The 63,612-nt window shown below is 45.5% G+C and overlaps 3 protein-coding genes across 7 annotated transcripts; 1 reads left to right on the top strand and 2 right to left on the bottom strand.

Moving 5' to 3' along the window:
* Positions 1-117: 117 nt before the first annotated feature.
* Positions 118-999, bottom strand: VHLL (VHL like). The gene has a single exon (XM_032154203.2). The coding sequence runs from the start codon at positions 722-724 to the stop codon at positions 305-307; it is 420 nt and encodes a 139-aa protein (XP_032010094.1). The 5' UTR covers positions 725-999; the 3' UTR covers positions 118-304.
* Positions 1,000-10,832: 9,833 nt separating this feature from the next.
* Positions 10,833-38,934, bottom strand: CCT3 (chaperonin containing TCP1 subunit 3). Its single transcript, XM_032154150.2, has 14 exons — positions 38,773-38,934; positions 36,437-36,498; positions 35,168-35,218; positions 35,014-35,076; positions 33,854-33,950; positions 26,867-26,984; positions 22,719-22,905; positions 20,758-20,907; positions 19,312-19,444; positions 19,063-19,144; positions 13,881-14,061; positions 12,794-13,039; positions 12,402-12,533; positions 10,833-11,172 (listed from the first exon to the last, which is right to left on the bottom strand). The coding sequence occupies exons 1-14, from the start codon at positions 38,801-38,803 to the stop codon at positions 11,068-11,070; spliced, it is 1,638 nt and encodes a 545-aa protein (XP_032010041.1). The 5' UTR covers positions 38,804-38,934; the 3' UTR covers positions 10,833-11,067.
* Positions 38,935-39,087: 153 nt separating this feature from the next.
* TSACC (TSSK6 activating cochaperone) lies at positions 39,088-48,199 on the top strand. Of its 5 annotated transcripts, none has more exons than XM_032154200.2 (4): positions 39,088-39,224; positions 40,260-40,417; positions 45,479-45,607; positions 47,972-48,199. In XM_032154200.2, exons 2-4 carry the CDS (start codon positions 40,384-40,386, stop codon positions 48,184-48,186), a joined length of 378 nt encoding a protein of 125 aa, XP_032010091.1. In that variant the 5' UTR covers positions 39,088-39,224; positions 40,260-40,383; the 3' UTR covers positions 48,187-48,199. The 5 variants fall into 5 exon arrangements, with proteins under 5 accessions (XP_032010091.1, XP_058295157.1, XP_058295156.1 ...); XM_058439174.1 differs by having other exon boundaries at positions 39,144-39,224; positions 40,361-40,417; positions 47,983-48,199; XM_058439173.1 differs by having other exon boundaries at positions 39,144-39,224; positions 40,361-40,417.
* The last annotated feature ends 15,413 nt before the right edge of the window (positions 48,200-63,612 follow it).

Here is a 63,612-nt window from a genome sequence, read left to right as displayed (position 1 = left end):
CGCCCGGCCCAATTTTTGTATTTTTTAAGAGGAGACAGGTTTCACTATGTTGGCCAGGCTGGTCTCAAACTCCCGGCCTCAAGTGATCTGCCTGCTGCGGCCTCCCAAAGTGCTGGGATTACAGGTGTCAGCCACCGTGCCCAGCCATCCACAGATTTTCACTGTGCTCCTGCGTCAGCCACTCCAGGTCTTTCAAGCACAGTTGGATGGTCTTCCAGATCGTCATAGAGTGATCTGACGATGTCCAGTCTCCTGTAATTCTTGGGCTTGACTAGGCTTCGAACAACCTGGAGGCATTGCTCTTTCAGGGTATACACTGCAGTGTGATGTTGGCAAAAACAGGCTGTCCATTAACATTGGAAGATGGCACAAACAATTCAGTTTGGTTAACCAGAAGCTTATCATGTGTCCTTGCATCTCTGAAGAGCCAAGGGTAGCTTTGGAAGTTGTGGATGCAGAAGTCCCTGCCGGGCAGCAGCGTCAGGTAGGGCAGCAGCTCGCCATAGTAGTTGAGCCACACAGGCAGCACGATGCGTGGGCTGTGATTGCAGATGATAACCCGGGAGTGCTCGCACGAGTTCCCAGAGCGCAGCACAGGCCATGCTGCTCCGGCTGCCATCTCCTCCTCGGCGCCCGACTCTTCCTGGCAGTACTCTTCTGGGCCTGCCTCCTGGGTGCCCGCCTTGGCCTCTAACCCCACCCCATTTCCCGCTCTCCAGGGCATTACCTCCGAAGCCTTGACAACTTGGGCCTGCCCATACTAGTTCTTAAAGAGACTACTTCCCTTACCCGGATTTCGGCAAGAGTTACAATGGAATCAGAAAGGCTGGGAGTATATAACCCCCTACCTGGGTGGTAAGCAAGACATCCTAGATCAGACAGTCTTACTCCCAGCCTCTCCTACTTAGCCTGTCCCCCTGAAGAGCTACCTATAGTGGGAGAGATCCAAATGGGATCCCAATACTACTACTGTGATAGGAAGATCCAGAGAGGAATTTGAGGGTATTCCATGAGATAGCACAGCTGAGGGTTCTTTATGTCAATCTAATATTTATTGGACACTTCATGGCCGGGCGCAGTGGTTCACACCTGTAATCCCAACACTTTGGGAGGCCAAGGTGGATCACCTGAGGTCGGGGTTCCAGACCAGCTTGGCCAACATGGTGAAACCCCGTCTTCACTAAAAATATAAAAAAATTAGCCGGGCATGGTGGTGCATGCCTGTAATCCCAGCTACTCGGGAGACTGAGGCAGGAGAATTCCTTGAACCTGGGAGGCAGAGGTTGCAGTGAGCCAAGATCACGCCACTGCACTCCAGCCTGGGTGACAGAGCGAGACTCCATCTTATAAACGAACAAACAAAAAATTAGCCAGGCGTGGTGACAGGCGCCAGTAATCCCAGCTACTAGGGAGGCTGAGGCAGGAGAATCACTTGAACCCGGGAGTTGGAGGTTGCAGTGAGCTGAGATGGCGCCATTGCACTCCAGCCTGGGCAACAAGAGTGAAACTCCATCTCAAAAAAAAAAAAAAAAAAAAAAAATTAGCCGGGTGAGGTGGTGCACGCCTGTAGTCCCAGCTACTCGGGAGGCTGAGGCAGGAGAATCGCTTGAACCTGGGAGGCAGAGGTTGCAGTGAGCTGAGACCATGCCATTGCACTCCAGCCTGGGTGACCAACCTAGAACCCATCTCGAAAAAACAAACCAACAAACAAAACACAAACAAACCAAAAAACAACGTAATATTTATTGAACACTTCGTTATTCGGGTTCTGGTCCAGGAAGAGTTCACAACTTTATTGTGGAGAAAAGATAGGATATGAGAAAATAGGATATGGGGGCAATACAAGTATTTGTCAAAAGAGGGAGGTGGTATCTGGTGGGATGCACTTTTTTAAATTTTTTAACTTTTTAAAAAATTTTTTGAGATGGAATCTTGCACTGTTTTGTCGGGCTGGAGTGCAGTGGCACAATCTCGGCTCACTGCAACCTCTGCCTTCCAGATTCAAGCGATTCTGCTGCCTCAGTCTCCCAAGTGGCTGGGACTACAGGTGCCCGCTGCCACGCCCAGCTAATTTTTATATTTTTAGAGATGGGGTTTCACCATGTTAGCCAGGCTGGTCTCAAACTCCTGACCTCAAGTGATCTGCCCGCCTTGGCCTCCCAAAGTGCTGGGATTACAGGCACGAGCCACTGCACCTGGCCTACTTTAATCTTATTTTGACTAATAAATGAACATGGTACAAAATTCAAAAGGTACCAAAGGGCTCAGTGTGGTATCTCATGCCTGTAATCCTGGCACTTTGGGAGGCTGAGGTGGGAGGATGTCTTGAGTCCTGGAGTTCCGGACCAGCTTGGGCAACATAGCCTGACCCCATCTCTACAAAATAATACAAAAATTAGCCAGGCATGGTGGTGCATGCCTGTGGTCCCAGCTTCTCCAGAAGCTGAAATGAGAGGATCCCTTGATCCTCCCATCGCACCACTGCACTCCAGCCTGCGCAACAAAGTGAGGATAGCAACAGGAGGCAGACAAACAGACAAATACTAGGCAGATGGGGGCAGGTTCCCGATGAAACCCCACCTTCAAGCCGAAAACAGTTGAAAGCCAAGCTACAAGTCCTGGGTAAATGCACGGGCGGGATTGAGAACCCCTCTTCCCGTTTGTTGCACTTTCCTCTGATTGATCCCCATGCGTCACCTACTTTACATATACCCACCCTTCCCTAATTGGTTTGTTACACTGTCATGCCCATCTTTGAGAGGTGCCTTTTTTTTTTTGAGATGGAGTCTCGCTGTGTCGCCCAGGCTGGAGTGCAGTGGCGCAATCTTGGCTCACTGCAAGCCCTGCCTCCTGGGTTTAGCCATTCTCCTGCCTCAGCCTCTTGACTAGCTGGGACTGTGGCACCCGCCACCATGCCTGGCTAATTTTTTTTGTATTTTTAGTAGAGACAGGGTTTCACCGTATTAGCCAGGATGGTCTTGATCTCCTGACCTCGTGATCTGCCCGCCTCAGCCTCCCAAAGTGCTGGGATTACAGGCATGAGCCACCGCGCCCAGCTGAGTGGTGCCTTTGTTTTAGCTCTTTTTTTTGTTTTTTGTGTTTTTTTGTGTACACTCAAACCAGTCTGCACACACACACCCATTTTGAGCCCATCAAAGCCCCGGACCCAGCCACAAAGGGAGAGAAACCACCTAACTTGGGAAACCACTCTCCTGTCCTTTCTCCATTAAGAGTTATTTCGTCACTCAATAAAATTCTCTCTGACCCTCTTCACCCTTTAAACTGTCAGCATAACCTCATTCTTCTTGGATGCATGACAAGAACTCGGGAACTGCTGAACGTGGGTACAAGCTGAAACACAGGCAGCCTGGGGCATGCCCCAGCCCAGCCAAGGGCTGAGCCAGTGTGCAAGCCATGCGTGGCCAGGTGGGCTAAGTGGGCAGGGTACCTCCAGCAGCAGGCCCGGGGTGCGAGGCCTGGGCAGGGGTCATCGCCAGCTGCAGAGGTCCCCGGCTGGCAAAGTGGCTGAGAAAAATCCTGCGTCATGGAGATCTTGTCATAAAAAAAAAAAAAAAAAGAAAAAAATGTACCAAAGGGCATCATTCCTATTCACTAGCAAACTGGTCCCTCCCGAGACAACCATCACTACCGGTTTTCTTGTTTGTTTTGTTTGCTTGCTCTGTTGGCCAGGCTGGAGTGCAGTGGCACGATCTCGGCTCACTGCAACTTCCGCCTCCTGGGCTCAAGGAATTCTGCCTCAGCCTCCCAAGTAGCTGGGATTATAGGCATGTGCCACCACATCTGGCTAATTTTTGTATTTTATAGTAGAGATGGGGTTTCACCATGTTGGCCAGGCTGGTCTCGAACTCCTGACCTCAGGTAATCCGCCCACCTAGGCCTCCCAAAGTGCTGGGATTACAGACATGAGCCACCGCTCCTGGCCCACTACCAGTTTCTTATGTATCCTTCTAAAGATATCCTATACTCAGGAATACAAATATATAGAAATTACATATAAATAATAGACAGTGGTACCCAAACACTGTTCTTCAGTTTTTTGTTTTGTTTTGTTTTGAGATGCTGTCGCACCCAGGCTGGAGTGCAGTGGTGAGATCTTGGCTCACTGTAACCTCCACCTCCTGGGCTCAAGGTATTCTAACTCAGCCACCCAAGTAGCTGGGATTACAGGAGTGCACTTCCAAGCCCGGTTAATCTTTGTATTTTTAGTAGAGATGGGGTTTTGCCATGTTGCCTAAGTTGGTCTTGAATTCCTGAGCTCAGATGATCCACCCACCTCGGCCTCCCAAAGTGCTGGGATTACAGGTGTAAGCCACCACACCTGGCCCCAATTTGCATTTTTAACTCACATACTGAGGAATGTTATGTATCAATGCACTTGGAGTTATCTCATTCTCCTTGCAGGGGTATCTTCCATGGATCTATTTAACCAGAACCTTGTTGATGTAGTAATATTTTGCTGTGACAAACAATGCTGGAAAGAATATCCCTGTCTGAAATGGACTCAACCAAGAATAAATACTGAGATCTCAACATTTCATATTAATAACCAAATTCAGCAGGATAAGTACCAAGGAGTGGAATCGCCAGCTCAAACTGCCCTTTATATGAGGTTTACCAGTTGACACTCAAACCACATGCTTGAGAGCACATTGCAAGTGTTTACCAAATTATGCTTACATTTCCCTTTGAATAAGGTTAAGCATCTCTTAATGTTTTAGTCAATTTTTGTTCCTCTGGAGATTTTTAAATCCTTTGCCTATTTTTCTACAGGCCTTTTCTTAATCGTCAAGTTCTAAAAGTGTTATGTTGTTGTTGTTAAGACAGGGTCTTGCTGCATCACGCAGGCTGGAGTGCAGTGGTGCAAACATAGCTCAATTGCAGCCTCAAACTCCGAGGCTCAAGTGATTCTCCCACCTTAGCCTCCTTAGTAGCTGGGACTATAGGCATGCACTATCTTGTCCACCCTAAAAGTTCTTTAAGGAAATTAACTTAATGTTGTTGCAACATCCTCTCTCCCTTTTGTTTTTGCAGTGCAAACTTTGTATGGAGTTCCCTACCCCCTCACATTTTTTTTTTTTTTTTGAGATGGAGTTTCGCTCTTGTTGCCCAGGCTGGAGTGCAATGGCACGATCTTGGCTCACCGCAACCTCCGCTTCCTAGGTTCCAGTGATTCTCCTGCCTCAGCCTCCCGAGTAGCTGGGATTAAAGGCATACGCCACCACATCCGGCTAATTTTTTGTATTTTTAGTAGAGACAGGGTTTCTCCATGTTGGTTAGGCTGGTCTTGAACTCCCCACCTCAGGTGATCCGTCCGCCTCAGCCTCCCAAAGTCCCCTCACATATTTTAAACCCCATGTTTCTTCTAGTGCTCTTATGGTTATATTTTCTTATATTTACACCTTTCAGTTGCCTGGAATTAACTTTGTTGTAATTTAGTAGGGATCCAATTTCCTGCCTCCCCCCCAACCACAAATAGCTACTCCAGAAATAAACTCTCAAAATGTTCTCAGAAACTCATTTTTCTGGAGAAAAAAGGTAGTTGGCTTGGCCCTCTGTATCTGCTGGCTCCTCATCCACAGATTCAACTGTGGATTGCAAATATTTGAGGAAAAAAGGCCGGGCGCAGTGGCTCACGCCTGTAATCCCAGCGCTTTGGGAGGCCGAGGAGGGTGGATCACAAGGTCAAGAGATCCAGACCATCCTGGCCAACATGGTGAAACCTCGTCTCCACTAAAAATACAACCGGGCGTGGTGGCGCGCACCTGTAATCCCAGCTACTCGGGAGGCTGAGGCAGGAGAATCGCTTGAACCAGGGAGGTGGAGGTTGTAATGAGCCGAGATTGTGCCACCGCACTCCAGCCTGGTGACGGAGCAAGACTATCTCAAAAAAAAAAAAGAAAAAGAAAATATTTGGGGAAAAATTTAAAATACTACAAATAAAACAGTATAACAACTATTTACACAGCACTGACATTGCATTAAGTTACATAAGTAATCTAGAGATGATTAAAGTATATGAAAGAAGGGCTGGGTGTGGTGGCTCACGCCTGTAATCCCAGCACTTTGGGAGGACAAGACGGGTGGATCACTCGAGGTCAGGAGTTTGAGAGCAGCCTGGCTAACGTGGTGAAACTCTGTAGCTACTAAAAATACAAAAATTAGCTGGGTGTGGTGGCAAACGCCTGAAATCCCAGCTACTTGGGGGGCTGAGGCAGAATCACTTGAAACTGGGAAGCAGAGGTTGCAGTGAGCCAAGATTGTGCCACTGCACTCCAGCCTGGGTAACAGAGCGAGACTCCCTCTCGAAGAAAAAAAAAAAGAAAAAAATTATATGGGAGAACGTACATAGGTTATATGCAAATACTATGCATTTAATGTGTCCTGGCTGTGTGTGGTGGCTTATGCTTGCAATCCCAGCAATTTGGGAGGCTAAGGTGGGCGGTTCACTTGAAGTCAAGAGTTTGAGACCAGACTGACCAACATGGCGAGACCCCATCTCTATAAAAAATACAAAAATTAGCCAGGCATGGCCGGGCGCGGTGGCTCACGTTTGTAATCCCAGCACTTTGGGAGGCCAAGGCGGGCGGATCACGAGGTCAGGAGATCGAGACCACAGTGAAACCCCGTCTGTACTAAAAATACAAAAAATTAGCCGGGCGTGGTGGCGGGCGCCTGTAGTCCCAGCTACTTGGAGAGGCTGAGGCAGGAGAATGGCGTGAACCTGGGAGGCAGAGCTTGCAGTGAGCCGAGACTGCACCACTGCACTCCAGCCTGGGCGACAGAGCGAGACTCCGTCTCAAAAAAAAAAAAAAAAATTAGTCAGGCATGTAATCCCAGCTACTCAGGAGGCTGAGACATGAAAATTGCTTCAACCCGGGAGGTGGAGGTTGCAGTGAGCCAAGATTGTGGCTGGATGACAGAGATTCTGTCTCTAATAATAATAATAATAATAAAATAATAAGCTAGGTGACAGAGATTCTGTCTAATAATAATAACATAATAATGATGATGATGTAAGGGTCCTGAACAGCTGCAGATTTTGGTTTAGGGGAGTGTCCTGGAACCAATCCCTCACAGATACTGAGAGATGACTGTACGTTTATCTTCTAAGGTATCAACTCTGGAATCTGATAAGGGAGAATAAAAACAAGTCTTGGCTGAGTATAGAGGGCTTAAATATCAGTCAGGAATTCAAACTCCCACACCAGCCCTCAAATTACTGCTTTATGGCAGGGGAGATAGGACTTGACTAAAATGTAGGAATTTGACAGGGGGAAGGATCATCGGCAGAGTCAAGGACATGGGAAAAACACACTCATGGAATCAAATGTTTAGTGAACAGGGTTTACGCAGGGCAGCAGAAGTGGCCTGGGCAGCCTTTCATCGCTGTTAAAATTTTTGTTTGGGCTGGGTGCGGTGGCTCACGCCTGTAATCCCAGCACTTTGGGAGGCTGAGGCGGGCCAGGAGTTTGAGACCAGCCTGACCAACATGGAGAAACTCTGTCTCTACTAAAAATACAAAAATAAAAAATTAGCTGGGCGTGGTGACACATGCCTATAATCCCAGCTACTCGGGAGGCTGAGGCAGGAGAATCACTTGAACCCAGGAGACAACAAGAGTGAAACTGTTTCAAAAAAAAAAAAAAAATTTTTTTTTGTTTTAAATTTTTTGTAGACAGGATTTTGCCAGGTTGCCCAGGATGGTCTTGAACTTCTGGGCTCAAGTGATCCTTCTGCCTCGGCTTTCCAAAGTGCTGGGATTACAGGCATGAGCTGCCACATATGGCCTATGCTAAATTTGTAAATCACTAAGTTTTGGACAGCAAAGTGGGGCTTTAAAAGCTAAACAGTCCAAAGTGATCTAACATGCCAGAAGGATTCACACAGGTTTAGAAATGGCAAATAAAAACAACTAAAAAATAAATAAATAAAAAGGAAAAAGAAAGCAGGTATTACAGATGCTTTAAAGAAGTACTAATAGGCCGGGCGTGGTGGCTCACGCCTGTAATCCCAGCACTTTGGGAGGCTGAGGTGGGCAGATCACGAGGTCAGGAGATTGAGACCATCCTGGCTAACACGGTGAAACCCCGTCTCTACTAAAAATACAACAAATTAGTCGAGTGTGGTGGCGGGCTCCTGTAGCCCCAGCTACTCAGAAGGCTGAGGCAGGAGAATGGCGTGAACCTGGGAGGCAGAGCTTGCACTGAGCCGAGATCGTGCCACTGCACTCCAGCCTGGGTGACAGAGTGAGACTCCACCTCAAAAAAAAAAAAAAAAAAAGAGGTACCAATAGGGCCAGGCACAGTGTGGCTCATGCCTATAACCCCAGCACTTTGGGAGGCCGAGGCAGGTAGATCATGAGGTCAGGAGATGGAGACCATCCTGGCTAACACGGTGAAACGTTGTCTCTACTAAAATTACGAAAAATCAGCTGGGCATGGTGGTGCGTGCCTGTAGTCACAGCTACTCCAGAGGCTGAGGCAGGAGAATTACCTGAACCCAGGAGGTGGAGGTTGCAGTGAGCCAAGGTCGCGTCACTGCACTCCAGCCTGGGTGACAGAGCGAGACTGTCTCAGAAAAAAAAAAAAGAGGTACCAATAATAGTAAGGAAGACTATGACACTACCCAAGTGCTTAACTATTAGAGCTGAAAACAAAACGAACCTAGACTGAGTAAGGAACAAAGGGGAGGAAAGAATCTACAAGATGACTACCTTTCCCAGGACTTTCGTCATTTCTCAGGCGTTATGGGCAATATTTCACTATCTTTTTTTTTAGTAGAGGCTAATCCGTGGTCTGATCTCCTGACCTCGTGATCCGCCCGCCTCGGCCTCCCAAAGTGTGGTTACAAGGTGAGTCGTTTTACTAATTAATTTAAGAATTAACTCATCGGCCAGGCGTGGTGGCTCACGCCTGTAATCCCAGCACTTTGGGAGGCTGAGGCAGGAGGATCACGAGGTCAAGAGATGGAGACCATCCTGGCCAACCAACATGGTGAAACCTCATCTCTACTAAAAATACAAAAAAAATTAGCTGGGCATAGTGGCACATGCCTATAGTCCCAGCTACTCGGGAGGCTGAGGCAGGAGAATTGCTTGAACCCGGGAGGCAGAGGTTGCAGTGAGCTGAGATCATGCCACTGCACTCCAGCCCAGGCGACAGAGCGAGACTCCAGTCTCAAAAAAATAAATAAAAAAAGAATTAACTCATCATCTCTGAGGAGTTAAAGCTCCAAGAGAATTAAAACACTGCAAGCAAAGAGGCAGAGATTTCAGCAAAAGGCAGGTAGGCTTATTTCTGAGCCCCCTGCAGAAGAGTATAGGCAGAGAGCTTTGGACTGACCTAAGCAGGAAGCTAAAGCCAAGGCATCTCACAAGCCCCTTTCCACCCCACACCTCAGATCAGTCAGGATAGCCAGCTATAAATGTATGGCTTCCTTGGCCGGAAGTGGTGGCTCACACCTGTAATCCAAGCACTTTGCAAGGATGAGATAGGTGGATCACCTGAGGTCGGGAATTTGAGACCATCCTGACCAACACGGAGAAACTCCGTCTCTAAAGCATGGCCTCTAGAACCACAGTGCCTACATATGAATTCCAGGTCTGCCACTTATCAGCTTTGTGACCCTTTAACAAGTTACCTGTCTATGCATTAGATTTCTTCCTCACAAAATGGGGGATAACATTACCTGTCTTAGAGGGCTGTTGTGAGGATCCATTAGTTAACATTCAAATGACTAGAACACATCTGTTAGACAGTACTTACCACTATTCTACCAAGTATTCTTTTTTTTTTTTTTTGAGAGGGAGTCTCGCTCTGTCACCCAGGCTGGAGTGCAGTGGCGCAATCTCGGCTCACTGCAAACTCCGCCTCCCGGGTTCACGCCATTCTCCTGCCTCAGCCTCTCTGAGTAGCTGGGACTACAGGCGCCCGCCACCACGCCCGGCTAATTTTTTGTATTTTTAGTAGAGACGAGGTTTCACCGTGGTCTCGATCTCCTGACCTCATGATCCGCCCGCCTCGGCCTCCCAAAGTGCTGGGATTACAAGCGTGAGCCACCGCGCCCGGCCCTATTCTACCAAGTATTCAACTTAATATGACTAGGTCCCATGGTCAGGGAAGAGATAAACAAGGCTAAATGTATCAGTCATAAGGACAGACGGGAGGGTGAAAAGCCCAGTAGCCAAGTGGAACACTGAAGAAATCAAAGGCTAGTACCACCTAGCCTCTAGCATCCTGGGACCACTACTCAGATTTTTTTTCTCTCCTTGATAAAAACAAATGGAATTTAAATATTTTGTTTCTGCTAGCAGAAAGGCAGAGAGGTCTGACTGTGACAGGATACTGGCATGACAATACGCCAGCAAGCCAAAATGAAGACTGGAATCGTTAACATTGGAAGAGGGCAGAGAATAACTCACGGTAAAGGGAGAATTCTGAAAACCACACCAAGAAAAAAAAAGATGTTATATGTCCTTTAGGACACATGCCAGAGCCCTAGGATGTACTGGGTGTTGCTCTACATACAACCACATATGGGGAACACCCATGCTTTAGACAGGTTCCTCTTGTTCTTTGGGTGGTGAATGCAAAATGGTGCTTCGTAAGCTTTACAGTATTATCCTTTGAACTCCAAAAGGGTCTTTCCAACCAAAATTTACTGAGAAGTCTGAAGAATACTCCCTCAAGAAGGCAAAAGAGTCTGAATGCCCTCATTCCAGGTCTCCCTTCCCTCCGCAGTAAGGTTTTCTGCCTCCCCCTATTTGCCAGGAGATAAGAGAGATGGCCTAAGGTTGAAAAACACATAACAACTTTCTCAAATGACTTAGATTTAATCATCGGAAGCAAACTAAATGGCAACCTTACAATACAGAAGAGTTACATGTCAGTGTCTTTTGGAAAACTGAGCTGGGACAGAAAGGGACTGGGGGCTGCCCCTCAACTTGATCCCTTCTGAACAAAGACGTCCACAGTGTTCCTGGCACTCTGGCTCAGGAAAAGGGGAGACTCTGTTGGTTCTGTGCATTGAAGTAGCCTGGCCTAGCACTCACTCCTGGCCAGCATCAGGAGCCCCGCCTTGCCGGCTCTGGTCATCGCCTTTCTTTTTGTGGCCTGAGACAATGTCATCAATTCGCAGTAGCAGAACTGCTGTCTAGAAGAAAAACCACAGATGCAAAGAGGTCAGCAGAGAAGGAAAGGACACTTTTCTTTCCTTTAGATCTATCACCTAGATCCTACTACGGAACTGCCATTTTGTCTGAAATCTACCTTTTCAGTCTTTTATTTTTTTTGAGACACAGTTTCCCTCTTATCACCCAGGCTAGAGTGCAGTGGCATGATCTCGGTTCACTGCAAACTCCGCCTCCCAGGTTCAAGCGATTCTACTACCTCAGCCTCCCAAGTAGCTGGCATTACAGGCCTGCACCACCATGCCCGGCTAATTTTGTATTTTTAGTAGAGATGGGGTTTCCCCATGTTGGTCAGGCTGGTCTTGAACTCCTGACCTCACGTGATCCACCTGCCTCAGCCTCCCAAAGTGCTGGGATTACAGGCGTGACCCACCATGCCCGGCCTTTTCAGTCCTGAATGTAAAATGCAGTTCTCAGCCAGGTGTGGTGGCTCATACCTGTAATCCCAGCACTTTGGTGGGCCAAGGCAGGCGGATCACGAGGTCAGGAGTTCGAGACCAGCCTGGCCAACATGGTAAAACCCCGTCTCTACTAAAAATAGAAAAAATTAGCCGGGCGTGGTGGCAGGCACCTGTAATCCCAGCTACTTGGGAGGCTGAGGCAGGAGAATCGCTTGAACCCGGGAGGTGGAGGCTGCAGTGAGCCAAGACCGTGCCACTGCACTCCAGCCTGGGCAACAGAGCAATACTCTGTTTCAAAATAAATAAATAAATAAATGCAGTTCTCCCTAAGCAAGTGATACAGATTGTGCTATATTATCTTGCTTTTAGTATGAGTTAAAGATAATTAGGGAGATAGAATGCCTTGGAATAACTTAGAGGAATATTCTGCCTTCTTTACCCCTCCCTTCAAGACTAGACCAGGCTGGGCATGGTGGCTCATGCCTGTAACCCCAGCACTTTGGGAGGCCAAGGCGGGCAGATCATCTGAGGTCAGGAGTTCGAGACCAGCCTGGACAACATAGTGAAACCCTAATCTCTACTAAAAAATACAAAAATTAGCTGGGAGTGGTGGTGCATGCCTGTAGCCCAGCTACTTGGGAGGTTGAGGCACAAGAATTGCTTGAACCCGGGAGGTGGAGATTGCAGTGAGCCGAGATCACACCACTGCACTCCAGCCTGGGCAACAGAGTGAGACTGCATCTCAAAAATAAATAATTTAAACAGCATGTACATATCTTAGGGTGCCTTACCTCCACTGCTGTCTTATAAGTCTGCAGCTTCACAGCCAATGGCTCCCATATGCCCAGTTCCTTCATGTCCACCAAAGTACCCGTCTCACCATTTACACCCCAGGTCTCACAGTTCTCCTGGGTGTGCTTGGCCTGCAAGTGAAGCAAGAAGTAAAGGGGAAAATAAGTTAATAGGAAACATCAGGTAAAAAATGAAGTAAAAAATAATGGACCAGTACGGAAGGGATAGGGAAAAATGGCAATGACAGCAAACAAGTCAAAGACTAAAAGGAGAGAAAGATTTCAAGGAATAAACTATAAACAGAATTTGGATAGCCAGATATGAACCTTCCCCTCAGGGCAAACGCAGCTTTCCCTACTCCATCAAGAGAAAAGCTTGGAGAGGAACTCACCCGAAGGGAGGTAAGTAGACGGATGGTGCTGGCCCCACAGTTCTGGATCAGGGTACGAGGGATGACCTCTAGGGCCTGGGCAACAGCCCTGTATGGCCATTGTTCCACACCAGTCATGGCCTTGGATTTTTCTGTCAAGGCATGGGCCACAGCCATCTCGGAGGCCCCACCCCCTGGCACCAGCTGAGGGTCCAGGAGAACATTGCGACACACTTGCATGGCATCCTGGAGGTTGCGTTCTACTTCCTTGGAGAAGCAAACAGACAGTATGAAACCAAAGCTTGATGACTCATAAAATCAGAGGCACCAAAAGGACTTCCTAACTGCCAAAGTTAGTAAACCACCAAGGAGGGCAACTAGAAAAGGTGCTTGGAACCCCTACTGGGCAGAGCAGATTATTTACCTGAGAATATATAACTCACGACTGTAATATAGGGTGGCGGGGAGTGGTATCTGCAAAGGGTTTGGGGGTGTCACCCAACCATAAAGTTAGGTCTTTGTCCATTATGCTAGATTAGAGCAATAAGCTATTTCATCCCTTGCTAGTTATCTGGAAACAAACAGCATGTATCTTGCTAGATAAGAGCCATAACTTATTCCATCCCTTCCTAGTTGTATCTTTTAGGAGGTTGCATGGTGTTGTACACTCTCCTACTTACTAGCTATGTGCCTTTGGGAAAGTTACTTAGCCTCAATGAGGAAAAAAAGTAATATTTATAACTTCAACGTAAAAAATAAGAAAACAGTTGTTGCTAGGGAGGAGGAAATGAGATATCTTGTTTGATGGGTACAGTCACAGTTTTGCAAGATGAAAAAGTTCTGGAGATCTCTTGCACAAGAACATGAATATACTTAACATTACTGAACTGTACAATTAAAATGATTAAGATGGTAAATTTTATGCTTATTACAATTTTAAAAATTTTAAATTATTTAATTAAAAAAAGGAAGCAGAAAAGGAATTTGTGGCTATAGGTCCAAATTAAATAGCTATAAATGGACCACAGAATTATTTTAGGCCCTTTGGGAAACTCTCAAGAAGTCCAGTGATCTACTTCATCTGGTCATACATCCAAGGCTGACTCACCGAGAGAATCTCTTTGCTAGCCCCCCGGAGGAGAATGGTGCAGGCCTTGGGATCTTTGCAGTCAGTGATGAAAGTAAAGTATTCATCTCCAATTTTCTTGATTTCTAACAGGCCTGCTCCTGTTCCAACATCATCTTCTCTCAGTTCCTCTGGTCGGCTGACTATCCGGGCCCCACAGGCTCTATTGGATGGAAGAGGTGGGGAGAATCAGATGATTTCAGATACTTTTACCCATTTCCCTAGTCTCTAGGGTCTGTAGCTAGGGATACAGGCACAAGTGGATTGTTGGAAACAACACTTAAGAGGTCTTGCCTGTCCGGTGAAAAAGATTTTCAGGGTGCCAGGCACAGCAGCTCATACTTGTAATCCCAGTACTTTGGGAGGCCAGGCAGGAGGATTGCTTGAGCCCAGAAGTTTGAGACCAGCCCGGGCAACGTAACAAGACTCTGTCTCTACAGAAAAATATAAAACTAGCTGGGCATAGTGATGTATACCTGTAGCTCCAACTACTCAGGAGGGTGAGGTGAGGGATCCCTTGAAACCATGATATCAAGGATGCAGTGAGCTGTGACCATGCCACTGCACTCCAGCCTAGATAACAGAGTGGGACCCTATCTGAAAAACAAAACAAAACAAAACAAAACAAAACAAAACAAAAAAACCCAAAAACAACAACAACAAAAAACTGAAGCCGTCATTGCAGTTACAGCAGCATTGCAGTTACGCCAGCAGCTGTGAAAACCCTGTTTTTTTTTTTTTTTTTGAGAAATATACCTATTAATCTCACATTGAAAATGCAGATTTTATGTAGGTAAGAACAGCCTATCTATATACACTAATATGATTTGAGAAAATGTGAAATCATTATGATACCTCATCAGAAAAGGAAGGTGAAAGATCTAAAGCTGGAGAATTTAATGCCAGCAAAGGATGGTTTGATAATTTTAGAAAGAGGTTTGTTTGGCTTTTAAAATGTCAAGATAGCAGGAAACAGCTTCTGCCGACCAAGAAACTGCAGACATGTTCCCAGATACCATTAAGAAAATGATTGAGGGCTGGGCTTGGTGGCTTACACCTGTAATCTTAACACTTTGGAAGGCCGAGGTGGGTGGATGACTTGAGGTCAGGAGTTTGAGACCAGCCTGGTGAAACCCTGTCTCTACTAAAAATACAAGAAAAAATTAGCCAGGTGTCGTGGCACACGCCTGTACTCCCAGCTACTTGGGAGACTGAGGCAGGAGAATCGCTTGAACCTAGGAAGGAGAGGTTGTGGTGAGCTGAGACTGCACCACTGCCCTCCAGCCTGGGTGAAAGAGTGAGACGCTGTCTCAAACAAAAAAAAAAAAAAAAAGAGAGAGAGAGAGAGAAATCATTGAGGAGAAATGGTATCTGCCTAAATACAATTTTAATGTATATGAAAGCGACCTAATCAGGAAGATTATGCCACAAATGACATTTACTAGTAAGAAAGAGAAGGGAGCACCAGGATTTTGTGCAAAGGAGTTAGCCTGTCCCTTGGGCAGTCAAGTTTATGTCTTGTGGTTGTACAACCAGGCCTGGAAAACAAGAACACTTTTTCTGGATTACTTCCATCGATGCTTTGTCCTTGAAGTCAGGAAGTACTTTTCCAGAAAGGGACTGCCTTTTAAAGTGCTTCTGATATTGGACAATGCCCCTGGCTACCCAGAGCCCCATGAGTTCAACACTGAAGACATTCAAATACTCTAGACCACACAGGCAGAGAAGGACCTGTAAGGCTTATTACACATGGTACTTCATGTAAAGAACCGTCGGCTGGGCATGGTGGCTCATGCCTGTAACCCCAGCACTTTGGGAGGCCGAGGCGGGCGGATCATGAGGTCAAGAGATCGAGACCATCTTGGCCAACATGGTGAAAACCCGTCTTTACTAAAAATACAAAAATTAGCTGGGCATAGTGGTGCGCACCTGTAGTCCCAGCTGCTCGGGAGGCTGAGGCAGAATCGCTTGAACCAGGAGGCAGAGGGTGCAGTTAGCCAAGATCACACCACTGCACTCCAGCCTGGCGACAGAGCGAGACTCTGTTTCCAAAAAAAAAAAAAAAAAAAAAAGTCAACATTAGGAAAGAGAACCCCAACAAAGAGAACATGATGAAAATATGAAAGGATTACATTGCTGAAGATGCCACAGTTGTTATAGATATAGCCTTATGAAAGCCATCAGCCATCAAGCCCAAAACAATAGATTTCTGCAGAAGCAAACTGTGTCCAGATGTTGTATGTGACTTTGTAGGATTTATGACAGAGCCAATCAAGGAAATCACGAATCAAGGAAATCATGAAAGAGACTGTGGATGTGGCTAAAAAATTGGCGTGGTGGTGGTGAAGGGTTTCAAGATATGAATCTTGGAGAAACTCAAGAGCTAACAGACATTACACCAGAGGAATTAACAGAAGATGACAGGCCAGGTGTGGTGGCTCATGCCTGTAATCCCAGCACTTTGGGAGGCTGAAGCGGGCGATCACCTGAGGTTGGGAGTTCAACACCAGCCTGACAAACAGAGAAGCCCCGTCTCTACTAAAAATACAAAATTAGCTGGGCTTGGTGGCTCATGCCTGTAATCCCAGCTACTCGGGAGGCTGAGGCAGAAGAATCGTTTGAACCCGGGAGGCGGAGGTTGTGGTGAGCCGAGATCGTGCCACTGCACTCTAGCGTGGGCGACAAGAGCGAAACTCCATCTCAAAAAAAAAAAAAAAAAACCACAAAAAAAAACCAAACAGAAGATGACTTGATGGAGACGACTGCTTCCAAACCAGTGCCAGATGATGAGGAAGATGATGTAGAAGCAGCAGTGCCAGAAAACAAACTGACATTAGACAATCTGGCAGAAGGCTTCTGATTATTCAAGACTGCTTTTGGCTTCTTTTATGATATGGACCCTTCTATGATAGAGGCACTGAAACTGAAGCAGTGGAAGAGGGACTGGTACTATACAGAAATATTTTTAGAGAAACAAAAAAGCAAAAGTCAGACAAATTACGATGTATTTCCACTGAGTTACACCGAGTGTGCCTCCTGCCCATCCTGCCTCCCCTTCTACCATTCTTCTGCCTCTGACACCCAAGACAGAAAGACCAGCCCCTGTTCTTCCTCCACAGCCTATTCAACATGAAGATGATGATGACGACCTTTACGATGATCTACTTCCACTTAAGGCATAGTAAATGTGTTATCTCTTCCTTGTGATTTTCTTGTTTTGGAGATGGAATTTCACTCTTGTTGCCCAGGTTGGAGTGCAATGGCACCATCTTGGCTTACTGCAACCTCCGCCTCCTTGATTCAAGCAATTCTCCTGCCTCAGCCTCCCGAATAGCTGGGATTACAGGCATGCACCACCACACCCAGCTAATTTTTGTATTATTATTAGAGACGGGGTTTCACCATGTTGGCCAGGCTGGTCTTGAACTCCTCACCTCAGGTGATCCATCTGCCTTGGCCTCCCAAAGTGCTGGGATTACAGGCATGAGCCACCGTGCCCTGCCCTTATGATTTTCTTAATAACATTTTCTCTAGCTTACTTTATTTAAGGGAATACACTATATAACACATATGATATACAAAATATGTGATAGTTAATTGTGTTATTGGTAAGGGTTTGGGTCAACAGTCAGCTATTAGGAGCGGGGGAGTCAAAAAATTATACATGGATTTTCAACTCCTTGGGGACTGATTCCCCTAACCCCCAAGTTGTTCAAGGGTCAACTGTACACCTAAGGCAACTAGTCATCACTATTATAACCAGATATAGTTGAATTCAAAATATACTTTGTGGTTACTAAAATCTGGACAAATTAGTTCTCATGCATATCTAACATGTACATATTTCAACTAGAGAACTAGAACCTGCAAAAAAGAAAGACAAAAGAAAAAAATTAACATGTCTATACTATATAATGGTAATTTCTAGATATAACCCATCCTGTACTGCCCAGTTGAGTCTCCAGGCCAATAATAAGACTGTACCAAAGATGCAAAGGTCAGGCAAGGAGGAAGGCGAATAAGCATGTAAGTAGAGTTGGCCCTCTATATCCGCAGGTCCCGCATGCAGATTCCACCAACCATGCATCGATAATATGGCGGGGGGGTGGTGGGGCGGGGGGATGGAAAATAATACAACAGCAAAAAATAATATAAATTTTAAAGACAATACAGTATAGCAACTATTTATATAGCATTTACGCTGTATTAGGCATTATAAGCAATCTAAAGGTGATTTAAAGTGTATAGAAGGATGTGTATAGGTTATACACAAATACCATACCATTTTATATAAGGGTTAAGCATCCACAAACTTTAGTATTCAAGGAGGGATCCTAGAACCAATGCCCCGTGGACATCAAGGGATGACTACATATGTCTGACCCAAGTTTAATGAATGTAGGACTAATTGCTTGTCACTCTCTCCAACTCATGGCCATGTGAAGTCAACTATGCGTATGCATGTTAATACCCTTTGGGGTATAAAAGTATAAAATATGATTTGGATCTGTGATATATTATGTTGGGGTAGATTTGTCAGCTTTTTAATAAATTAAAAATGAATTAACTTTGCTGGGCATGGCGGTGCATGCCAATAGTTTCAGGTACTGGGAAGCCTGAGAACAGGATGACTGCTTGAGCCCAGGAGTTTGAGACAGGCCTAGGTAACACAGCAAGACTTTGTCTATTAAAAAGAATGGTCTATGAGCACAGACATCAGTGCAGAAGTAGTGAATGCAATCTAGAGTTGCATAAATAGCAGCTAAGGATGTAGCTGAGGAAACTGATGGTTCTGCTATAATCCAGGCCACTTAAAACAGGCTACTCTGGAAATGTTCATTCAAAAATCATCATAATGACATTAAAGAAAACCTCTTTGATAGGCAGTTATTTAGAAATGTAACGGACACCCACCAAAGTAGCAATTACAGATGTCTAAGCACAAGCTGCTCACTAATGGTTAGGGGCAGTACAGATGAGACTCATGCAGTAAATAACTGTTGGACTAGAGGACTTCTGAAGAGGGCAGGCAGCTAAGCCAAGGTTATTTCCACCTGTTACTATATCCTTTATTAAACCTTTTCAGGTAATGATGACTATGTTATGCAACTACAAAAAGGAAACACACGGGAAGAAAAGTCTTGTTTTTACCTGGCCTACTCACCTAGCAATGCGATTATTGTCTGTCTTCCGGACTCTGCGGATGGCTGTGATATTGGCCCGCATGAGGTAGTGCTGAGCTAAATCTACAAATCCAAGAGTAGAGATGTCAAGCTGGGTTCTGAACTGGTTTTATAATCAAAGTACTCTTAACCATGACACTATTACGCCCCTGCCAAACATGAGGGGAGAAAACAAATCACCCGCCCTCGTCTACCTCAAAGGTAGGCTGGAAAAATTAACAAAGTCCCACCTGAGATGCCCTTTTCAGTGATGACCACATCGGGCTTCAGTTGGATAATGTCCTCACAGAGCTGCTGGATGTACTCTTCTTCCATTTGGAGAATTCGGGTGAAGTCCTCCTCTCGTGTAATCTCAATGTCAGTCTGTGTGGTCAAGAAAAAACACTGATTTTAAAATCCCTGGACTGGTGAAGCTCTAAGGGTCATACTATATTCCCTCCACCCACCTCTCCCACGTATCTCAGTCAGAATTACGTTAAAGCCATGACCTCAACACCTCTGTAAGCGAATTTAGCTCTAGTTTTGCTTTTTTTTGAGATGGAATCTCGCTCTGTCGCCCAGGCTGGAGTGCAATGGCGCGATCTTGGCTCACTGCAAGCTCCGCCTCCCGGGTTCAAGCGATTCTCCTGCCTCAGCCTCCCAAGTAGCTGGGACTACAGGCACCTGCCACCACCCCCGGCTAATTTTTTTTTGTATTTTTAGTAGAGACGGGGTTTTACCATGTTAGCCAGGATGGTCTCGATCTTCTGACCTCGTGATCCGCCTGCCTCGGCCTCCCAAAGTGCTGGGATTACAGGCGTGAGCCACCACACCCGGCCAGCTCTAGTTATATCATTATAAAACAACCAGAACTGAAAGTCACACAGCAATTAGTGTTGACTTTGGCCTTTCTAAGGTCTCTGACCACTCAGTCCAATCCTACATCTGTCCTGGCAGTGTGCATGAAAATTCTGGGTCTTAATTCTTCCCACTAACTGATTCTTATTCTTTCCAAATGTGATGGAGCCTTGTGAGCCTCCTGCCGTCTAGAATTTATTTATTTATTTTTTTTTGAGACAACTCAAGCCTGTTGCTCAGGCTAGAGTTCAGTGGCGTGATCACAGCTCCCTGCACCCTTGACCTTCTGGGTTCAAGCAATCCTCTCGCCTCAGCCTCCCAAGTAGTGGGGACTACAAGCATATGCCACCACGCCCAGTTAATTTTTTTTAATAAAAGACGGTATTCGCCATGTTGCCTAGGTTCGTCTTGAACTCCTGGGCTCAAGCCATCCACCTGCCTTAGCCTCCCAAAGTGCTAGAATTATCGGTGTGAGCCACTGCATTGAGCTGAAATTCTCCTTTAGTACTTCAAAGCTGAATTGACTCCTACCTTATGTTCCCCTGGTGCATTAGGAAAGGCAGCATGATCGTATAAAACAAGCCAAACACGACCAGGTTCAAATCTTGATTTTGGCCAATACTAGCTGTATTCCTCAAGCAATTAACCTACTTGTTTGAGCTTCAGATCCCTCATCTGTAAAATGAAATCAATACCAACTATTCTAAAGGATTGTTCTAAGAGTCAGTGTACGCTATGCACCCAGAAGGCATGCAATAAACATACCTTTTATTTCTGTTGTTCATATTTGTAGTCAAGATTCTTGCATCTACTTTAAGGAACAAGGCCAAGAACCTTACCTGGCTTTCTCCTTTCTTATATTCCAGAGAAGAATCCAGCAGCACAATGCGAGGGTTCTTGATATAGCGCCGCATGCGTGGATGGGTCACATCCTTGTTAATCATGACTCCACGCAAGACACAGGAGTCTTCAATGATGCCTCCAGGTATCTGAACAAAAGACAACTGCACTTTAATCCACAATCAAGAGACAATTTCTTAATTTCCTTCCCAGATGTTCATCTTTCCCAAACAGCCAGTGTTTCAGGTTTTTTTTTTGTTTTTTTGAGATAGAGTCTCGCTCTGTCGCCCAGGTTGAAGTGCAGTGGTGCAATCTCGGCTCACTGCAAGCTCTGCCTCCCGGGTTCACGCCATTCTCCTGCCTCAGCCTCCCGAGTAGCTGGGACTACAGGTGCCCACACTATGCCCGGCTAATTTTTTTTTTTGTATTTTTAGTAGAGATGGGGTTTCACCATGTTAGCCAGGATGGGTTCGATCTCCTGACCTCGTGATCCGCCCGCCTCGGCCTCCCAAAGTGCTGGGATTACAGGCGTGAGCCACCGCGCCTGGCCCAGTGTTTCAGGTTTCTAAAGTACCTTTCTTTGATGAAGCTCAAAAATATGGTTGGAATTACATTTTTTTCCCACTAGGAAATACACCAATTTTAGACCATGACACTCAACTTGAAGGTCAGCTGAGACCCACAGAAATTCAATGACTTGACAAAAAGACTTAGAGGGGCTTATGGGCCAGGAACAGTGGCTCACACCTAAAATCCCAGCTACTCAAGAGGCTCAGGCAGGAGGATCCCTCGAGGCTGGGAGTTCGAGACCAGCCTGGGCAACCCATTGAGACCCAATTGCTATTTAAATAAATAAGGGCTTAGGTCTCTCCAATTAAAAAAATAAATATATTGCCAGAGAATTTTAGGCTTGGGGCTCCACCTACTGGCCACAAGCTATACTACTAAACTTTTTGATCTTAATGAAATTTAGTAGAGAGCAGAGAAAGCTTTCTGGGGCTTACTGTTATAATAGCACTATGTAATAGAGGCCTTGTTAAGCTTATATCCTGACCAAATGACTGATTATGCAAATACACAAACATGGAGACACCAATAAGCCTGTCCCTTGTCCTTATAAACCTTGTGTAGGGATAGCAGTGAAGGTAACAACAAAATTATTTGAAGAAATCCCTACTTGGTAGCCTCTTTAGGTTTTTGTTTCCAGGCAGCAAGTATAGTTCTTCCCAGTTCTAACTAAAGATACCTTACTTTGGCCAGGCACAGTGGCTCACCCTGTAATCCCAGCACTTTGTGAGGCAAAGGTGGGCAGATCACTGAGGTCAGGAGTTCGAGACCATCCTGGCTAACATGGTGAAACCCCGTCTCTACTTAAAATACAAAAAGAAATTAGCCGGGCGTGGTGGCGGGCATCTGTAATCCCAGCTATTTTAAAGGCTGAGGCAGGAGAATCACTTGAACCCGGGAGGTGGAGGCTATAGTGAGCCGAGATTGCACTACTGTACTCTAGCCTCTGGGCAACAGAGCAAGACTCCATCTCAAAAAGACAAACAAAAAAACATACCTTGCTCTGATTTAAAACTACTTCATTCAAGTAGGGTGTGATGGCTTATGCCTGTAATCCCAGCACTTTGAGAGCCTGAGGTGGGAAGATCACTTGAGGCCAGGAGTTCAAGACCAGCCTGAGCAACATAAGACCCTCATTTCCACAAAAAGAAAAAAAAATTCGCTGGGCACAGTGGCATGTGCCTGTAGTCCTAGCAAATCAGAGGATTTGCTTGAGGCCAGGAGTTTGAGGCTGCAGTGGGCTGTGACTGTGCCACTGTACTCCAGCCTGGGCAACAGGGAGAGACTCTGTCTCAAACACAAAACAACAGCATGAAAAACAAACTATTTCCTCACAAGTGAGATGACTCATGCTAACGTAATTTGACCCAATGTATACACTGCGAAAGTTTACCTTTTCCACTCTTGCATATTTTTTTATGTCAATCTCTTTCCGACCATTCTCCTCAAACTGTACCATCTTGACAGCATCCAGGGCAATGTTGCAAGCCAAAGATGACCACCGACTGATGGCTTTGGTAGTAATGGAGCTGTTGATGATGTTCAGCATCATATCACTGTCATTGATGTCGACTGGGATACTAGAGAAAAGAAAACCAGATGATATGTGAAGAAGGCATGTTAGATATGTAGAGATGTGCCTTATCTATACCTCAGTGACTATAATAATGGACCAAGAGGCAGAACAAGGGGACTTGTTCCTTTGGAGGAAACTAAAAGGACATTAGGAGGTAAACTTTGTCCATTCCTCTGCCTTTCAGCAAGATTACAACTCATCCGTAGAAGGTGCCTCAATTCCCTGAGCAACACTTTACACTTACATACAAAGATTATAGTAAAATAATTTGTTCCTTATCTTCTGCTTCAACCAAGTAAACTTTTCAACTTTTACAACACAGGTCAAGACACATTTTTTTCTATGAAACTTTATCCCATAACTAGCCAACTTTAAGAGTTTCATCAAATCATTCATTTTGAACAGCAAATTTTATTTTTAACTCATGGTGTACCACAGTGGTCAAAGATGACCACCAACTGGTCATCTTTGTGTTTTTATGTTACTGTAAACACATTTTATGTATTTACCATTTTTATATTACTTTCAGTCTTTCCTCACAAGATATTTTCACATAATGCTAAAATCTCTTTTTCGGCTGTGCACGGTGGCTCACGCCTGTAATCCCAGCACTTTGGGAGGCCAAGGCGGGCAGATCACTCGAGGTCAGGAGTTCGAGACCAGCCTGGCCAATATGGTGAAACCCCATCTCTATTAAAAATACAAAAATTAGCCAGGAGTGGTGGCATGTGCCTGTAGTCCCAGTTACTCCAGAGGCAGAGGTTGCAGTGACCTGAGATCATGTCACTGCCTTACCGCCTGGGTGACAGAGTGAGATTCTGTCTCAAAAAAACCCCAAAATAAACAAAATCCCTCTTTTAACAGTGAAAGGCACATAATATACCAATTATTAAATGGCTGAATTATGGACTTTTGGGAAGAAGCAATGACTCCAAAAGTAGCATCTAAGATAAAGGGGGCTAGGTGCCGTGCTTCATGCCTGTAAACCCAACACTTTGGAAGACTGAGGATAGCTGGAAGCCAAGAGTTAAAAACCAACCTGGGCAATAGAGAAAAACCTCATCTCTATGAAAAATAAAAAAAGTTAGCAGGGCTTGGTGGACACACCTATAGTCCTAGCTACTTGGGAAGCTGGGGCAGGATTGCTTGAGCCCAGGAGCTGGAAGCTGCAGTAAGCTGTGACTGCACCACCGCACTCCAGCTTAGGCAACAAAGCGAGACCTTATCTCTAAAAAATAAATTTTTTGGGAGGCCGAGGTGGATCACCTGAGGTCAGGAGTTTGAGACCAGCCTCACCAATATGGTGAAACCCCATCTCTACTAAAAATACCAAAATTAGCTAGGTGTGGTGGTATGCGCCTGTAGTCCCAGCTACTTGGGAGGCTGAGACAGGAGAATTGCTTGAACCGAGAAGATGGAGGTTGCAGTGAGCCGAGATCATGCCACTGCACTCCAGCCTGGGCAACAGAGCAAGACCAACCCCCCACCCAAAATTTTTTTTTTTAAATAAGATTAAAGTGTTCTAGGTAGGCAGTTATTACTTGATTAAAAAAAAAAAAATCTTTCGGGCCAGGCACGGTGGCTCACGCCTGTAATCCCAGTACCTTGGGAGGCTGAGACAGGCGGATCACCTGAGGTCAGGAGTTCGAGACCAGCCTGACCAATGTGGAGAAAAACTCCGTTTCTACTAAAAATACAAAATTAGCCAGGCATAGTGGCACATGCCTATAATCCCAGCTACTCGGGAGGCTGAGGCAGGAAAACTGCTTGAAGCCAGGGGGCAGATGTTGCGGTGAGCCGAGATCCAGCCATTGCATTCCAGCCTGTGCAACAAGCGTGAAACTCCGTCTCAAAAAAAAGGCTTTCTAAGCGTGCAGCTCCACACAATAAAATCTTTGGGTACCTCTACATTCTCACAGAGCTTACTGCATAAAAATAATTAGATCAAACACCTCATTCTTAAGTGTGCCAGACAAAGATATTAATGTACAACTTGTTTAAGAGCAGGCAGTACATGGCCGGGCGCGGTGGCTCACGCCTGTAATCCCAGCACTTTGGGAGGTGTCAAGATGGGTGGATCACCCGAGGTTGGGAGTTCAAGACCAGCCTGACCAACATGGAGAAACCCTGTCTCTACTAAAAATACAAAATTAGCCGGATGTGGATGCACATGCCTGTAATCCCAGCTACTCGAGAGGCTGAGGCAGGAGAATCACTTGAACCCAGAAGGTGGAGGTTGCAGTGAGCCGAGATCACGCCATTGCACTCCAGACTGGGCAACAAGTGCAAAAACTCCATCTCAAGGAAAAAAAAAAAAAACAGCAGGCAGTATAACATAAACCTCACCAAATTACTAAACACTTATGCATCTAGTGACTAAACCATATGAGTAGAATATTTAAATAAAGAAAAAAAACCAAACTATTTCCAGTCAGGTGTGGAAAAAAGAATATATTATACATTTTTATTTTTATTATTTATTTTTGAGACGGAGTCTCACTCTGTCGCCCAGCCTGGAGTGCAGTGGTGCAATCTCGGCTCACTGCAAGCTCTGCCTCCCGGGTTCATGCCATTCTCCTGCCTCAGCCTCCCAAGTAGCTGGGACTACAGGCACCTGCCACCATGCCTGGCTCATTTTTTTCTATTTTTAGTAGAGACGGGGTTTCACCATGTTAGCCAGGATGGTCTCGATCTCCTGACCTCGTGATCTGCCTGCCTCGGCCTCCCAAAGTGCTAGGATTACAGACGTGAGCCACCGTGCCCAGCCCTATTTTTATTTTTTTTGAGATGGAGTTTTGTTGTTCGCCCAGGCTGTAGTGTAATGGCGCGATCTTGGCTCACCACAACCTCCCAGGTTCAAATGATTCTCCTGCTTCAGCCTCCCGAGTAGCTGGGATTACAGGCGCATGCAACCACACCCGGCTAATTTTTGCATTTTTAGTAGAAATGAGGTTTCACCATCTTGGCCAGGCTGGTCTTGAACTCCTGACCTCAGGTGATCCACCCGCCTTGGCCTCCCAAAGTGCTAGGATCACAGGTGTGAGCCACCGCGTCCAGCCCAGGTCTTACTTTTTATTTTTTGAGACAGAGTCTCACTCTGTCACCTGGGCTGGAGTGCAGTGGCGCAATCTCGGCTCACTGAAACCTCCCCCTCCCAGGTCCAAGCGATTCTCCTGCCTCAGCCTCCTGAGTAGCGGGATTACAGGCGCCTGCCACTATGCCCAGCTAATTTTCTCTACTTTTAGTAGAGACGAGGTTTCACTATGTTGGCCAGGCTGGTCTCTAACTCCTGACCTCGTGATCTGCCCACCTGGGCCAAAGTGCTGGGATTACAGGCGTGAGCCACCGGACCCTGCCAGGTTTTACTTTTTAAACAAAAATTTTTATTCAATACACTGCTCTACATGACTCTACACGATGTTTGACCTTAACTAAAATTCCCTGAAGCTAGAGGTAATATACTGTTTTCTTTTTTTTCTTCTGAGATGGAGTTTCGCTCTTGTTGCCCAGGTTGGAGTGCAGTGGAGAGATCTTGGCTCACTGCAACCTCTGCCTCCTGGTTTCAAGCAATTTTCCTGCCTCATCCTCCTGAGTAGCTGGCATTACAGGTGTGCGCCATCATACCTGGCTAATTTTTTTTTTTTGAGATGGAGTCTCGCTGTCACCAGGCTGGAGCATAGCAGGGCCATCTCAGCTCACTGTAACCTGACTCCCTGGTTCAGGCGATTCTCCTGCCTCAGCCTCCCGAGTAGCTGTGACTACAGGCATGCGCCACCACGCCCAACTAATTTTTTGTATTTTTAGTACAGATGAGGTTTCGCCATGTTGGCCAGGATGGTTTCCATCTCCTGACCTCGTGATCCGCCCGCCTAGGCCTTCCAAAGTGCTGGGATGACAGGCATGAGCCACCACGTCTGGCCAGGCCTCTCATATTTGATACTACCTATTTCTTGCCCCCAAGATACCTTATTTTCTTTAGGGTGCTGATCATATCATCCAATGCCTTGCGGTAAGCACTGATCACCACTGTTGGGTGCATCTGCTGCTCCAGGAAGTGCTCAGCTACAGACAGCATTTCCCCCGCTGAAAAAGATAACAAGCACCATAGTAATATTTAAAAGTATCTGGATATCAAGGCAAGTAACTTTATTATTCTTCCAAAAAATACTCTCCTACATCAGACTCTCCCAAAAGGTATGACATTTGGCCATTCATACTATTCCAAATTTTACACTTTGTATAAGACACGACAACTTATACAGAAAACATCCTTGTTGCCCAGGCTAGGCATGGTGGCTCATACCTGTAATCCCAGAAATTCAAGATCAGCCTGGGCAACATAGTGAGACCCTGTCTTTACAAAAAAATTTTAAAATTTAGCTTAGTGTGGTGGTACGAGCCTGCAGTCCCAGCTACTCAGGAGGCTGAGGTTAAGCGGATCTCTTGAGCCCGGGAGGTTGAGGGTGCAATGAGCCGTGACTGCACCACTGCACTCCAATCTGGGTGACAGAACGAGACCCTGTCTCAATAAATAAAATGATGAAAGACTGATTCCAGGGCTTACTTATTCTTTTGATCTTTTTGCTTTTTTTTGAGGAGTCGTCTCGCTCTGTCGCCCAGGCTGGAGTGCAGTGGCACAATCTCTGCTCACTGCAACCTCTGCCTCCCAGGTTCAAGCGATTTTCCCACCTCAGCCTCCCAAGTAGCTGGGATTACATGCATGCATCACCACACTCAGCTAACTTTTGTACTTTATTAGTAGAGACGGGTTTTACTATGTTGGTTGGCCAGGCTGGTCTTGAACTCGTGACCTCAGGTGATCTGTCCACCTCGGCCCCCCAAAGTGCTGGGATTAAGGCGTGAGCTACCACGTCTGGCCTTCTCTTGATCTTTCTAAAAAAAAATTTCCCTGAAGGCTCTAAAATAAAGAAAAATGCACAAAAGAAAAACTGACTTGTTTATTAGTACTTTTATACCTTAGGATGTAGTCAAACTGCTTGAACTAAAAACAAAACACACAAAACCTTACCTCTGAAAGAATATTCAAGACTGGATGCGGTAGCTCACACCTGTAATCCCAGCACTTTGGGAGGCTAGGGTGAGCAGATCACCTGAGCTCTGGAATTTTTAGACCAGCCTGAGAAACACAGCAAAACCCTGTCTCTATGAAAAAATTCAAAAATTATCCAGGTATGGTGGTATGTGCCCATAGCTACTTGGGAAGCTGGGTTGGGAGGACTCATTGAGCCCAGAAGGTCAAGGCTGCAGTGAGCCGTGATCACACTATTGCACTCCAGCCTGGGCAACAGAGCAAGAGTCTGTTTCAAAAACATAAAAAATTAAAATTAGAAAATGTGCACAATTAAGGCTGGGCGCGATGGCTCACGTCTGTAATCCTAGCACTCTGGGAGGCCAAGGCAGATGGATTACTTGAGGTCAGGAGTTCATGACCAGCCTGGCCAACATGGTGAAACCGTCTCTACTAAAAATACAAAAATTAGCCGGGCATGATGGCACACGCCTGTATTCCCAGCTACTCAGGAGGCTGAGGCAGGAGAATCGCTTGAACCAGGGAGGCAGAGGTTGTGGTGAGCCAAGATCGTGCCATTGCACTCCAGCCTAGGCCACAGAGTGAGACTCCATCTCAAAAAAAAAAACCAAAAAAAACCCCCCAAAAAAACAGAAAAAGAAAATGTATACAATTTACCCTCTGGATAAGGGATTATTGGTAAAACATCTCCTTCTTTTAAAATTTGTCTTTACTTTCTGGCTGGGAACGGTGGCTCACACCTTGTAATCTCAGCACTTTGGGAAGCCGAGGCAGGCAAATAGCTTGAGACCAGGAGTTTTGAGACTAGCCTGGACAACATGGTGAAACTGTCTCTACCAAAAATACAAAAATTAGCCAGGTGTGTTGGTGGGTGTCTGTAATCCCAGCTAGGTGGGAGGCTGAGGCATAAGAATTGCTTGAACCTGGGAGGCAGAGGTTGCAGTGAGTGGAGACTGTGCCCAGTTACCCCAGCCTGGGTGATAGAGTAAGACTCTGTCTCAAAATAAATAAATAAATAAAATTTGTCTTTACTTTCTAATAGACACACACAAAATAACACATACATAGATACAAACACACACACAAAAAAGCTTGTTTCTAGAAAAAGTATAGAGTATTGTAAATATTTTTTGTCAAAAGCCTTTTGCACAAATTGCTTGTACTACCTGCTTATTGGCAGGTAAAATAAGCTTTTAAAAATGCACATAATATGTTATTCATTAGTATGTGCTCCAGTGTTTGAATTCAATATATTTTGTTTCAATTCCAAAGTGTCAATCATGTATATTGAAAGAAAAATAATCAAAAAATACAGTCACGTACCACTTAACGTTTCGGCCAACAATGAACCACATATATGACAGTGGTCGCATGAGATTATCATATTTTTACTGTACCTTTTCTATGTTTAGCTATGCTTATTATACAAATACTTACCACTGTATTATAACTGTATTCAGTACAGTAACATGTTATACAGCTTTGTGGCCTAGAAGCAATAGGCTACACCATACAGCCTAAGTATATAGTAGGCCGTACCACCCAGGTTTGTGAAGTACACTCCATGAAGTCTGCATAGTAATGAGATTGCCTAATAATGCATTTGTCTCAGAACGTATCCCCATCTTTTTTTTTTTTTTTTTTGAGACGGAATCTCACTTTGTCGCCAGGCTGGAGTGCAGTGGTGCGATCTGGGCTCACTGCAACCTCCGCCTCCCAGGTTCAAGTGATGCTCCTGCCTCAGCCTCCCGAGTAGCTGGGACTACAGGCACGTGCCACCATGCCCAGCTCATTTTCTGTATTTTTAGCAAAGACAGGGTTTCACCATGTTGGCCAGAATGGTCTCGAACTCCAGACCTTGTGATCCGCCCACCTTGGCCTCCCAAAGTGCTGGGATTACAGGCGTGTGCCACCGTGCCCGGCCCGTATCCCCATCATTAAGCAGCATATTATCGCATTTTAAAAGATGGCTGAGTGGCTGGGCATGGTGGCTCACATCTGTAATCCCAGCACTTTGGGAGGCTGAGGTGGGAGGGTCACCTGAAGTCAGGAGTTTGAGATCAGCCTGATCAACATGGTGAAACCCCGTCTCTACTAAAAATACAAAAATTAGCTGGGCATGGTGGCGGGTGCCTGTAACCCCAGCTACTTGGGAGGCTGAGGCAGGAGAATTGCTGGAACCCGGGAGGCAGAGGCTGCAGTGAGCTGAGATTGCGCCACTACACTCTAGCCTGGGCGACGGTATGAGACTCCGTCTCAAAAAAAAAAAAAAAAAGCAAAAGCCTGAGTAAGATAACTTAGAAAAGGATATGCCCTATTAAGAAATTATTAGAACTGTAACAGAAGATTTCTTTAAGGCTGGTCAAGTGTTGTTTTTCACATTCTTAAATCCATCTACATCTAAGATACTTGGACTCATGGATACTTATTCTACCCACTATCTCTAGATGATTCAACTGAAATTATCAGCTAGAAAATTTTGTCTGATATGTAAAGCTCATGTTCTACCACAAAAAATAAAAAAGCGTATGAAATCTTTCCTCCCTCCTCTTTCATCCTTCCAGGTTTTCCCTAAAAGTCCGTAACTGGCTATGTTCTGAACCTCAAAAGAACTGGATCTAAAGATGGACTAGTTGACTGTGACTCTCAAGCATATTTTCATTCAACTCACCATTCTCAAAATGCAGTACAATAGGGCTGGGCACTATGGCTCACGCCTGTAATCCCAGCACTTTGGGAGGCCGGGGCGGGCGGATGACCTGAGGTTGAGAGTTCGACACCAGCCTGGCCAACATGGTGAAACCACACCGCTACTAAAAATACAAAAATTAGCTGGGCTTGGTGGCATGCGCCTATAATCCCAGCTACTCAGGAGGCTGAGGCACGAGAATCACGAGCCCAGGAAGCAGAGGTTGCAGTGAGCCAAGATGATGCCACTGCACTTTAGCTTGGGCTACAGAGTGAGACTCTGTCACACAAAAATAAATAAATAAAATTTAAAAATAAAAATAAATAAATAAGGCCAGGTGTGGTGAGACCAGCCTGGGCAACATGGTGAAACCCCGTCTCTACTAAAAATAAAAAAATTAGCCAGGCACGGTGGTGGGCACCTGTAATCCCAGCTAACAGAAAGGCTGAGGCAGGAGAATCACTTGAACCCCAGGGGTGGAGGCTGCAGTGAGCCAAGACTGTGCCACTGCACTCCAGCCTGGGCGACTCTCTCAAAGATAAACAAATAAATAAATATAATTTGAAAAATTAGCTAGGCTTAGCCAGGCACGGTGGCTCACAGCCTGTAATCCCAGCACTTTGGGAGGCTGAGGCAGGTGGATCATGAGGTCAGGAGTTCAAGACCAGCCTGGCCAACATGGTGAAACCCCGTCACTATTAAAAATATAAAAATTAGCCGGGCGCAGTGGTGGGCATCTGTAATCCCATCTACTCGGGAGGCTGAGGCAGGAGAATCGCTTGAACCTGGGATCAGAGGCTGCAGTGAGCTGAGACTGCACAACTGCACTCTAGCCTGGGTGACAGAGCAAGACTCCAACTCAAAAAGAAAAACACTCTGGGAGGCTGAGGCAGGAGATTGCTTGAGCCTAGGAGTTTGAGGCAAGCCTGGGCAACATGAGACCCCATCTCTATGAAAAATAAATAATAATAATTTTCATTAAGAACTTTATTTTTAGATATGTGGGCCAACACTATAAATTAGCATCCCTTGGCTGGGCGCAGTGACGCACACCTGTAATCCCAGCACTTTGGGAGGCCGAGGTTGGCAGATCACCTGAGCTCAGGAGTTCGAGATCAGTCTGGCCAACATGGTGAAACCTGGTCTCTACTAAAAATACAAAAATTAGTCAGGCGTGGTGGCGCACGCCTGTAATCCCAGCTACTAGGGAAGCTGAGGCAGGAGAATCACTTGAATCTGGGAGGCGGAGGTTGCAGTCAACTGAGATTGCGCCAATGCACTGCAGCCTGGGCGACAGAGCAAGACTCTGTCTCAAAAAAAAAAAATAAAATAAATAAATAAATAAATAAATAAATAAATAAATAAAAAAAATTAGCATCCCTTATTTTAAAATAGTCCCTCTTGGGCCAGGCATGGTGGCTTACACCTATTATCCCAGCAGTTTGGGAGGCAGAGGTGGGCAGATCACCTGAGGTCGGGAATTCGACACCAGCCTGACCAACATGAAGAAACCCTGTCTCTACTAAAAATACAAATTAGCCAGGCATGGTGGCCCATGCCTGTAATCCCAGCTACTCGGAAGGCTAAGGCAGTAGAATCGCTTGAACCCAAGAGGGGGAGGTTGTGGTGAGCTGAGATTGTGCCATTGCACTCCAGCCTGGGCAACAAGAGTGAGACTCTATCTCAAAAAAAAAAAAAAAAAAAAAAGAGACATGGTCTTGCTTTGTTGCCCAGGTTGGAGTACAGTGGCACAAACACGGCTCACTGCAGCCTCAACCTCCTGCCTCACCGACCTCAGCCTCCCCAATAGCTGGGACTACAGGTGTGTGCCACCACATCCAGCTGATTTTTACATTTTTTTATAGTGATGCAGTCTCTCCATGTTGCCCAGGCTGGTCTCAAACTCCTGACCTCGTGATCTGCCCACCTTGGCCTCCCAAAGTGCTGGGATTACAGGCGTCAGCCACCACACTTGGTTGCAATCAGATTTTTTAAAACCAGTGTTTCTAGTATAAAAATTTTACTATCATCTTGACATTTACACAATAAAGGCAATAGGCCAAGATTTGAAAAATAATTCTTTATGATCCTATAGGAAGTAGAAAGATTAGTCTTTAAACTTACATAGCCCAGGGTCATTATCCTAAAGATTTCATTTCTTATTATTTGTAACCCCAAAAAAATATTCATGACACTTTCATAGTCATTCATGGAAATCACAGAATGGCAAAAAATTTGAGTCACCCAATGACATTCCTAGGTGAGGTCCAACAAGGCCTTTAGCTCTCACACTGTAAAAAAAGTGTCCTTTATGCAGTATATTTAAGGTTATGTTTTTCACATTTTTCTTGATGATTTCGGTATTTATAATGGCTCACAAGTGTAGTGCTTAAGTGCTATCTAATGCTTCTATGTGCAAGAAGGCTGTGATGTGCCTTACAGAGAAAATACGTTAGGTGAGCTTTGTCCAGGCATGAGTTATATTGCTATGGGCTATGAGTTCAATGCTAATAAATCAACTATATATATTAAATGGGTGTCTTGAAGACAAACACATACAATAAGGTATATATTTATCAGTTGATGAAAGTGTGACCAGAGGCTTATAGGTACCTAACCCTGTATTTCCTATAGAAGCAATGATTTATTATTTGCCAATTCAGTGTTTGTGGTGACTTTATAGGCGTGGTGGCTCACGCCTGTAATCCCAGCACTTTGGGAGGCCAAGGAGGGCGGATCACAAGGTTAAGAGAACGAGACCATCTGGCCAACATGGTGAAACCCTGTCTCTACTAAAAATACAAAAATTAGCTGGGCGTGGTGGCACGTGACTATAGTCCCAGCTACTTGGGAGGCTGAGGCAGGAGAATCGCTTGAACCCGGGAGGCGGAGGTTGCAGTGAGCCAAGATCACGCCACCACACTCCAGCCTGGTGACAGAGCGAGCGAGACTCTGTCTCAAAAAAAACAAAAAAAAGAATATTATAACTTACAGTGAATAAAGAGAATTAACTATTACTTTATCAGCCAGATTTGCATAGCTCACCCTATTCATATAAATGTTTTATACCCAACTGGAGAGAATACATAGAAAATAACCAATAAGCTATTTAAATATCTGTAATTAGTGGATCCGTAACAGAATTTCCTTCTTAAAATATGACACAGGTGTTATTTCTAATTTTTCCTTATCAACCTCCTATTCTCCTCTTACCAAGAATAATTACTGATGTGGTCCCATCTCCAACCTCTTCATCCTGGGTCCGGCTAATTTCGATCATGGACTTGGCCGCTGGATGCTGGACTTGAATCTAAAAAGGTAGATCACTAATGAATTCAGACTATTCAAAGATGTCTTAACTCATGAAGCTTGGCCCTAACTCTTGGGCTTCTTGCTTCTATACATACTTACTTTCCCTTTAATGTTTTACTATATCTTGAAAGATTAAAAATGGCACCCCAAATAGCTTAAGTAAACCACTTTCCAAATCCTTTTTGGGAAAAAATGTATTACATGAACTCAACTATTAAAGCTTCCAGAGGACGGAAGGATATCTTTTAGCTTATTTACTGGAAGCACCATTGTGGTTGAATTGTGTTCTTCAGTAAGATACGCTGAAGCCAGCTGGGCACGGTGACTCACACCTGTAATCTCAGCACTTTGGGAGGCGGAGGCAGGTGGATCACCTGAGGTCAGGAGTTCGAGACCAGCCTGGCCAACATGGTGAAACCCCGTCTCTACTAAAAGTACAAAAATTAAGCTGGGTGTGGTGGCACGCGCTTGTAATTCCAGCTAATCAGGAGGCTGAGGCAGGAGAATTGCTTGAACCCATGAGGTGGAGGCTGCAGTGAGCCAAGATCACATCACTGCACTCCAGCCTGGGTGACAAGAGCGAGACTCCGTCTCAAAAAAAAAAAAAAAAAAAAAAAAAGATACGTTGAAGTCATAACTTCCAGAATCTGTGAATTTTACTTTATTTTAAAATAGGGTTTTTGCAGATGTAACCAAGTTAGATAAGGTCATTCTGAATTATGGTGGGCTTGAAGTCCAATCACCGGTGTCCTTGTGTAAGAGACACACAAGGGGAATAACATGAAGACCAAGGCAGAGACCAAGTTCATGCCAAAGAAAGGCAGCAACCATCCCATCAAAAGCGAGAAGCGGGGTTCTTTGGAGCATGGCCCTGCTGATGCCTTTATTTCAGACTTCTATCTTCATTCTACAAGATAATAAATTTGTTGTTGAAGCCAACCGTTTCTGGTAATCTGTTATAGCAGCCCTAAAAAAACTAATTAGAGCCTGTATCTTAATAGGTCCTTTATGTTTATAGAACTGTCAGAAAGCAAAAAAACAAAACCAAAAACGGAACACACCTCTCGAAGAATGGCATTGCCATCGTTGGTCATCACAATGCCTCCCATTGGGTCCAAAAGCATCTAAGATGAAAGCAAAAGTTATATTTAAAGTGTCCTAGATAACAGGAAGAAAAAATTGTAGTCTAAGAGTTTTAGGAAGAGATAAGCCTACCTTCATCATGGACTTGGGTCCCAAACATGTTCGGATGATATCTGCAATAGTCTAATGGAAAGGGAACATAAAATACGCAAGCACAAATCAGAGGACAGCGTGAGAATGTTGGAGTAATAGGGGAAAGGGGCATGAACAACCCACAGAGCCAGTGTTTTATTTTATTTTAATTTCATTTTATTTTTAGATACGGGGTCTCACTATGTTGCTCAGGCTGGTCTCAAACTCCTGGGCCCAAGTGATCCACCCGCCTCAGCCTCCCAAAGTGTTGGGATTACAGGCGTGAGCCACTGTGCCCGGCCAGAGTCAGTGTTTCTAGTGACACCCCTAAAGCATGGTTAGCCATCACTTTAGACATAGCATGACACTTTAGATATAGGATGTGGCTAGCTCTGTTGTTTTTCTCCCCTTGGGAATGCTTTCAGGATGGATACAGAAATGACTTTTCACAAGAATAAGGGGGAAATGGCTCCCAGAGCTTGTTTCCCAGCAGTCCTAATTACTAGAAGTCCATGTCTTAGTATTTCTTTCCATGACGGTGGCCTCTACACCATCCTAAATCAGATATAAGGCTACTTCACTATTTCTTTTTTTTGTTTGTTTGTTTTTTTTTGAGACGGAGTCTTGCTCTGTCACCCAGGCTGGAGTGCAGTGGCGCAATCTCGGCTCACTGCAAGCTCCGCCTCCCAGGTTCACGCCATTCTCCTGCCTCAGCCTCTCCCAGTAGCTGGGACTACAGGCGCCCGCCACTACGCCCGGCTAATTTTTTTGTATTTTTAGTAGAGACGGGGTTTCACCGTGGTCTCGATCTCCTGACCTCGTGATCCGCCCGCCTCGGCCTCCCAAAGTGCTGGGATTACAAGCGTGAGCCACCGCGCCCGGCCTACTTCACTATTTCATTCAAAAGACATTTACTGAATATCTATCCAAGATCTACGGTGGGCACTAGGAATACAAAAGGGAATAAAGTACTTACGTTCAAGTAACTCAGTTTAGTATGGGAGACAAACACAAATAGAATACTATAAAACAATACACAGCAACAGAATAATGCACAAATTAATACAAGAAGATTATCAGTCCTAATTCAGAAGGGGAGGGCTTCCTTTCCCCTAACATCATCAGGAAAATGTTCTGAAAGAGGTCAACTTTTCCTCTGCCTATTTGCCCACTCTATAAAGTCTAGATGCACAGGACACATGGCTATGACCAAATACCAGGGAAGATAGCTGGAGGCAAACTACCATAAACACTTAAAAGATTTGTGACCTTGGCAGCATTGATGTTTCCAGATTGAACTTTTCTTCCGGATTCACGCTTTGTGTTCTGGCCTAAAATAGATAAAAATACAAGAGTCAACAGCCCAGGACTGCCCCATCATACACAAGCTATTTATTTCCCTGTCTTTGAAAAATATAAGAATGCAGGTTTCATGGTATATCCACAGAGCAAAGCTTATCAAACTCTACACTTTAAATAAGTGCAGTTTATTACATGTCAACCATATCTCAAAAAACTGTAAACATACGTCTTCATGGCTGTTAAAACTTCCTTCTGTATTTCAACCCTTGGTATATTAAGAAATAACTTTGGAATCTTGGTTAATACTTTTCTTCTAACCAAATATTCATATATTTACAGCAGGGATTCATAACCTGAGATCCATGAATGGGCCTTAATGCGATAGTGAACTCCCTGAGATTATGTGAGAAAATGAGAGATATTGCAATTTTTTTTTTTCCGAAAAGAGGATCCACAGCTGTTATCAGATTCTCAAAGGGCTGGTGACCCTAAGAAATGACCATTCAATGCTTTACCTAAGCAGGGAAAGAGTTTGGAGATTCACATTTTTCTGCTTGGATAGGGGGATCATACTCTAACAGGTCCAGCACAATTAGTGATAGTGCCCCCACAGCATACTGTTTAGAGCACACTCAACAGTTTGCAAGATATATAGTCACCTCATAATTGGATGTAATAAGAAGGCCTCAATAACCCATTTACCATCACTAAGAACTGACTACATACTTTAACTGGGAGCCTAATCGGTCACAGCCAACTAACGCCAGAGGTTAATGCAGACCTGAAAGGAGCTTTGCAAATACACCACTCACCCCCAGGCCATCTCAGTGGAGACAAGCCAGTAGTTATAACCAAACCAACATAATGTTTATTTCCTTCCTCCCTCTAAATTACCTTCCCTTATAATTTAAGTCTGTAAATCTTTCAATCCAGTTCCATCAAACCAAAACACCCACAATGCTTAGTATTTACATCTATCTCAGGGAGCTGTAACCAAAAACCTGCATGGACCTACAATCCATCAGAAAGAAGAAGGCTTTTTTTTTTTTTTTTCCTCAAAATAGCGTTAAGTTTTATTTTATTTTTTTCCTTAAAAGTTATTTCCCAGGTACAGAGATAATGAATAATAACTCTGAAAGACATTCAGTATACAGAAGACGGTAAGGGAGGGGAGATGGCTAGCCAGGCTCTGCAGATGAGGTACAGAAGTTACACACAGAATGGAAACATATCAAAGGAAGACAATGGAGGTGGTGATCATTAGAAAAAAACAAGGGACCGGGCGCGGTGGCTCACGCCTGTAATCCCAGCACTTTGGGAGGCCGAGGTGGGCGGATCACCTGAGCTCAGGAGTTGGAGACCAGCCTGGTCAACATGGTGAAACTCCGTCTCTACCAAAAATACAAAAATTAGCCGGGCGTGGTGGCGCGCGTCTGTACTCCCAGCTACTGGGGAGGCTGAGGCAGGAGGATCGCTTGAACCTGGGAGGCAGAGGTTGCAGTGAACAGAGATCGCGCCACTGCAACCCAGCCTGGGTGACAGAGCGAGACTCTGTCTCAAAAAATAAAAAGAAAAAAAATAAGGGATCTTCCAAAGGGAAAAGGTGACCAGTCGACAAATCTGGGAAAACCCAACTGGTTAGTGGGAAAGATTACAACGCCGGGGACACGGAGGGAACGATTACATCTAAGATCAGTGAGGCAAGTACGGTTACTTTGGGAAAAGGGGTTGCTGTTCAAGAGACTGTTACTGAAAATAAATGTAACGTAAAGTGACCAAGGATATTACCTATTTACCAGACCCTCTTTAAGCAGTCTGCCGACTTACCTCATTTAATTCTCACAATTCTACTAGGAAATACTATTAACTCCGTAATACAGATTGAAACATTTAAATTACCGCTACTAAGGGATGGGCCAAGGATATAAAGCTAGAACTAACTGAAAACAAAAAACAAAAAACGTTATTCGTGCAGGTATACAGCGACAATCAGGCTAGAAAGGGTGCAGGGGCGGGGGAAGCGTGGGGGCTGAGGGACAGAACGCGGAGTGGGAAAGAGCTTCCCAAGACGAGCACACGTCAAGAAAAGAGGCTCGGCGAGAATAAGGTCAGTTTGAGTTTGTGAAGAGAAGCGAATAGGTTAAGAGAAGAGAGGAAAACGGGACACTGGGCTTCCAAAATGAAGACGATGATTGGAAGGCTCAATGGCCGGGTCAGGGCGGGACGGAGCTGGGGCAACACTGAAAAGTATGGACAGAGAAGGGCGAAAAGGGGGTCCATTTCCTGGCATCCCCAGAACTCACTGAGCACGAGCACTGGACGATGGCCCATCATGGCGGCGCGATGGAGAGCCGGGTACCCAGAGCTAGGGGAACCGGCAGAACCTTCTGGAGAGAGAGAACCAGACAGAAGCCCAGAAAACGCTGCCTCCTCAGGGCTTACACCTGAACCCGCTACTCTCAAGGTAGTCGCCAATCACCGCACCCATCTCATTGATCGGCACAAAACCAGACCAATTGACAGCCTTAGTCCCGCCCCCTACGCAAGAACGGCCAGACAAGTTAGACAGAGAGAGCACGATGAAGGCACTGGGAGGGCACAGACTCTTGCGCAATAGGGTGGCCGCTCCCGGCCGCGTGCTGCGCGAACGTCAGCGCAGGCGCCAAGGCTCTGGCAGTTGGCCAGCACACCACTACGCATGTGTGTCAACACTAGGGTTGGGTGCTGGGATTGCGGCTTTCGGTTAACACCGCAGGTGAGGTCGTTAAACTGTGTATTGCGACTCCGCTCCTATCGAACCGTGAAGGCTAAGAAAGGCTTGACAATTTCCACTCTTTTTTGGTCTAGCCTTAGCAACAGGTGGACTAGAGAGGCGGGACTCCAGCCAGCAGATGGGGGAAAGACCTGCCGGCTTGGCGCAGGGTGAAGTGGGAGTTGTAGTCTTACCGGGGCGGACTGTGCAGCCTTTTTCCGGGCACACTGGGAGTTGTGGTTTATCGCCTCTGGACTAATGGCTTGTGTGTGGACTTTTCCCTTCTTAGGAAATGCTTTCAGTGAGGCTGTGAGCAGTACCGGAGGGTGATGGCTTGCGTTTCCTTAAGTTATCCTATCTAAAATATTTTCCCAAGTATTTCCGCCGGGCGCTGTGGCTCACACTTGTAATCCCAGCACTTTGGGAGGCCAAGGCGGGTGGATCACCTGAGGTCAGGAGTTCGAGACCAGCATGGCCAACATGGTGAAACCCCGTCTCTACTAAAAATACAAAAATTAGCCGGGCGTGATGGCGCGCGCCTGTAATCCCAGCTACTCGGGGGGCTGAGGCAGGAGAATCGCTTGAACCCTGGAGACGGAGGTTGCAGTGAGCCGACATCATGTCACTGCACTCCAGCCTGGCGACAGAGTGAGACTCCATCTCAAAAAAAAAAAAAAGTATTCCCTGCGGTGCTTTGAGATTTTTTTTTTTCCCCCACATCCATCTCTCTCCCACTGTCCTGAGTCTTAGTTAGAGATGATGGGGAGCCAGAGTTTTAAAATTACCATTCGGGATAGGAGAAGGACTCATCATACCGTGGAAATTAAACATGGTGAGAACACGGAAAGTAACTGCCTGTTCGTCAGAGACTTTTAAGATTTGGGTTTGGTTAAATTACTGTTTTGTCCAGAAAAAAAAGGAAGCACTAAAGGAAATAACTGTTTTCCAAACTAGTGAAGGGGCCGTGAGAGCACCAACAGTTCAAGAACAGTCACCTGTTTGGCCGTGAAATAGAGTTTCCTACTTTTTCCTCCGCAGATTGGAACAGCCTGAGATCTGCTGGAGACAACTTAGGAAATTATCATAGTGAAAATACTAGCATGGATTGTTGATCGTCTGATGCTGTGATTCTTTCCCAGGCACCACACCTGTTGGTGTTCAGATGGAGCAGCACACTAGTCATCCTAACAGAAAAGGTGTGTGTTGGAGGCCCTGCTTCCCCTCCCTTAAAAAGCAAGACCTCCTTTGCATTCCCCGCTAAATGGGAGCAGTGCTGTATTCCTAGCACCTAGAACTGGATCTGTTAAATAGTAGATGCTCAGTAATTATTTGTTAAATGAATTTATTATTCTTCCTTTGTATCTCCTCTTAATACTTAGAACAAGACTATGTACAGGATCTTAGAAGACACGGTGTTAACTAGAGTGAACAGATACTGACTTGTATTGGGACAGCCCCATTGGTGGGCCAGGGAAATGCCTGAGACCTTCTGACTCCAGAGCCTATCCACTTAACTTTAGGTGGAACAGATTATCTGAAAGACCTACTATTCCATAGCTTGGACGTAATTTTTTTTTTTTAGACGGAGTCTCGCTCTGTCACCCAGGCTGGAGTACAGTGGCACCATCTCTGCTCACTGCAAGCTCCGCCTCCTGGGTTCACGCCATTCTCCTGCCCCGGCCTCCTGAGTAGCTGGGACTACAGGCACTTGCCACCATGCCCGGCTAATTTTTTTGTATTTTTAGTAGAGACGGGGTTTCACCATGTCAGCCAGGATGGTCTCGATCTCCTGACCTCGTGATCCACCTGCCTCGGACTCCCAAAGTGCTGGGATTACAGGTGTGAGCCACCGCGCCCAGCCTATTTTTTTTTTGAGACAAAGTTTTGCTCTTGTTGCCCCGGCTGGAGTGCATTGGCACTATCTTGGCTCACCGCAACCTCTGCCTCCCAGATTCAAGCAATTCTCCTGCCTCAGCCTCCTGAGTAGCTGGGATTACAGGCATGCGCCCCCACGCCCAGCTAATTTTGTATTTTTAGTAGAGATGAGGTTTCTCCATGTTGGTCAGGCTGATTTCGAACTCCTGACCTCAGGTGATCCACCTGCCTTGGCCTCCCAAAGTGCTGGGATTACAGGCGTGAGCCACCGCGCCCAGCCCCAGCTTGGACATAAATTAACTGGCTCTTTTCACAGAGTGTATAGTGCAGTGGTAAAGAGCATGACTTTGGAGTCTACAGGACCAAATTTAATTCCAGCTGCTATTTGCCAGACCCTCTTAAGCAGTTTACCTTCTTAGGATCACTGCCACCTCTGTCTCCTAGATTCAAGTGATTCTTGTGCCTCAGCCACCCAAGTAGCTGGGGTTACAGGTGTATGCCACCATGCCTGGCTAATTTTTGTATCTTTAGTAGAGACGGGGTTACGCCAGGTCTTGAACTCCTGGCCTCAAGTGATCTGCCCACTTTGGCCTCCCAAAGTCCTGGGATTACAGGCGTCAGCCATCGTGCCTGGCCGGTTTACCACTTTTTTAATGCTCAGAATTCTACTAGAAAATACTATTAACCCCACAACAGATCGAAACATTTAAATTAACTGCTACTAAGGGATGGGCTAAGGGTATAAAGCTAGGCCTAACTAAAAAAATATTATTCATGCAGCCACACATATTAACTGTGGAATCTTGAGCAAATTTCATGACTTAAGTTTCCTCAAGTGAAATGTAGGTAACGCTACCTACTTTATCTGCATTCCTCAGGTCACGTTCCCCAGTTCCACAAGACTCTCATAGCACTTACTGAAATGTAATAGTGTGTGTGCTTGATCACCTAATGACTGTCTACACTGCAAGACTATCAGTTCCAGGAGAGTAGTGACCACATCTGTTAGCAGACTGTGGTATCCATAATGACCCTACTCTAAGGGTCATTATGAGAAACATATAAGAGAATGTATGTAAAGCACCTTTTATTATCATATCCTCTGTTCTGCCTCCTTTTGCCTCTCCACCCTCATCCTCTGTTATACATTGTCAGAAATACAGCTCCTTTAGTATAGAGTGTGTGTAAAGCAGTCTCTTTTTTTAATTAAAAAACAATTTTTAGTTTCTCATACCACCTTGTGTAAAAATGTGTAAAGCATTCTTCAAACCTTATAACCCAGTATAAAATGCATTCTTGGCTGGGCGCAGTGGCTCACGCCTGTAATCCCAGCACTTTGGAAGGCTGAGGCGGGCGGATCACGAGGTCAGGAGATCGAGACCATCCTGGCTAACATGGTGAAACCCTGTGTCTACTAAAAATAGAAAAAATTAGCTGGGCATTGTAGCGGGCGCCTGTAGTCCCAGCTACTTGGGAGGCTGAGGCAGGAGAATGGCATGAACCCAGGAGGCAGAGCTTGCAGTGAGCCGAGATCGCACCACTGCACTCCAGCCTGGGCGACAGAGCAAGACTCCGTCTCCAAAAAAAAAAAAAAAAAAAAAAATGCATTCTCATATGTCCAGGAAGGGCTCAAATTATTTAAAAGTGCATTTGCATGGAAGTTAACACATTATTTAGAAGAAAATCTTGAGACCTGAGTTTCAACTTCTGTCTCCTTACCACATTCTGCACAAGCCATCAAGTGACTGATGACTCTGGAGCAGGAGGGAAAAGAAGATGGATGACCTACCAGTAGAGCTTGGAAAATCCACAAACCCAGTAACCCAGTGCAAAAGAAGAAAACTAAAACCAAAAAAACATATTTCCCTCACCAACAGTGACTGACAGAGAACAGATTTCAGTTTTCACAGGCTCAGTGACCTTCCAGACAGAAAGCATCTCACCCTGGCACCCACATATAAGCACTTCTTCCTCTTACCAGGCCATTCCTTCTGTTGCCCTCTGAGTAAAGAATAAGAATAAGACATCTTCCTTCATACAACCTACTTTTCACACTTCTGCCCCCAGGCTTGTTTTTTATGAAGAGGCCCTTCTTTATCCTTCAGATCCCAGCTGAGATATTACTTCCTCAGGACATGTTTTCCAGCTCTACAGACTAAGTCAGTTGCTTTCATAGCACTTACTGAAGTGTAATAGCATGTGTGCTTGATCACCTAATGACTGTCTGCACAGCAAGACTGTGTTCCAGGAGAGTAGTGACCACTTCTGTTTAGCAAACTGTGGTATCCACAGCGACTGACACATAGCAGGCACTTAGCTATCTCTTATGTGTATGATGAAAATGAATTGTTTTACCATCCTTTCTTGATTTCATTATAACAGTGAATTATTGTCTCCCTACTGTCTTGCCTTTTTAATTCTTATCTAGTTCCAGCTGTCTGACTTTCCATCCATTGCTCTTGTCTACTTTGCCACTTCCTTTTCATCTTCTAGACTCCTGAGGAGGAGTTCCTCGAAGGTTCAGTTTTTCTCTCTCTGTTTTTTGCCTTGGAGAGCTAATGTATTTTTGCAGCTCCTTCATCCCCTTTTTGGGGCTGGCCTGGCAGTTTGGCCTTTCACTGGAGCTCCGATGCCAGCTCTCTGGCTGTTTTTCTGGGCACTTCTATTTGGATTTCCTACTCTCACCTCAGATTCAATATGTCCAGATGTGATTATGTTAATATGAGAGTTGAATTTTACTCAAACTTCTTTAAGTAAAAAAGGCAATTCAGAGGCTTGTGCAGTTGGGAGAGATGCTGAAGTAGCTCACAGAATAATGGGAAGAAGAGCGGCAAAAACCAGGCCTCGGGGACTAAAACTGGGGATTCGGTGCCTGTTGGTGTCTTGTGTATCCATCTATCTCTCTCCTATGCTTTTTCTTGTCTCTAATCTCTTGCTTTTATCCACTTCTCATGGTATGCTAGCCAAATAGCTTTCATTGGGCCCAACCATACATTTTCTCAGAATAGGAGATCAGAAGAAAGTAAATTTCTTGGCCGGCCGTGGTGGCTCACGATTGTAATCCCAGCACTTTGGGAGGCTGAGGTGGGCGGATCACGAGGTCAGGAGATCGAGACCACGGTGAAACCCCGTCTCTACTAAAAATACAAAAAATTAGCCGGGCGTGGTGGCGGGCGCCTGTAGTCCCAGCTACTCGGAGAGGCTGAGGCAGGAGAATGGCGTGAATCCGGGAGGCGGAGCTTGCAGTGGGCCGAGATTGCGCCACTGCACTCCAGCCTGGGCTACAGAGCGAGACTCCAGCTCAAAAAAAAAAAAAAAAAGAAAGTAAATTTCTTAGACACAGAATCCATATATTGATCCCAGGGAATGACTCTGGCCCAACTTACCTCATGCGCCTAATCCCTTGGCTCAGTCACAGTTGCCAAGGGGATGGGAATACCATGATTGGCCTGTATTAAGTCACAGGCCAATCCTTGTTAGGGAGAGGAGCTTGATTGTGGTCTCACCAGTATAGCCTGGCTTCTCAAGTTTTTTGTTGTTGTTGTTTCGGTTTTTTTTTTTGAGAAGAAATTTCACTCTTGTTGCCCAGGCTGGAGTGCAGTGGTGTGATCTCGGCTCGCTGCAATCTCTGCCTCCCAGGTTCAAGTGATTATCCTGCCTCAGCCTCCCAAGTAGCTGGGATTACAAGCGCCTGCCACCACGCCCAGCTAATTTTGTATTTTTAGTAGAGGCGGAGTTTTACCAGGTTGGTCAGGCTAGTCTCGAACCCCGATCTCAGGTGATCTGCCTGCCTTGGCCTCCCAAAGTGCTGAGATTACAAGCATGAGCCACCGTGCCCAGCCGCTTCTCAAGTTTTTAAGGTTCAGTAAATATCCTCTGCCTGAAGGGAGGTAGAGTTCTCTCACTACTCATATTGATCTCTTCTCCCTTTTAAGAAACATTCATTTTTACATTTAATCACATAGTATAACTAACAGATAAAAGGCTTTTATTTTCACCCCAGACTCAGACTCATTGTTTATGTCCTCATGTTGTTAGATCACTGTTTCACCTGTGTCTGATTTGTCTTCCTGACTAGATAATAAGCATCTAAGAAACCACGTCTCAACACATCTCATGTATACCCTAGAATTTAGTACAGTCGCAAGCATGTAGTGTATATCAGTAAGAACTTGTAAACAAATTAGATTTTAGGTTATCCCACTCCTGCTTAGTTTCTCTTAATCCTATTATGATTTCTTTTTTGTCTTATGTATCTTTCTGATATGTAACATATTCAGGGCAGGGCCTGGGCACCTGCTTTCATGGACCAGGTGCAGGGATCTAATTAGAAAGGCTGTCCCTTGTTGGAATGAACTCTGATTTAGTTACCTCTGATTTAGTTCCAGCCAAAGAGGAAGCTAATGCTGTGCCTCTTTGTAGAGCAAAACCCTCCCCCAGCTATATTAATCTTCAAGCAAGTTCCCCACCAGCCACTTTTCTGAACATCCAGACAACAAAGCTGCCCTCAGGTAAGGATGTAGGGAGGGTTTTCTAATGGACTCAACAGGGGGAAGGGTTGCATGGAGGAGGTGGCTTGAGCTGTCGCCTATTGATCAACAGCCAAATCTATGTTAGGCATCTATAGATTTTTCCGTGGTAGCTTGTTGATTATTTAGTTTCATTGATTTCATTATCATCCCAGTTCTACCAACTTGTATTGTTTCCTTGCTTGTTAGCACTTTTGCTAGACTAGGCAGGAGTGAAGTGAACCTCTCATTGCTTACTGGTAATGTTAGTTAAAAGATGGCCAGGTTTACCCCTGTTCACTTGGGAAGATAAAATTTTAAAAACCGGTGGCCAGAGAAGGAAACTGTTAGCTCAGTCTCAGAGTCTTTGAATTTTCATCATTCATCTTCCCTTGGGGAGGTCAGTGGGTATTTGACATAGCGATGGGGAACGCAACAGGGCACTAACTAGACAGTCATAACCCCTGTTTTTGAGGACCTCAGAGTCCAACAAAGAAGTCAAGACTGATAAAAATACAAACAGCAGATAACATAATTACCAAGGTTAACTGGCTGTGTAAAATATTAGAAAAAGTGGCTGGGTGCGGTAGCTCATCCCTGTAATCCCAGCACTTTGGGAGGCCAAGGCAGGTGGATTGCCTGAGGTCAGGAGTTTCAGACCAGCCTGACTGACATGGTGAAGCCCCATCTCTACTAAAAATACAAAAATAAGCTGGGCGTGGTGGCAGGCGCCTGTAATCTCAGCTACTCAGGAGGCTGAGGCGGGAGAATCACTTGAACCTGGGAGGCAGAGGTTGCAGTGAGCCAAGACTGGGCCATTGCACTCCAGCCTGGGCAACAAGAGTGAAACTCCATCTCAAAACAAACAAACAAACCAACAAACAAAAGAATGGGCTAGCAGGGCGTGGTGGCTCATGTCTGTAATCCCAGCACTTTGGGAGGCCGAGGTGGGCGGATTACCTGAGGTCAGGAGTTTGAGACCAGCCTCACCAACATGGTGAAACCCCATCTTTACTAAAAATACAAAAATTAGCTGGGCATGGTGGCACCTGCCTGTAATCCCAGCTACTTGGGAGACTGAGGCAGGAGAATTGCTTAAACCGGGAGGTGGAGGTTGCAGTGAGCCAGGATTGTGCAGCTGCACTGCAGCCTGGGAGACAGAGCAAGGCTCCGTTGAAAAAAAAAAGAAAAAAAAAGAAAAATATTAGAAAAAGAATAGACTGGCCAGGCGCAGCGGCTCACACTTGTAATACCAGCACTTTGTTTTTTTTTTTGAGACGGAGTCTTGCTCTATCACCCAGGCTGGAGTGCAGTGGTGCGATCTCGGCTCACTGCAAGCTCCGCCTCCCGGGTTCACGCCATTCTCCTGCCTCAGCCTCTCCGAGTAGCTGGGACTACAGGCGCCCGCCACCACGCCTGGCTAATTTTTTGGTATTTTTAGTAGAGACGGGGTTTCACCGTGGTCTCGATCTCCTGACCTCGTGATCCGCCCGCCTCGGCCTCCCAAAGTGCTGGGATTACAAGCGTGAGCCACCGCGCCCGGCCTAATACCAGCACTTTGGAAGGCCAAGGCGGGTGGATCACCTGAGGTCAGGAGTTCGAGACCAGCCTGGGCAACATGGTGAAACCTTGTCTCTACTAACGATACAGAAATTAGCTGGGCATGGTGGCACATGACTGTAATCCCAGCTACTCAGGAAGTCGAGGCAGGAGAATTGCTTGAACTCAGGAGGTGGAGGTTGCAGTGAGCTGAGATTGTACCATTGTACTCTAGCCTGGGTGAGGAGTGAAACTCCGTCTCCAGAAAAAAAAAACAAAAAAAAACAAACAATGGACCAATGTAGCAGGAATGGTTGAAGTTAGGGAACTTCAGGTCACTGCTGAGACACTATGTCAAGTAACAGAGGAGGCTGAGGTATCCCCTGAGCTCTAGGGAAGTTAGGCCTCCCTCCCAGACCATTTCATTCACTCATCAAATATTTGTTATATGCTGGGCATTTTTCTAGGTGCTGGGGTTAAAGTAGTGAACAAATCAGATAAAAATCCCTGCCTTCCTGGAGCTTACATTCTAGAAGGGGGACTTAGACAAAAATTAAGTAATTATAAAATATGCCATATGACCATAAATATTATGGGAAAAATAAAACAAAGGAGAGGGGTAATAAGTTCCAGTGACTGATTTCAAATTAAAATAGGATAGCCAGGTATACCTCACTGGGAGGTGACAGCTGGGCAAAGGTATGTCTGAGTTGGGTTGTGCCTGGAAAGATTGGAGAGGTCATTTTATTAGGGTCCTTCCACCCTCAGTACAATTACCAAATCTCTCTCCTTTGTTCCCTTGCACCTCCATTGCTTTTCCTTCTGGAGTTGATCACAAGCCCAAGGAATGCCTAGGACTCCTGGAATGTATGTATGCAAACCTCCAGCTTCAGACCCAGCTCGCCCAACAACAGATGGCTATTTTGGAACATTTACAGGCATCCGTGACACAACTGGCTCCTGGGAGGGGAAGCAATAACTCTTCTCTCCCAGCCTTATCTCCTAATCCATTGTTAAATCACCTGCCCCAATTCAGTAAATGAATTGTGGAACAAAGTTATTGTGTTTTTTTTCCTCTCTCTTCCCAGTAAACCCTTGTTGGAATCTAGGTATATGTATTCCACATATGGTTAGTTTGTTCACAGGTTCATAATAAGTGCTCATTGAGTGCAAAGCATTGTACAAGGCACTTGGGGTTACATATTACAAAAGGAGTTTGGGGGGCAGGCAATTCATTGCAAAATGTAGTGGTGTTCTGAAAGAGGATGAAGGTTAAGGCAGGCTTAACTCCTGAGGTCAGGAGTTTGAGACCAGCCTCACCAACATGGTGAAACCCCATCTCTACTAAAAATACAAAAATTAGCTGGGCATGGTGGCACCTGCCTGTAATCCCAGCTACTTGGGAGACTGAGGCAGGAGAATTGCTTAAACTGGGAAGTGGAGGTTGCAGTGAGCCAGGATTGTGCAGCTGCACTGCAGCCTGGGAGACAGAGCAAGGCTCCATTGACTAACAAGGCAGGCAAATTATTGCAAAATATAGTGGTGTTCTGAAAGAGGATGAAGGTTAAGAAATAACACTGGAGGTTACTAGGATACAACTGGACCAATTTTAGAATCTTGCTGGAGAAAGTGGCTTTATGATGCCACTTGAAGAAGGGAGGGGTTGGATGGCATGGACAGATGAAGTCAGGTAGGTCCATATCAGTTGGGAAGCTTGGACAAAGACCTAGAGGTAGATGTATTAGTCCATTCTTGCATTGCTATAAAGAAATATCTAAAGTTGGGTGATTTGTAGAGAAAGTATGTAACATTTTGGCCCATGGTTTGGTTCTGCAGGCTGTGTGTGCCACATCTGCTTCTGATGAGAGCTTCAGGGAGCTTTGCATCACCATAGAAGGCAAAGATGAGCAGCGTGTCACATGGCAAGAGAGGGAGCAAGAGAGTGAGGGAGAAAGAGAGGAGGGAAGTACCACATACTTTTAACCAAGCAGATCTTATGTGAACTTAGAACAAGAACTCACTCATCACCAAGGGGATGGTGCTAAGACATTCATGAGGGATCCATCCCCATGATCCAAACACCTCCCACCAGGCCCTGCCTCTAACACTGGAGATTACATTTCAACATGAGATTTGGGGGTACAAACATCCAAACCATATCGGTAGGAGAATAAGTCATCACAAATAAGGGGAAGAGTTTTTCCCCTCCAGAATATAGAGTGTGAAATAGAATGTAAAGGAGCTGAGGCAAGTCAGCTTTCCCTGCAGAATTATTGTGATGGCAGCTTTTAGAAGGTCTGGAAAGGGGCCAGGTGCAATGGCTCACACCTGTAATCCCAGGCACTTTGGGAGGCTGAGGCAGGCAGATCACTTGAGGTCAGGAGTTACAGACAAGCCTGGCCAACATGGTGAAACCCCGTCTCTACTAAAAAATTCAAAAATTATCCAGGCGTGGTGGCATGCACTTGTAGTCCCAGCTACTCTGGAGGCTAAGGACTAAGGCAGGAAAATCGCTTGAACCCAGGAGGGGGAGGCTGCAGTGAGCTGAGATTGTGCCACTGCACTCCAGCCTGGGCGACAGAGCGAGACTCCCTCTCAAAAAAAAAAAAAAAAAAAAGAAAGTCTGGAAAGCCATTGTCAGCTTCCAGATAGTGATGAGACACACATAAGATAGTAGAAACACTACAGGCAAAACATTTTGATGTGGAGGGAGAATGAAAGTTGAGAGGACTGATGCTACCCAACTTGAAGACTTAATATAAAACTGCACTAATCAAGACAGTGTGGTACTGGTGAAAGAACAGACATATACCAATGGAACAGAATAGACAGCTCTTGAAAAAATTCACACAAATGTAGTCAACTGATCTTTGACAAAGGAGCAAAGACAATCCAAAGGAGAAGGGATAGACTTTTCAACAAATAGTATTGGAACAATTGGACATCACATACAAAAAAATTAGACCCTGCCTACACCTTTCCCAAAAAGTAATGCTCACTGAAAAGGCCTTGAAACAGTGATAAACTTGGTAGCAACAATACCACTAGCACCCAGATTATAGTCCTAAATACCACTTTTTTCAAGAAAGGAAAGAAGGATCCTGAAGAAATGACTGTTTTCAGGTCTCAGGCAGGAAAAAAATACAAGATAAGCCTAGAATATCTTACCCTATTTGGTAGAAAGAGGCTATCAAATCTTGCTAGAATTGCGTAAAAAAAAACCCAAAAAACAAAAAACAAACAAAAAAAACTCTCAGGAGTCAGTCTGATTAGAGACATACTTTAAAAACATTTAGGTGAAAGTAAATGGATGGAAAAAGATATAGTAGGCCAAGGGTAATCAGAGGATGACTGGAATGGCTATATTAATATCAGAGAATGTAAAGTAAACTTTAAGACAAACTACCGTCACAAATAGAGACATTTCATAATGATAAAAAGGTTAGAATAAACTGTTACATTCATGCAATCGAACACTACTTAGCAATAAAATAGAACAAACTACTCATAAATGCAACAGTATGGAAATATCTCAAAAACATTACATTGAGTGAAAGGAGTATTACACAAAAGAATACACATTGACCGGGCGCAAACTGGCTAGGCGCAAATTGGCCAGGCGCGGTGGCTCTTGCCTGTAATCCCAGCACTTTGAGAGGCTGAGTTGGGTGGATCACCTGAGGTCAGGAGTTTGAGACCAGCCTGGCTAACATGGTGAAACCCCGTCCCTACTAAAAATACAAAAATTAGCTGGGTGTGGTGGCAGGCGCCTGTAATCCCAGCTACTTAGGAAACTGAGGCAAGAGAATTCCTTGAACCCAGGAGGCAGAGGTTGCAGTGAGCCGAGATTGTGCCATTGCACTCCAGCCTGGGGGACAAGAGCGAGACTTCATTTCAAAAAAAAAAAAAAAGGAATACACATTGTACCATTCCATTTATTTGAAGCTCTAGTACAGGCAATATTAATATATGGTAGATAAAACTAAAAATAGTGGTTGCCACTGGGGGAGGAGTGGGAATAGGGATTGACAGAAGGGGCATAGGAAACTATAGGTTGATGGTTGTATATTTTGATATAGTGATTTGGGTTACACAGGTTTCTGCATTTATCAAAATTCATCAAATGGTACCCTTAAGATTTGTGCATTTCACTAGATATACATTTTTTGAGACAAGGTCTCACTCTGTCACCCAGGCTGGAGCACAGTGGTGCAATCTCCACTCACTGCAACGTCTGCTTCCCGGGTTCAAGCAATTCTCATGCCTCAGCCACTTGAGTAGCTGGGATTATAGGTGCCCTCCACCATGCCTAATTTTTGTATTTTCAGTAGAGACAAGTTTTGCCATGTTGGCCAGGCTAGTCTGGAACTCCTGGCCTCATGTGATCCACCTGCCTCAGCCTCCCAAAGTGTTGGGATTGCAGATGTGAGCCACTGCGCCAGGCCTACTGGATATAAATTTTACCTTGAAAAACTGTAAGTAAATACTGAACTGTACTTAATGCTACGCATACAGAAGGTTTTAGGGGTGAAGTATACTGATGTCTGCAATTCACTCTGAAATGCGTACAAAAGTAAAATGGATTAATGGATAGATGTATAGTTATGTAAAAAAGCAAGTAGAATAAAATGTTACTGTGGAATGCAGTTAGTGGATATCTATGGGTTTTCACTGGAAAAAATTATTTCAACTTTTACGTATGTTTGAAAATGTTTGTAATAAAATGTTGAAAAAATGTTGAAAATAAGAGTCCTTATGTTTGGAGATAGATACAGAAACATACACAGATGATGTCAGGGGTTTGCCTTAAAATAACCCAGGTGAAGGGGATTGGGTTGGGATGTGGGTGAAATAAAATTGGTCATATATGGTTAATTGTCCTGAGTGATAGGTATATTGGGCTCATTACACTATTCTCTATTTTGTGTATATTTGAAATTTTTCATAATACAAAGTTGTTTTTTTTAATTGCAGATATTTAAAAAGTTTAAAACCATGCAGAAGGTAAAAAACGGGGGTGGTGGCTCATGCCTGTAATCCCAGCACTTTGGGAGGCCGAGGTGGGCAGATCATGAGGTCAAGAGATTGAGACCATCCTGGCCAACATGGTGAAACCCCGTCTCTACTAAAAATACAAAAATTAGCTGGGCGTGGTGGCGCACGCCTGTAGTCCCACACCTATAGTCCCAGCTACTTGGGGGGCTGAGGCAGGAGAATTGCTTGAACCCAGGTGGCGGAGGTCACAGTGAGCCAAGGTCACACCACTGCACTCCAGCCTGGCGACAGAGCAAGACCCCGTCTCAATAAATAAATAAAGCAAAAGAGCAAAAGTCTCCCCCAGGACCCTAGGCCCTCCCCACAAAGAAAACCACTGTTGACCACTTTCTGCATATTCCAGAAGACAATGTATCTATACTAGCAGGTAAATGTGAACTGAATATATGTTTTTTAATATTATTTTCTAATTTACACAATGGTGGTATATTAGTTTCCTATTGCTGCTATAACAAATTGCCACAAACCTAGTGTCACAACACAAATTTATTCTCTCTTATAGTTCTGTAGATCCGAAGTCTGAACAGATCAGGTATCACTGGGCTAAAATCAGGAGGTCCTTTTTTGGAGGCTCTAGAGGAGACCCGGTTTCCTTCTCTTCCCCGGTTTCTATGGGCACCACTTCCTCCATTTTTAGAACCACAAAATCGCATCTCTTTGCATTCTCCTGCAGTCACATCTCCTCTTCCACTTCTAAGGACGCCTGTGATTATATTGAGCCCACCCTGGCAATCCGGGATAATCTCCCATTTTAAAGTTATTTAATTGGCCACCTTAATTCCATCTGCAATCTTAATTACCCTTTACCATGTAATTTTTAATTGATGGGTTCTGCGGATTAGGACATTGTCATCTTCGGGGGGAGGGGTCATTATTCTACCTATGGTCGCAAAGGCGTGACTCATAGTAGAAGGAGATGAGATCAGAAAGGTAGTGAGGATACCAGATCATGTGTAGGGCATTGCAGGATATTTTAAAGACTTTGGCTTTTACTCTGAGTGAAATGGGAAGCTATTGGAACATTAGAGGATTGTTAAGAAAAAAAAAAGTCATGTGAGCCAGGTGCAGTAGCTCATGCCTATAATCTCAGCACCTTGGAGGCCAAGGCAGGTGGATCACTTGAACCCAGGAGTTTGAGACCAGCCTGGGCAACATAGCAAGACCTCGTCTCTAAAAAAAAAAAATTAGCCAGGCATGGTGGCACATGCCTGTAGTCCCAGCTACTCAGGAGGCTGAGGTGGGAGAACTGCTTGAACCTGGGAGGCAGAGTTTGCAGTGAGCTGAGAGCACACTGATGCATTCCAGCCTGGGCGGCAGAGTGAGACCTTGTCTCAAATAAATACATAAATAAAAAGAAATAGAAACAGGTTTTCGCTATGTTGTCCAGGCTGGTCTTGAACTCTTGGCCTCAAGTGATCCACCCATCTTGGCCTCCCAAAGTGCTAGGATTACAGGTGTGAGCCACTTCTCCTAGCCTGGACCCCTAAAAACTTCTTCGATTGTCAGACACCTGATTATTCTAATCTTACTAAAGTACTTGCCACTTCCTGATCATCAAGTCCAATTAGTAAGGTGTCATTAATATAGTGGACTGTCATGATGTTTAGCAGAATAAGGTGCTGAATTCCCTGCAGACTATATTGGGTTAGAGAATAGGAGAGTTAACATGACCTGTGGCACAGTGATTGTGTGCTCTTGTCCTTCCCATAGAAAGGCAAATTGTTCTTATTCATTCTTTTTTTTTTTTTTTTTTTTTGAGAGAAGTCTTGCTCTTATCCCCCAGATTTGAGTGCAATGGCTCGATCTCGGCTCACTGCAACCTCCACCTCCCAAGTTCAAACGATTCTCCTGTCTCTGCCTCCCAAGTAGCTGGGATTAAGTCGCCTGCCACCAGGCCCGGCTAATTTTTTTGTATATTTTAGTAGAGATGGGGTTTCACCATGTTGGCCAGGCTGGTTTTGAACTCCTGACCGCAAGTGATCCACCTACCTCGGCCTCCCAAAGTGCTGAGATTACAGGCGTGAGCCACTGCGCCCAGCCGCTCTTGCTTATTCTTACCCATGAGTATTGAGAACACATTTGCCAGGCCAACAGTCACATACTAGTTGCCAGAAGCTGTCCAGTAAAGAGACCACATTCAGTGTAGCAGCTAAGATTGGGGCTACCATGTGGTTAAAGTTATGATGATCCTTTATCATTGACTCCAATCATTTGGCTTCTGCAGGGGTCATACAAGTGAACTGAATACTGTATGAACCTGTATGTATCCCTCACTTAGTCCCAACAAAACCACCATCCCAGTATTTGATGGTGGTGCTAATCTCTACAATTTTTCCAAAGACAGGTACTGCTTTTGATTTACTATCTTGTCCAGGGATGGGTGGGGTTGGTGGGGGAGGGGGCAGTTTCTAGAACATCTTGGCCTTTCCTTTTTTAATTTTTAAAATTATTATTATTATTTTTGAGATAGGGTCTTGCTCTATTGCCCAGGCTGGAGTGCAGGGGCACTATCATAGCTCACTGTGGCCTCGAACTCCTGGGCTCAAGAGATCCTCTCACCTCAGCCTCCAGAATAGCTGGGATTACAAGAGCATGCCACCATACCTGGCTTGGCCCTTCGTGTGGTAATAGCTCTTACTCCAGCTACTAAGTGTGTTTTTCTGCATTATATCCTCAGCAACTGGTGAGAAAACCACAGGGTGGATCCATGAACCCACTGGATACACTGTAAGGCAGATTGGGCCAGAAGTCCACTCATCACCTGGAATCCATAGCTCCCATTCTAACCAGACATCCATGAATGACATTTCAGGTCCTTTGGTATCAGCATTGGCTCAAACCTCATGTATAATAAATCCCAAAAGGTCTGGACATTCCCCACTTTGCTAGTGCACAGTTATCCTAGCGAATAGGTGCGTGTTCCTTTGGGGAAGGATCAAGGAAAATTTATCATAAATACTTGGATGATGTTTGCAGGGTCTTTTCTCAGAGGAACTTAGTCTCCGCTCCAATTGATGGGCTTTGGATCTGTCAAATTATGTAGATCTGGAAGGCCCGCCAAATCTGATGTAGATTTGGGAGGCCTGCCTCAGCCTCCTAAAGTGCTGGGATTATAGGCGTGAGCCACCATGCCCATCCAATTTTTTGTATTTTAGTAGAGACAGGGTTTCACCATGTTGACCAGGCTGGTCTCGAACTCCTGGCCTCAAGTGATCCGCCCATCTTGGCCTCCCAAAGTGCTGGGATTACAGGTGTGAGCCACTGCACCCGGCCTAGTTCTGGCATTTTTATCGCACCTACTGTAGTGTGTCATTGAGTCCAAGTTTCAAGGAGCCATCTCCTTGATTAGTACTGGCTCCAGGTGTTCTTGCCAGGACATTGAACCCCAAAATATATATGAGTGCTTCATGTCAATAAATTTTGCCCTATCCATCATGTTCCACAGCCTCCCCCTTATTCCAGACTCACTCCATGTGTTCTCCCAGCTCCAACTGGTTCATATTAGCCAGGTCACAGAATTTTTTTGATATGTAACGATTTCCTCCTGGAACTGCATACCTCTGCTTGTGTTGTGTTGAGGCGTAATTCTAGTTATCTCCCTGGAGATTAAAAAAAATAAGGCTGAGAGAGGTGGTACTTGGTAAAGACAAGTAGTATACTTGAGATATCTTTCTTGTGTGAAGTCTTTGCAGGGTCTGTATGCAAGGGAGGCTGCTTTCCTTTAGCAAGGGGAGAGGGTTGCTTCTGCTGGCCTGGAATGTTAAGAAGAATCTGGAGGTTCCAGATTATCAGGTTCTCATGTACCCAAATGTTTCCTCCCAGGTCTTTTGGTCTTACTCTTCCTATTAGGGTCTTTGATATAGGAGACCTATTGACACTGCATTCAGTCTCCTTTGCAGTTCTGCCATGTATCAATGAGATCCCATATCTGATTTTCAGTGCAGCCTGCCTTGCAACTGAGATGAGAGTCTCCTTAGAGACTCTTGCCCTATAGGCTCTCTGGATTTACAGCACACCTTGAGTTGATAGCTGCCTGACCTGAACCTATAATTTTCTTTTTTAAAAGGCTTCCAAAGCAATTAACAAAAGCCAGAAGACTCTGGCTTTTGACAGGGACCATTTGTGCTCCCCCTCCCATCCAAAGCCCCCCTTCTCCAGATCAAGCAGCCCAGTTCCTTTAACACTCTCCTGCAGTTTTCATGAAAACCTGCCTGTTTATTGCCCATCTCAGATGCGGCACTGCTAATTGAGTCCTGAGATCCAGGTGTATTCAGTGTTTGGGAGAAATGGAATTTGGAAGGGGAGATTCAGGAAGCTGGCAGGGGTTCTCCAGGCATGCTCCAGGGAGCATCTTCCGGAAGACATCCTGTTGGGTCCTGCTCCAACACCTAGCCTGTCTCTTCCCTTCCTGGAAACATGATCTGGGATTTTTCTTTCTTCTTTTCTTTTCTTTCCTTTTTTTTCTTTTTTTCTTTTTGAGACAAAGTTTTGCTCTTGTTGCCTGGGCTGAAGTGCAATGGTACAATCTCGGCTCGCTGCAACCTCCACCTCCCAGTTTGAAGCAATTCTCCTACCTCAGCCTCCCAAGTAGCTGGGATTACAGGCGTGGGCCACCATGCCCAGCTAATTTTTGTATTTTTAGTAGACACAGGGTTTCACCACGTTGGACAGGCTGGTGTCAAACTCCTGACCTCAGGTGATCCGTCCTCCTCAGCCCCGCAAAGTGCTGGGATTATAGGCATGAGCCACTGCGCCCAGGCTTTTTTTTTTTTTTTGAGATGGAGTCTTGCTCTGTCACCCAGGCTGGAGTGCAGTGGCATGATCTCGGCTCACTGCAAGCTCCGCCTCCTGGGTTCACGCCATTCTCCTGCCTCAGCCTCCGAAACAGCTGGGACCACAGGCGCCCGCGACCACGCCCGGCTAATTTTTTTGTATTTTTAGTAGAGACGGGTTTCACCATGTTAGCCAGGATGGTCTCAATCTCCTGACCTTGTGATCCGCACGCCTCGGCCTCCCAAAGTGCTGGGATTACAGGTGTGAGCCACTGCGACTGGCCTCTTCCTTTTTTTTTAAGCATATGTAACTCAGGCGATGGGATTTTTCTTTTTTCTTTCTTTTCTTCTTTCTTTCTTTCTTTCTTTCTCTCTCTCTTTCTTCCTCTCTCTCTCTCCCTCCCTCCCTCCTTCCTTTTCTCTCTTTCTCTCTCTTTCTCTTTATTTCTTTCTTTCTCTCTTTCTCTCTTTCCTTTCTTTCTTCTTTCTTTCTTTTTGACAGTCTTGCTCTGTCGCCCAAGCTGGAGTGCAGTGGTGTGATCTTGGCTCACTGCAACCTCTGCCTTCTGGATTCAAGTGATTCTCCTGCCTCAGCCTCGCAAGTAGTTGGGATTACAGGCGTGTGCCACCATGCCCAGCTAAATTTTGTATTTTTTAGTAGAGATGGGGTTTCACCATGTTGGCCAGGCTGGTCTTGAACTCCTGATCTCATGTTCCACTCGCCTCAGCCTCCCATAGTGCTGGGATTACAGGCATGAGCCACCACGCCCTGCCGTATTTTTCATCTTCTAATATTTGCGAACCACTTGGTAGGAGTTTGGTGTAAAGTCAAATCACCAGTTTCGAGTAGTAACACATTTTAAAACAATACAATTTTTTTTTTTTTTTTTTTTTGAGACGGAGTCTCGCTCTTTCACCCAGGCTGGAGTGCAGTGGCACGATCTCGGCTCACTGCAGGCTCCGCCCCCCAGGGTTCACGCCATTCTCCTGCCTCAGCCTCCCGTGTAGCTGGGACTACAGGCGCCTGCCACCTTGCCCGGCTAATTTTTTGTATTTTTAGTAGAGACGGGGTTTCACCGTGTTAGCCAGGATGGTCTCGATCTCCTGACCTCGTGATCCGCCCACCTCGGCCTCCCAAAGTGCTGAGATTACAGGCGTGAGCCACCGCGCCCGGCCAACAATACAATTTTTTAAAAGTTTCACAACAGTGAAAAAAAAATCAGTGTTTTCCCCCCCGTTCTTGACAGTTTTTTTCATTGCTGTATGCACAGAGCAGTGCCTGTCACATAGCTGTCACTCTAAGTATTTGCTACCTATTTGACTAATAAAATTAAATACATACATATTTGAGACAGTGTCTCACTCTGTCACCCAGGCTGGAGTGCAGTGGTGCGTTCATAGCTCATTTCAGCCTCAGTCTCCTGGGCTCAAGTGATCCTCCAGCCTCAGCCTCCGGAGTAGCTGGGACTAAAGGCACGCGCCGCTATGCTCGGCTAATTTTTTTCATTTTTTTCTAGAGACAGGATCTCCCTATGTTGCCCAGGCTGGTCTTAAACTCTTGGCCTCAAGTGATCCTCCCAACTTGGCCTCCCACAGTGTGGGGTTACAGGTATGAGCCACCTTGCTTGCCCAAAATTAAATATTGAAATAGATAAATACTTACTGAATGGATAAGTGGGAATGATAATATTGTTTACAAATTAATCCAGCTGAGAAGAAAGGCAGGTGAAGAGAAAATAGCCAGCCAGGGAGCACAGCCCAGCCAAGAGAGTGGGGGGCACCCCTTCCCGTCGGCCACCAGGGGAGTTGGAGAGGGAGGACGTACCCTTCCCCACCCTGCTCCCTCCCCCAGCTCACATGCTGTGGGCTGAGCTGCGGCCACTGGTCCTTGCTCTCAATACCTGAATGAGCTATTTGGCTGAAAGCCTAGGGTGAGGTGTTAGGGGGACGGAGAGCAGGGCGTGGACTTCGCTCCGCCGCTAGGTGGCGGGCTGGCTCAGGACAGATGAGCCCGGCAGAGAGACGGAGGGGGAGGAGCCCAGCAGGGAAGGGCAGAGGGGCACCCTGGCGGTGGGAGGGGATCTGCGTAGGACCCCAGCAACGTTGGGGGACACTTCCCTTGGATGGAGTCAAGGATGCGACATCGTTCAAGGAAATATATCATTCAGGAATTGGGAGCAGAGACCATGCTATGCCCAGTATGAGGGGAAGGGGTGAGGGGGTGTCACCTCAAGGCACCCCCCGTCCAGAGAAAGGGGTGGAAGTATAAATCCCAGTGGGGTGCCCTGTGCTCTAATTCGGGGAGAAAATGCAGCAAGGAGTCCAAAGGCAGGGGTAGTTTCCTAAGGGAATCACATTTGAGGTGCGCCTTGCAGGCGGAGTTCTGTTTTAGCAGAAGCAGCATGTGGGTAACAGCCTGAACAAGTACAGAGCCTGGAAAATGACTCTTTCAACCTGGAGGGAGGAACAGGCTGCGTTGGGGGGGGGGTCTTCTCAGTTCCCCGCTGGAGATGGGCCTGCCTGCTTCTGTCAGAAGGGTTTGGTGGCTGGAGGAGCGGGAGGTGTTGGGGGGTTGTGGGGTTGTGTGTGGCGTGTGTCTGAATTGCAAAGAGGAGTGAAGGCTTCCAGCGACACCTTGACCACAGGCTGGCTCTTCAGCATCTGTAGGAATCAGAGGGAGAAGGGACGTTCTAAAATGATCATGGAGGGCCGGGCATGGTGGTTCACGCCTCTAATCACAGCACTTTGGGAGGCTGAGGCAGATGGATCACTCGAGGTCAGGGGTTCAAGATCAGCTTGGCCAACATGGTGAAACGACGTCTCTACTAAAAATACAAAAAACAATTAGCTGGGTATGGTGGCAGGCACCTGTAATCCCAGCTACTTGGGAGGCTGAGGCAGGAGAATGGCTTGAATCTGGGAGGTGGAGGTTGCAGTGAGCCGAGTTCATGCCATTGCACTCCAGCCTGGGCGACAGAGCAAGACACAGTCTCTAAATAAATAAATAAAATGATCATGGAAAAACTGGGGACCTGATGGTGTGGTTCTGCACCCCCCACCTGTTGCTTCGTTTATTCATGTATTCTACAGATACTCCCTGAGCACCTACTTCCATCTGGCATTGTGCTGGGCACCAGATAGAGGTCAATGAGACAGGGCCTTTGCCCTTGAGGGGTTCATAGTCTACACAAAAAGATACATAAACAATTCATTACAATACTACATAATAATAAAGTGGTAATAGCTCTGTTCATTGTTTATTCTGTCCTGGGTACTTGATACACAGCATCTTAGAGTCACAACCACCTGGTCAACCTCATAGTGGCATCCCCATTTTAATAAACAGAGAGATTGAGGCCCAGAGAGGTTAAGTAATTAGTTCAAGGTCATCCAGTTTGAGCAGAAGCAAGATTGAAATCCAGATCTGTTTGACTCCAAAACTGTGCTCTTTCCACTGTACCATAAGCTCCTACTTAAGGAGTCTATGCCCAGAGAGAGGGCATAGGAGTGGGTGTCGGGGGAAGGTTCCCCAAGGTGGGCAGGAGACTTGGAGAATGAGTTGGAGGCAGGTGGAAAAAGGGGATGCCAAGCCAAGGGAAATACATCAGAGGCCAAGTGCCCTGTGTTTCAGGAAGAGTGAAAAGCCTTACCTGTCCAGGGCCAGGCTGGACCCTCAGCCCTTCAATCTGGTGGTCTCCATGACAACAGGCTCACCCAGGTCTTTAGAAGTGCATTTTCCTGGAATTGGCACAGCAGAGGCATGGCCCATCTCTTTGTCTCTGACAGGTGAGCTGGCTGTTTCCCAGGCTTCCCCCTCTCCCAGATTGCTCACTCTCCGCTCAGGCTGTCTCTTCTCCCAAGAGCAGCAAGAGGCTCACTTATCTTTGCAATTTCTTTCTATTTGGAAGTTACTTTCCTCTTTAGCTGCTCGTATGCATGCTTCAAGAAACAGAAATATTTTCTGAGTATTTTCAGTTGCACTGCATCTTCCTATATGGTATGTTATAAGGATCCTGTAAGATTAGGAGAAGCTGTGGGAGATTTAAGCCATTGCTACTTTACTCCCAAATTCATCACTAGGATTTAAAGATTTTAAGCTCATAACTCATGTTGCCATATGTGAACTGCTCAGAAGATGTTTTCCTAGAGCACTTCTGCAGAGCCATCTTTATTACTCTCATCTGTTTGGTAAGTAGGTTTGTGAACAATAGTTTTGATAAATTCTACCAGCATTTTACCAGTTCAAAAGCACCTTTTTTTTTTTTTTTAGACAGGGTCTCATTGCATCACCTAGGTTGGAGTGCCATCATGGTGCAACCACAGCTCACTGCAGCCCATACCTCCCAGCTCAATTGATCCTCCCACTTCAGCCTCTCAAGTAGATGGGACCTCAGGTGCATGCCACCACACCCAGCTAACTTTTAAAAATTGTTATGATTTTTAGTAGCGACAAAGTCTCATGCCCAGGCTGGTTTTGAACCCCTGGGCGGCCCAAGCGATCCTCCCATCTTGGCCTCTCAAAGTGCTGTCAGCCATTGCACCTGGGCCAAAAGCACTTCTTGGCTACGTTCCACGTGATGGCAAAAAACACAGCCACTGGTCCACTACACTACACTTTTCATTCTGATTTTTTTTTTACATCTGGTTTCATTCAGGACTAGTTGTAGTCCTCTTAGTCCATTAGCTAATTGCTAAAATATCTCCCATCACTGAAAAAAGAAAAAAATTCTTTGACTCCTCATTCCCTTCCATCTAGTGCCCCATTTCTCCATTCCCTGTAGAGCAGAACTCCTCAGAAGAGATGACTGAGCTCACTGTTTCCCCTTCTCTCCTCCCATTCTGTCTTGAGCCCACCTCCATGAGGCTTTTATTACCACCAGCCCACAGCTCATGCCAAGATGTCCAGACCTAGCACCGCATCGAATCCAGTGGGCCGTTCTCAGCCCTCACTCTCTAAGTGACTGATCATCCCCTTCTTGAAATCTTTGTCTCACATGGGCTTCCAACGCCCTCTCCTGGTTTACTTCCTACCTCATGGGCTGCTCCTTCTCCATCTCCTTTGCTGGGCCCTCCTCTGTTCCTGATCTCTAAGTGTTGGGATCCCCCTCTTTTCCTGTCCCTCTCTCTCTACTTGCTTTCAAGCCGCCCTCACCCAGAAGCATGACTAAATGCCAGCTCCACACTGATGATGCACACATTTCTACATTTCTTTTCTTTTCTTTTTTTTTCAGACACAGTCTTGCTCTGTTGCCCAGGCTGGAGTGCAGTGGCGTGATCTTGGCTCACTGCAACCTCCGCCTCCCAGGTTCGAGCAATGCTCCTGCCTCAGCCCCACTAGTAGCTGGGATTACAGGCACACGCCACTGTGCCCAGCTAATTTTTGTATTTTTAGTAGAGACGGGGTTTCGCCATGTTGGCCAGGCTGGTCTCAAACTCCTGACCTCAGGTGATCCACCCACCTTGGCCTCCCAAAGTGCTGGGATTACAGGCATGAGCCACCGCGCCCGGCCTTGATGACATCCACATTTCTATCCCTACCCTGGACCTCTCTCCTGAACTCTGGACTCGTGTATCTGATGCCTCCTGACATCTCAAATGGAAAACCCGATGGCCCCCAGACCTGCTCTTCTGTCAGTGCTCCCCAGCTTGGCACACGGTACCACCATTCTACCAGTGGCTCAGGTCAAACACCTGGATACCATCTTTGACTCCTCCGATAGTCAGCTTGGGCTGCCATAACAAAGTACAGTCATGCTTTGTTTAATGATGAGGATACATTCTGAGAAATGTGTCATTAGGCAATTTTGTTGTTGTGTGAACATCATAGAGTGTATTTACACAAACCTAGATGGCATGGCCTACTACACACCCAGGCTGTATGGTAGAGCCTGTTGCTCCTGAGCTACAAACCTGTACAGCATGTTACTGTACCTAATACTGTAGGCAATTGTAACACAATGGTATTTGTGTATCTAAGTGTATCTAAAGATAGAAAAGATACAATAGCAACAATATAATATAAAAGATAAAAAAAATGGCACACCTGCAGGGTGCTGTGGCTTATGCCTGTAATCCCAACACTTTGGGAGGCCGAGGTGGGCAGATTGTTTGAACCCAGAAGTTTGAGACCATCCTGGGCAACATGGCGAAACGCTGTCTTAACAAAAATTAACTGGGCGTGATGGTGCACCCCTGAACACCTCTGTAGTCCCAGCTACTTGGGGGCTGAGGTGGCAGGATCACCAGAGCCCAGGAGGTCAAGGCTGCAGTGAGCCGAGATCACACCACTATACTCCAGCCTGAGTGAGACAGGGTCTAAAAAAGAAAAAGGAAAAAAAATAGCATATACCTGTATAGGGCACTTACCATGAATGGAGCTTGCAGTGCTGGAAGTTGTTTTGTATGAATCAGTGAGTAAGTGGTGTATGAATATGAAGGCCTAGAGTGTTAACACTACTGTAGACTTTATAAATACTACATTTAGGCTGCACTAAATTTATTTAAAAACTTTTTTTTTGTCTAACCCTACTGGAAACAAAAAAAATTTTTTTAATTTATTTCTTTAATAATAAATTAAACTTAGCTTATGGTAACTTTTTACTTTATAGACTTAAATATTTTTAACTTTTTTTTTTTTTTTTT

This window comes from Hylobates moloch, unplaced genomic scaffold (assembly GCF_009828535.3).
Source record: "Hylobates moloch isolate HMO894 unplaced genomic scaffold, HMol_V3 SCAFFOLD_5, whole genome shotgun sequence".
Classification (NCBI taxonomy): domain Eukaryota; kingdom Metazoa; phylum Chordata; class Mammalia; order Primates; family Hylobatidae; genus Hylobates; species Hylobates moloch.
Note: the sequence above shows the minus strand (reverse complement) of the source record. Positions and strands in the feature narration are given on the sequence as shown.

What these genes read in the sequence shown, in the direction of transcription:
- VHLL (XM_032154203.2), bottom strand. Translation starts at nt 724, where the DNA reads ATGCCCTGGAGAGCGGGAAATGGGGTGGGGTTAGAGGCCAAGGCGGGC.
- TSACC (XM_032154200.2), top strand. Translation starts at nt 40,384, where the DNA reads ATGGAGCAGCACACTAGTCATCCTAACAGAAAAG. An exon ending in TAGTCATCCTAACAGAAAAG is followed by an intron (nt 40,418 to 45,478) that starts GTGTGTGTTGGA and finishes CCTCTGATTTAG; the next exon opens with TTCCAGCCAAAGAGGAAGCT. An exon ending in GACAACAAAGCTGCCCTCAG is followed by an intron (nt 45,608 to 47,971) that starts GTAAGGATGTAG and finishes TTCCTTCTGGAG; the next exon opens with TTGATCACAAGCCCAAGGAA.
- CCT3 (XM_032154150.2), bottom strand. Translation starts at nt 38,803, where the DNA reads ATGATGGGCCATCGTCCAGTGCTCGTGCTCA. An exon ending in ATAAGAAAGGAGAAAGCCAG is followed by an intron (nt 19,445 to 20,757) that starts GTAAGGTTCTTG and finishes TTGACCACACAG; the next exon opens with ACTGACATTGAGATTACACG. An exon ending in CACTGAAAAGGGCATCTCAG is followed by an intron (nt 19,145 to 19,311) that starts GTGGGACTTTGT and finishes TTGGATTTGTAG; the next exon opens with ATTTAGCTCAGCACTACCTC.